Raw genomic sequence first — 72,089 nt, 5'->3', positions numbered from 1 at the left:
TGGAGCCATTATAGCATTTTTTCTAGGGTCACATAGAGAACTGGGCTCTTGTACCTCAAGCATTTCTTCTGCTTGGCCAGAAGGATTGGTGCAGTCTTATTGGTTGTTTGTGTTTGTCTTTCTTTGTTTAGGTATTCTTTCACTTTTAAAAAATGTAATATTTATATTAATTCTTTGATAATTTTATACAATGTATTTTGATCATATTTACCTTGTACTCTACTTTTTCCCTTAATTCCCTACCTCCCCTCTCTTTTGAAATCTTTTTAAAATTATTACTAAGTATATACATGTAAATACAGCTAGCTGGTCCATTCAGAATCACTCATATGTATATGTTTCTTATTTAAATTTTTAATTAAAATATAATTACATTATATGCCATCTCCATTTTCTTCCTCATACTCCCCACCCCTTCTTTATAGCCCCTTCCAAATTTACAAGGCCTCTTATGAATATGTATATGCTTTTAGTAAAGATCTTTCTCAGTCTCTCATTTTGGAATATTCTCTTTTATTTCTTTCATGACTCTACTTAACAGCTGTCATTGCTCTGAAGCCTCTAGTCTGCCATCTTACCTGAAAGTATTTTTTTTTTATTCTGAATATTCTTTTCTCCAGTTAACACTGAGAAAGCATCTAGTCTACCATTTACCTAAAAATTTGTTTTTAGTGTTTTGAGATTTGAGTATTGAATGTAACTCAGTAGCTGAGGCTAGCCTCAAATTCACTATCTAGCTCAAATTGGTTTCAAACTGATATGATAATTCTTTTCCCTGAGATTTGAAAGTTCTGGGATCACAAGCAAGCACCACAAAATCTTAGTCCATTTCTCCTATTTAATGCAATATTTGGATGAGTATTTGTGTTAGTTCTTTTTTTTTTAATAAGACTGATAGTATCCAGCAGAGTATCCATCTGGTTCTAGGCTTCTGTTTGCTCAGTGTTCCATACATATTACTTATATAGATCTGTTTAAGTTGTTTATATCCTCTTGGTATAATTTTGGAAGGCCATATGTTTCTAGAAATTTATCCATTTCTTCCAGATTTTCCAATATATTGGAATATAAGTTTTCATTGTACTCTACAGCAATCCCTCTATATCAATTTCATTGATATCTCTTATAATATTCTCATTTTCATTCCTAATTTGGGACTCTGTCTTTCTCTCTCCTCCTTCTCTCTCCCCTTCCCCCTCTTCCTTTTTTTCACTCTCCCTTCATTCCTTTGATAACATTTGTTTGTCTTTTTAAAAACTCTTTACTTCATTGACTTTATTACTTATTCATTTTATATTTCTGTAATGTTCCTTTCTTGCTTTGTACCAAGTTTGGGTTAGATTGTTCTTATTTTTCTGACCTTGAGGTATATCATAAAATTATGAATAGGCACTGATACTTACAAACTTACCTATAGGAACTGCCTTTGCAGTATCTCAAAAGTTCTGATAAATTATAGTTTTATTTTAATTTGATTCTATGAATATTAAATTTTTCTCCCTCATTATTTCTGTAATCAATAGATATGTTGGGATTATATTTTAAGTCAGAGTCTGATTTTTGTACTCTCCAAAAGACAAAAATATTCTAAAATATAAAATAGGTAAAAGAAAAAAATTGAAAAGTGATGGACATAAATTAAGAGCAAGAATAAAAAAATGACTATTAGAAGATGAAGGGAGAAAATAATAACAGCACAAAACAATAAAAGAAAATTATTACAAATACAAAATGAACATATGTATACATAGACATGTATGTGATTATTAAAAGCCATTCAGCAACACTAGAGGGAAAAAAATCACAGTAGTACACAATTGTAAAACCAGAACTGTAAAGGTAGATCTAACAGGATCAACAATTTGAGGACCAATGTGGCCTACAGTGTGATTTCTAAGCCAGCTTGAGCTAGTTAATTATGACTTTGTCTCCAAAAAATGTTTTAGAAATTAAAAATGTCATGTCTTCTGGGTAGTCATGTGAACAATAGTGGATGTTTGTTACATCTACCAATTGACGCTTCTATGTCCATATGTCTAGAACTATAAACTTATTGGAGAAAGCAGATACAGGCGATGGTTACTTTCCCTTTTCTGCATATGTTGGAATACCTTTGTTCTAAGGTAGTATGAACCAAAGTTCCAGAGTTTCTTCCAAATATATTAGTTAAAATGATTTCCATTCTCTCAGCCAGGGCCTGCCAGACCCTGAGATCCACTGTGGGCAACAGACTATACAAGGTTAGAGTTGTACAACAGATCCCATGTTTCCTTACTCCTAAGTAAAGTTTTTCTTGTCCCAGTCAACATTCAGTCATATGAGCTTTCTCAGCCACTGAGCATTTTCATCTGACTACTGCACTGCCTATCTGAATGTGAAAGGGAGCTCCATTCCACACTTCCCACCTGAATGTACTGCACATATTTTTCAATGAGCTGTCCTTAGCAGCATTTTGCTGGGGTTACACTAAATGCTGAAAGGGACAGAGTGGAAAAAGTCACTGCGAGTTCTATAGGGAAGGAAACTGTAGGGACATATTTCTCAAAGCAAGCAGCTTGAACATGACCTTTTAAAGATGTGAAATGTGGAGCATTTCCCAAGCACCAGCATGCTGTGTAGCTCCCAGCAGCTAAGTTCAGACTTTCTGCTCTGCATCTGTCTCTATACAAGTTTTGCCCACTAAATCTTTCTCCTGTTCTGATAGTACCTCTGACGTGCTGCCAAGCCACTACAGGCTCAGTGAGGATGCAACCTTCTCACCTTCTGTTCCAATAGCCAGAGGCTCTGCACTTCCACAAATCTGTGTTTGTCTAATAATGAACTTCAGTGCATTCCCTCACTCACTCTCTAAAGAAGCTCTTTTCCTGACTATTCTGACTTCTAGCAGGGAAACTTTTAAAAATTGTTTGCTTCTAATACAAAATCTTGGCATATATATTTCCATATTAGCATAAAACATCAGTGATTAGCAATAAAAACATGTATTTTAAATACATGTATTTTATAAGCAACCCAAATGTTCATTGGTGTATGATGAATAAATAAAATGTGTATATCTATAATGAACTAGTATGCAACTTTAAAAAGGCAATCCAGTCACATACTACAGAATAGATGGATACTGAAGATATTGGGATAAGTGAAATAACCCAAGCTATAATAGGATAAGATGGCAGAAAGAAAGACAATAGGACAAAAATGTTCATGGATGGTGGACTAGAAGGGAGGTTGGAGTGTTTAATAACCCTAAACAAAGGTTTTGAAACGTCTAAGCCAACATACATATGAAAATGTCATAACAAAGCCATTATTTTGTGTGAATTAGTGATAATAAAAATACTTAGCCACAGTGCAGTTGTATTAAAAAGTGTTTCTGCTCAGATGAATGGGTATCTTGAAACCCAGAAGCCCAGGAAGCATACACACCTGAGGGGAAAAGGTATCCCAGTGGGAGGGCATCCTGAGACACAGGATCCCAGGGAACCCATAGCTCTGAGGTGGGACAGTGTCCCAAGGGAAGAGTATCCTGAGACATTGGCGCTCAGGAAACACACAGCTTTGACAGGAAGTCTCCTTAGCAGAGGCATTGCAGCTCCCAGATGAGGGTACCATCGGTCCAGCTCCTTCTCTTTTCTTCATTCTTTGGGTTTCTTCCAATGAGAGACGCATTAGGGGGAAAAAAAACCCATGAAAGAGATTGGAGGGTCCAGGATGTGGAGGAACGAATCCAGGGACGAATGCCCTCTGTTCCTAAGAGAAGACAGAGGGGGAATTGGACAAAGGGCCACTGCTTATACAAGATTTCTGAGGGTGAGGAGCTTCTCAGGGCAGAGATTTCCAGATTGAGGATTGATAAAATTTCAAATTCTGAGTTTGGGAGCTCGGGGATTGGAGGATTTTCCCATTCAGCTATTGATGGCTTTTTTCACCCTCCCCACCCCCCTTCCCTGCATCAGGCCCATGAGTTAGGGTGGGAAGTCCTTCCCAGCTGCAACAGGCTTTTGCTGTGGGGCTGCTGGGGAGGCTGGAGAGGAGGTGTTGCCACTGTGGACAGCTCTTGTGGGACACTTTCTGCGGTAGTGTTTCATTCACTAAGGCTGTAGGCTGAGGCAGGAAAGAAGGTGCTGCCACTGTGGACAACTCCTCATGCTGGCAGTAGACTGAGGCAGGAAAGGTATTGTCACTGTGCTCCTGAGGGGGACATCTCCTGCTTAGGCAGGAAATGGGCCACCATTTTATCCCCCAGGTCTGTGAGAAATAATCTGTTATTCACAAATCACTCAAGGTATTGTATTAAAGCTGCATGAAAACATTGTATATCTAATAGAAGAACAAAATCCAAAAACATTGACTGCACCAAATTCTGATGACGTTATCAAATAATAGAAATTCTTGTTCATTGTTGATGCAAAATCAGTACAGCCATTTTGGGAGAGTTTCTTCATAAAGCTGAGTGTACTCACACCTAATGACCTAGTTAACATGCTATTTGTACTTATCCAAATGGGTTTTTGAAAACTTAAATCTACATAATAATTCACATCTTATTCAGTTCATTAAGATGTCCTTCAGTGGGTCAGTGTAAACAAACATGTGTTGGATATACACAATGGGATTTTCAGCCTTTAAAAGAAATGAGCTTTCAAACCAAAATGACACAAAGAAATCTTAAATACATATTGCTGGATAAAATAATTTAGCCTTAAAAGTCTTTATACTGTATAATTCCAACTAATGCAATATTCTTGAAAACTAAAACTGTGGTGACAATAAACATCGGAATTCAGGATTTGGGGGAAGGAATAAATAGTGCACAAGGTGGCCTTAAAATTGAACTTGGAGTGGTGTTTTTTTTTTTTTTAACTTTATATGAAGTTGGGAAGAGATGGGCAAATGGATCTAGAAGGCTTCAGGGGGACAAGTGGAAATGAATATGATCAAAATATATTGTATAGATATGAAATTCTCAAAGAATTACACATGTTTTAACATAAAAATCCCTGGCATAGTAGTGTATGCCTTTAATCCCGGCACTTGAGAGGCAGAACAGGCAGATCTCTATGAGTTCCAGGACAGCCAGGGAGATTATGTCTAAAATAAACCCGAATAAATACATAAGTGAAAGAAGGAATTTAAAGATCTAGAGAGATGGCTCAGAGATTAAGAATAGAAAACTTGCTGTTGTTGCAAAGAGCCGACATTGGGTTCCCAGTATTCACATCAGGCAACTCATAACTACATGTAACACCAGTTTCTTCACTATTTCTTAGTTTATTATGCTCTTTCTTTGTTGTTTCTCTTTATGTTTATTTTTTTAAATTTCTGTTTTCATGTGTGTACATTGTATGCTTGTGTATCTGTATGCAGCTTACATGGGTGAGTGTGGGTACAGGTCCACACATGTATACATGTATATGGAGGTCCAAGCTCAATGTTAGGAGCTATCTATCTTCAATGTTCTTTTACCATAACTCTTTCAAGTCAAGGTCTCTGAATCAAATCTAAAGCTCAGAGATATGGCTCCCCTCACTAGCTAGCTTGCTCTAGTGCTTATGACCACACTTGCTAAGTATTTTCATGAGTTCTAAGAATCTGAAATCTGGTCCACATACTTACACGGCAAGAAGTTTTCCGGTGTGGCCAGTTCTCCACCTCCACCCCTTGAAAGTATTATTATTTTGCAACTTTGTGTATGAACATAATGTGGTTTGGTAATTTTTATCTCATTTTTTACTGTTTTATTGCTATTTTATTTTCCTTTTTATGACCAATTTTTCTTTCCCCTTTTATCTCCCCTTTTCTTTATACTTTCCTTTCATACATCTTTCCTTCTGATTTCTCCTTTTATATAGGCCTGTGATTCTTACAAACTGACATTGGAGCTAAATATTTTAAGTTATTACAATTATGGATGTATTAATAATCACATTTTATTTTTAAGTAGCATTACCAAGCTACTTGGAGAGGAAAGCATGCTTTGGCTTGTAGCTTGTAGTCAATCATCCAAGAAAATCAGGGTAGGAACTAAAGCAGAGGCCATGGAGAGGTAACTTACTGGCTTGTTCAGCCTGGTTTTTTATACAGCCCAGAACACTTTCCCAGATACAGCACCAACAACTGTGTCCTGGGCCCCTATATGAATCATTAATCAAATAATGCCCCCACATACTTGTCTAAAGGCCAATCTGATGGAAGCATTTTCTCAATTGAGGTTCCCTCTTCGAGATAACTTGACCTTATGTTAAGTTCACAAGAATTAACCAGCATATCATATAATTAAAGTATCTGTGCTAGAAGAAGATGTATTGGAAGAAAGTCAACCAAAATACATTGTGAAAAAAACTATAGTAACTAGACCTAAATGTTCTCCTTGCTCTTTGTTACAGTTATATAAATATAAAGATGTATGCAGGGCTGGAGAGATGGCTCAGTGGTTAAGAGCACTGACTGCTTCTAGAAATCCCGAGTTCAATTCCCAGCAACCACATGGTGGCTCACAACCATCTGTAATGGATGGAGTGTGATGTCCTTTTCTAGTGTGTCTGAAGACAACTACAGTGTACTCACATACATAAAATAAATAAACAAATTTTCATAAAAAATCTTTAAAAGATTGTATAACAAGACTGCCTTAATAAACAACCTTTGCAGAAAGACCCTTTATTTTCAAATCTATGAACTCTAGGTGAAATGCAGATGTCTATAGTTGTCTGTCACATTTAAAAGTTAAATATAACTGTAGCTATTGGGTCTAAGCATTACTACGTTTAATAGGTTAGTAATAACCTTATGTTCCTTTTTTTGGCTTCTCCTTCATGACCTTCCTTTCCTTCCCCTCCCCTCCCTTTTATTTCCCTATCTTTCCTTCCAAGATACCTCACCATGCAGCCTAGGCTGGCCTTTAACTCATTGTGTAGCCCACTCTCTTCAGCTCACTTCCTCTATCCTGAGTGCTGGAATTCAAATAGCTCCCCACCATGCCACTCTGTACAAGACCCTCTTGTAGGCTGATAAGATTTGGACATCTCTGCGGAATTTTAGGTTTATTTACTTCTCTAATCTATAGGCAGCTAGAGGGGACTAGAAAACTTTCGGTGCTTAAATGTTGTTCAAGATGGTGATCTAGCCCTTTAGTTTTGAGGTTGGTGTACTGTGTGTGAGTATACATGTTTATCACACACAGTCGCCATCTTCGAAAGTGAGGGTGCACATCTTTCTCAACCATCTCTTATTAAGCCATTTAAGTAATGCCAACATGTGAAGCTAGCAAATTCTGGTTCTAGAAGGTCAAGAGTTTTTCCTTGGAGTAAACTGAGTTTAGCCTGAGCAGAGAAAGGCCTTCATTTTAAAATTATTATTATTATTATTAGTAGTAGTAGTAGTAGTAGTAGTAGCAGCAGCAGTAGCAGTAGTAGTCGTGTGTGTGTGTGTGTGTGTGTGTGTATGCATGCGTGTGCAGAGGCGCATCAAATGACCTGTCCTGTCACTCTGTCTTGTTCCGTTTTTATAAGGTCTCTCACAGAACCACAGAGCCAGCATAAGAGTCAGTGAACTACAATAATCCTCCTGTCTCTACCCTGCTGGGATTTCTGGCTTCCTCACAGCCATGCCTGACTGTTTGCTTATATACATGCTGAGGGCCCAAACTCAGGCTCTGGTGCTTGTGTGGCAAGCACTCTTTCTGAGCATCTCTCCAACCCTGACAGAGTAAGGAGTATTAATAATTATGCAATTTGTTTGACCGAGTCCAACTCTCTTCTAGTTACTTGTTCTCAAATATTACTTCCTTATATCTTATAAGTAAAAGGAATGGCATTTCTAGAGCATTTTATTTTATTACCATTTTGTCCTTATTCAAGTAGCATGGTTGGGCAGCCATTCTTTGGCCTGAAGTATCAAGATACAAATGGCTTATTTTCCTTTCTTAAACCACACCTATAGATTAGCTTTCACTTTGCCCTCATTTCCTAGAGAACACAAAACACTGCCCAAATAGGAGACTTATACCAAATATAGTTTCATTCTGCTTTTTAACAGAAATCATTTCTATAGGATTCCTGGTGGCTGGAAGGCAAATTGAACATTCTACTTTGATCTTGTATTAGTAAAGCAGATGGTTTTGTTAAACAACTCCCTATGGAAGATTTGGGTCTCTGTTCTGGCTTCCAACATAGCCAAAAAGAATCCTAGAGCCGAATGGGCCTTTGAGACATTTTCTCTCAATCCCTCATGGTACATACTAAAAATTCAAGCCTAGAATTGAATAATGAAACTTGTTCAAGGTCACAATCACATAATGAATTTCTGGCTTCAAGAGAGACTATTGTTCACTCCTATGCAAAGGAGGAATCTAACAGATACTGTCTAAACTATGAACTCTGTGCGGATGAGTATTTCATGTATGCCATTATAGTCTACTTTTTAATAATTGGGATAATTTTATATTTATAGAAAAATTGTAATATACAAAAATTCATGATCATGTTTTTTCTCTTATATTGCTGTGGTATAGTTTCAAAATAAAACCCAAGATTTTATCAGTTTTCTATATCAGCATCTAAATCATGGATCATGATAACTCAAAACATTTGATCTTCCTCATTTCTTTTGTCTTCTCCAATCTGTGACATTTTCTTAGGTTTACATGGAAAATGTTTTGAATAATGTCCCTCAATTTGTGATTCTGATTGTTTTCTTATGGTTGCTCAAGGGTTACAAGTTTTAGAAAAAAATACCACATAGGTTAAATGTCTATAAAGTGGTACACAATATTAATAAGCAGTATCAATAGTTAACTTTGATAATATGGTTTGCCATATTCACACAATAGAAAGTTGATGGAGTTTTTTTTTTTTTCTGTTCTCTATGCTTCAGACATTCACCCACATCTAAGTTCAACCTCCTTGAAATGAAGAATACTTGTATATATTTACATATGTAGAAATATAATTCTTTCTTTCTAATACAGTGTCTTACTGTATAGTTGGGACTGTTCTGGAACTCACTACTGTCTAGAACTCATTGTGTAGAACAGGCTGGCCTCAAACACAGAAATTTGCCAGCCTCTGCCTCCCAAGTGCGGGATTAAAAGTATGCACCGCTACACCCAGCTTTGCCTAATGCAATTTATAAAAATAAATATACAGTTTGGAGTTCTTTTTTAAAAAAATCATCTTTTGTTGACTGCTTATTTGGTCATTTACTTAAATGTGCATGAAATTAGAAGTGTTTTAGATGTTAAGTTGTAAGCCAGTGCTACCTATCTGTTTCATTGCTCAAAATGTTCTTACTTTGACCATAAGTAATTCTTTCAGATTAGTTTCTGTATCCTTTTGACATGCAGCTCAAATTTTATATTCTTAAATTGATAATTTTCTTGGAGAAACGAGCCATTTCTCCAAGGAATCTTAATTGCTTTTGCTGGGGATTATATCTGAAAACCAAGATCTGAGAGTAGCCATTTTTACCAAATTATCATTGTTTCTATACTTTCTCAATGGACAACTTAAGTAATATACAACCATGAGATAATCTATATACATATATGCATCTACAATTATACATCAATCCATTTATATATATTAAGCTAAATATGAGTTCATATCAATGCCATGAACGAATTCAGAACTAATCTAGTCTTCTGCTCCTGTTTACCTATAAATTTGTTCTCTAATGGTGAGAAAACTTGTATTACCATCCACTGTCCATTTCTTCAGTCCCAAAACAAGTATACCATTTCAGAATTGACCTACTTTCTCTATGAGAACCAAATTGGTTGACATGAATAATGTTTATGTTCAGTTATTATCCTTACAATTTTGTGTTAAATACATTTTCTCAAGTTAACTGTGCTTTATGTCCCTCAGTACACTTATATCATATATGTTCAATATGTTAAACTTGTTTCCACGCTCTTCATTCCATCTTCCAACATCTTGGTTGATTTTTACATTTTCATATACTAAGGCTAACTCTTCATGAATAGGAAGTGCATAACATTTGGCAGAGTTCTATCATTTTTAAACTTCTGTTATTAGCAAGCAGGATTCCTTCTCCTAACATTCAGAAACTATTGATAGGTTTCCATCTGTATATTCTAATCTCTTTTACAGAATGGCATATTAATATAACAATATAATATGTAACCGATTTGGGTATAGTTTCTGTTTCTTAGCAAAGTTTAATTTAAGGTACAGTTCATATTGTGTGAATTGGTACTACATTTAGAATGGTCCCTTTTGTCTTTGGCCTTATGACCCCAAATATGCCCAATCTCACCAAATAATTTGGTTTATTACGGAGTAGTATTCCATTGTAGGAATAATTATTCAATATTTTGTTAAAAGTCACTTTGAGTGTTTCTTACTTTGGGAAATTATGAATAATGTTACTGAAAAAATGTACTTGCAGAGAAGTTTGGGTTGAAGCTGTTTGTAGAATGTAATAGATCTCACCTTGTAAGCTGATTGGAATAATTATTATTCTCTAAGCATATTCTGTATGAATAGAAAATGTTATATTTACAAGAAGATAGCTGCATCTACCAAAATGATGAAATTTTTGTAAAATGAACCCTAGATGATCAAGTATTTGCTAATGTATACAAAGTTGAAAATCTTTACAATATTATGGAAATATTAAAATTTGGTCATTTTACATACAAAGTACCAAACAATTAACTTAGAAAACGAACAGATTTTTTTGAATTAGCTAAAGAGCTGAACAGAGAACTCAGAAAATTGTTAATAAATACTTTTCAATGAGTTCACCAGCCTTGGTCATCAAATAAATGCAAATTAAAACTACTTTGAATTGGAATGGCTACCATTAAGAAAACAAATGACAACTAATGTTGGTGAGGATATTGGAAAAAGGGACCATTAACACCACTCATGGATATGTGTGGAAATTTGTAAAATAACTGAAAATAAAATGATTGCATGGTCCAGTTATACCACTGCTGGGCCTATACCACAGAAATATGCACATATCCATGTTTACTGCTGCACCATTCACAATAGCAAGGGAATGAATCAGCGTAGATGTCCACCAACATTTAAATGGATAATGAAAATGTAGTATATATGCAGAGTGGAATTTATTTATACATAATAAAAAATTAAACTGTTGATTAAATTTTTAGGAAAATTGAAAGAACTAGAAAAATATATTAATTGAAGCAATTCATTTTCAGAAAGGCAGAAACTTGTTGTGTCCAGTATTCAGATCCTAGCTTCTAGCTTTTATATAAGTGTAATTATGTGAGAATGAATGTGTATAAACACCAGAAAACTAGAAAAGGGCCCATGAAACTAGAAGAGGGAGCTATAAGGGAGAATATCAGAATACATGTAATATGAAAGCAGAAGAAGGGATGTGGGCAGCAGGGCATGTGGAAGACAAGGAGAGTAGGGAGAGGAGTGTAGAGGGCCAACCAAAACTAAGTATGTAGCAAAGTGCCATAAGGAAACCTGCTCATTTGTGAGGTAATTAAAAGTAAAAGAACAAACAAGTGTCTGAAGATGTATTTTAGTTGGTAAGATTTTCTTTTATTATTCTCTTATTTATTACATCCCTACTACAGTTTTCCCCTCCCTCCTTCTCTCCTCTTGGTCCCAGCCTCACAACTCCTATTCCTCACTCCCTCTCCCCTCCTCCTCAGAGAAACTGTCTTAGTCGGGGTTTCTATTCCTGCACAAATATCATGACCAAGAAGCAAGTTGGGGAGGAAAGGGTTTATTCAGCTTACACTTCCACATTGCTGTTCATCACCAGAGGAAGTCAGGACTGGAACTCAAGCAGGTCAGGAAGCAGGAGCTGATGCAGAGGGATGTCACTTACTGGCTTGCTTCCCCTGGCTTGCTCAGCCTGCTTTCTTATAGAACCCAGGTCTACCAGCCCAGGGATGGCACCACCTACAATGGGCTGGGCCCTCCCCCCTTGATCACTAGTTGAGAAAATGCCTTACAGCTGGATCTCATGTTGGCATTTCCTCAACTGAGGCTCCTTTCTCTGTGATAACTCCAGCTTGTGTCAAGTTGACACAAAACCAGCCAGTACAGAAGGGGGGTTCCCTATGGGTATCAATACACCATGGCATATCAGGTCACAACAGGACTAGGCATATCCTCTCCCACTGAGGCCAGAAAAGGCAGCCAAGCTAAGGGAAAGGGGGCCAAAGGCAGGCAATAGATTTAGAAACAGTCTCTGCTTCAATTGTTAGGCCAACCTGCACTTCTTTGTTCTTTGGTGGTTCATTCTCTATGAGCCCCCATGGGCTCAGGTTAGTTTACTCTATAGGTCTTCTTGTTGTGTCCTTGACTCCTCTGGTTCCTTTAGACTCTCTGAGCTCCTAATGTTGTTCAGCTTTAGGTATCTGTTTCCATCGGCTGCTGGATGCAGTCTCTCAGATGACATTATGGCAGGCTCCTGTCTGCAAGCATAGCAGAGTATCATGAATACTGTCAGGGATTGAATACTGTGAATGGGATGAGTCTCAAGTTGGTCCTATCATTGGTTGGCCATTTTCTCAATCCCTGCACCATCTTTCTTCCTGCACATCTTGTAGGCATGACAAATTTGGGGTTGAAGGTTTAGGGATGGGTTGTTGTCCTCCACTGGAAGTCTCACCTGGCTACAGGAGGTGGCTATTTCATGTTCCACATCTCCCACTGCTTGTAGTCTCAGCTAGAGTCATCCCCATAGACTTTTGGGAGCCTCCCTGTCCCCAATCTCTGGCTCGCCCATTCTGTTCTCTTTCCTAGTCCTCTCCATGCTTTCTTTACCCTCCCCATACCTGATCCTACTCCAGATTCCCTCCCCAACCCCTCTCCCATCAATCTTTCTCCCTCCATCAACTTCCCTCCCTCTATCCATCACCAATGTCTAAGGGAAATAACCCTTCTGAATGAGATTCAAGAAACCTCCCTTGAACCCTCCTTGGTACTTGGCTTCTTTGGATCTGTAGACTGTAGCATGGTTATACTGTACTTTATGGCTCATATCCACTTAGAAGTGAGTACATACCATGTGTGTCTTTCTGGGTCTGGGTGCCTTACTAAGGATGATAATTTTTAGTCCCATCCACTTTCATGATGTCTTTGTTTTTAATGGCTGATTAGTATTCCATTATGGAAATGCACCACATTTTCTTTATCCATTCTTCAGTTGAGAGACACCTATGTTGTTTCCAGCTTCTAGGTATTACAAATAAAGCTGCTGTGAACATAGTTGAGCAAATATCCCTGTTACCAGGGATGGTGAGGCATCTTATAGGTATATATCTAGGAATGGTATAACTGGCTCTTTAGGTAGAACTATTGCCAATTTTCTGACAAACTGCCACATTGAGTCCTAAAGCAGGTATACAAGTTTATAATCCCACCAGCAATAGAGGATTTATTCCATATCTTCCCCAGCATGTGCCGTCACTTGAGGGTTTTTTTTTTTTTTTTTTTTTTTTTTTTTTTTTTTTTTTTTTTTTTTGAGTTATCCATTCTGATGGGTATAAAATGGAATCTCAGAGCCGTTTTACTTTTCATTTCCATGATGACTAAGGACATTGAACATTTCTTTTTAAGTGTCTCTCAGATTCCTCTGTTGAGAATTCTGTTTAGACCTGTACCCAATTTTTAATTGAGTTACTTGGTTTGTTGATATCTAGTTTCTTGAGTTGTTTTATGTATTTTGGATATCATCTTTCTGTCAGATGTAGGGTTAGCAAAGATCTTTCCCAAACTGTAGGCTGCTGTTTTGTCCTTTTTACAATGTTTTTTGCCTTACAGAAGCTTTTCAGTTTCATAAGATCCCATTTATCAATTGTTGATCTTAGAGACTGAGCTGTTGGTGTTCTGTTCAAAAGTTGTCTCCTGTATTAGTGAGTAATATGGTAAGTATTCTAGTGCAGTAGAAAGAACATAAGATTTATAAAGAATTTAATTCTACTTTCAACTCAAGTCATTTGATTTCCTTAAAACTGTTTCCTGTAGCATAAAATAGAAGCAATAATCCATAATAATATTATTATATAGTATATCCAATACCAGTTTTACTTTTGGCAGTTTGCTAAAAGGCCTCAGATATCATTATAACCAGGATTCTATTTGTTATAATAAAAAAAGATAGAAAGATAGACTTTCTACAATAGAAAAAAAGTATGCATTAATTAGAAAAGGTCTTAAGGATTCCAGGTATAAATTTCCAAAGTCTTCTTAGTAGTAGAGTCACATAGGATATCCTCAATCCCTAAGCAATGAACTACAGAAACATGGGTAAAATATCCTCAGGAATATTCTCTAAAATGGAAGCCTGAGATTTAGTGATTGAGTATAATTACCCAAGAAACCAGATCCCACAGAAAGAAAAGGCAATAAATTACATTTTATAAACTCAATTTAGGTAAGTTTTTATTGCATAGGCATTCACTAAGTCCTTGTCGTTTTATAGTACAGGTCTCATCTTAAGTCTTAGGTTCCCTAGAGTCAGCTGAGGTCTAATCACATAGGTGAGCATGTTGGAGAATATACAAGATTTGAGAAAATTAGGTCTGCTTGGCCAACATTTCCCTTTACAGATTGGTATGAAGATATTAAATTACTGTGTGTGCGTACATGTGTTTGTGTGTGTGTGTGTGCAATGTGTGTTAATAATGCAGTGATCCTAGCATTACATAAGCCTAGTATATATCTTTAACCCAGCACTGGAAAGGTAGAGGGAAGATAGAAGCCCACAGTCATCTTTGGCTACATTGCAGGTCTGAGGTCTACCTGCTACAAGAGACTTTGTCTCAAAACAAAACAAAATGTATAGAGGATGGTATTCTGAACAAACAAATCAGTGAGCACTCATAAGGAGGATAGGAAGACATGGTTTGTAGAGTAACAAGGCCATATCTAACCAGGATCTTTGGAGCATGTCTTGAAAAATCATGCAGAAGTCTGGTGGTAGGAAATAAGGCCTATGTTGAAGGCCTTCTGAGAGGGAGGGAGGGAGGGGACTGGAGAGATGGCTCAGCAAGTGGACTGGTTACTCTTATACTCAGTTGCTGAGTTTCCTGCCTTCTGCCTTGATCAACTCAGAATATGAAGTATGTCTTATTTAAACATAATCTAATGTGTGTAATCCCAGTACTTCAGAAACTGAGGGAAGGTGATCATAAGTATTACCCTGTCTCATAAAAAGGTTTAACTTGATGAGTTAACCTAAAATCCTTTTTTTCATTCATTTATTTACTTTATCTTATTGAGTGTACAGTGGAAGAGGGAAAATGGGTCAAGACAGAAGGAAGGAAGGAAGGATGGAAGGAAGGAAGGAAGGAAGGAAGGAAGGAAAGAAGGAAGGAAGGAAGGAAGGAAGGAAAGAAGGAAGGAAGGAAGGAAGGAAGGAAGGAAGGAAGGAAGGGCTGTCTTTCTATGCTGGGATGACCCGTGCCTTGGGAAGGAGGGCAGTCAGTCAATCCAAATGGGCTGGCATGTAGTCTTTGTGCTTTATCGAAATACTTTAGTTCTGGCCTCCTTTCTGATTTCCCCCAAGGCAGTCTTAGAACCTACACCAGTAACTATGAAGATGAGATGGTGGTGGTGGGTTACCTTAATCAAGGACATAAGAAATGTAGAAATCCCAATATGTTATTGTTTCTCATGAAGAACACTGCTAGCTAGCTTTCCTCGTACAAACCCTCTTGTCTTTAGGGATCCTTCATCCATTATCTGTCAGACTGAGTTCACAGCAGAAACAGGCTTTTGGGAGAAGATTGTTCTAGGCCCTGTATGCCCATGCTGAAGGAGGTGTGGGAAAGGGACAATGGGGAAGGGAGAGCTGGGGGGTGGGGTGTCTGTCTTACTAATCCAACTGACTACTTGCTTTGTAAATAAATGTTTTGCATTTTATGTCCCTTGTTTGCTTTCTTACTAAATTCCAGATGGTTCATCTGCCTGTCTCGAGAGCACATGAACCCAAATCAATGCTGGGTGGTCAGCAGATCCCTTTAGCCTAAATTTTTAATTGCCTTATTTTTAAACCAAACCTAAGAGAATGCTGCTTTTCAGGTTCCCTCCTCCCCCAGGCACTGTGCTGTCCTTTATCTGTGCAATTCTCTATACTGGAATCAGATTTTGTTTTAACTACTTCCTCTTCCTAGCTTTCATGTTTAGTAGGTTTCTTTTCTTTTTCTTTTCAGGTGTAATGTCAGATTTTTAAAAGATTTTTTTTCTTTTTATTCTTCTCTCATACACTATATCCTAACTGCAACCTCCTCTTCTCCAAGCCTCCCCCCAACCTCTCCTAGCTCCACCAGATCTGCTGCTCCTCCATTTCCCTCCAGAAAAGAGCAGGTCTTATCAACTGAGCACAGCATAAAAAGATGCAAAAAGACTAGGCACAAACCCTCATAAACAAGCTGGACAAGATGGCCCAGTAGGAGAAAAAGGGTTCCAATAGCAATCAAAAGAGTAAGAGACAGCCCTCATTCCCACTGCTAGGAGTTCCACAAACACTCCAAGCTAAACAATCATAGCACTAAACAGAGAACCCAGTGCTTACCCATACAGATTCCCTGATTGCCATTTCAGTCTCTGTGAGCCCTGCTTAGTTGATTCTGTAAGCTGTGTTCTCCAGACATCTTCAACACCTCCTTCACAGAATTTCCCGAACTCAGGCTACTGTTTGGGTGTGGGTCTCAGCATCTGCTCCCATCAGCTGTCAGAGGAAGCCTCTCTGATGTTTGAGCTAGGCACCAATCTATGAGTGTAGCAGAATATCAGGAGTAATTTTATTGTGTGTGTGTGTGTGGTTTTTTTTTTTTTTTTTGGTTTTTGTTTGTTTGTTCGTTTGTTTTTTGGTAAATCCTGTTTAGTTCTACCCTAGATCTCTGCATCATCTCAATGTCAGGTATGGGACCTTCTTGTGACGTGAGTCTCAAGTTAGAGCAGTCATTTGTGGGCCACTCTCACAAGCTCTGACCCAACATTGCCCAGCACATCTTGCAAGCAGGACAGGAGTGGGTAGAAGGTTTTGTGGCTAGGTTGGTGTGCCAGTCCCATCATTGGAAGCCTTGCCTTGTTAATAGATGACAAGTTCAGGCTATATATCCTCTAATACTAGGAGTGCCTCATTAGGATCACCCTCATAGGTTTCAGGAAGTTTCCACTGCACTACATTTCCACCTACTAAATAACCCCCTAGCCCAGTAATCTCTCCCTGTACTCTCTCCCTCTTTTCCTCCTTCCATTCTGGAATCAGATTTTATTTCTATGACTTTGTAGTTTTAAGGATTTGTCAGGTTTCTTAATTCATCTGACTCTTAAGATTATTTCTTCTTCCATGAAAGAGAATACTCAATTTATAATTCTATTGCACAGATTAAATAAAATAACAGATGCGACATGTTTATAGCCTATAAAATACTATAAAATATAAGGTAGTTTTATCATGTTAGTCAAGAAATGCCAAAAGGCACAAAATTTTATCACATCTGTGAACCATGATTTTTTACTAGATCATGTGATATATTTTTCCCTAGCCTATTTATAGACCCAGATTTGCTTAAGTTCAGTTCACTTGGATACCTTGAGTAAAGTTATCATTAGAGGAAAAAAAATCTAATCTTTTTCTGATTGATACAAAGGCCAGTAGGAATTATATCACATGGATATAGATTTTTTTTTCAGTTGGTATCTTGGTGAGATCCCTAATGAATACCCAAGTGTGATTAAAACAGTCTTCTTTCAGCAGAGGAAATATTGTATAGGCAATTAGTAAAATGTAAGAAAATTAGATGAAAACTAAATTTACATTCCCCTAGCTACTTCTAAGTATAAAACATAAATCTGTATTCCAAATCTCCCAATATGTAAAAATATCTTTAAGGAGGTGACAAGAAAGTATTAAACAATCCTTCATTGCACACCATTGTAAGAAGTCCTTCCCTAAGGAGATGTAAGCAAAGGATTTCCCTCCTCTTAACATTTGGAGGAAAAACAAAAATATTGTTCTGTCAAAGTCTAACTTAGACAACCACTGAGTACTTACAGAGAATAGGTGACTTTAGAAAGTCTCACCCAACAGATGGTGTTTTCAGAGATACATAGATGGATGACTCTCATACATACTTCATTTAACATTTCCCAGTCTGTATAATCCCAAATCCTAAGGACATATGCAATTAAGGTAGAATTTCATACAAATGACTGGTAAGTGAAGGAAAGAATTGTGGGGTTTTCAATGTGAATACAATGATGCTCCCTATTCCCACCTTCTCTGAGAGAACAGCAATAGTCAAAAGGCCAATCTTGATGTCTTTATGGTCTCTTGCAAGCAGGCACAGCTCATCTGATGAGGGTAACATCTGTACTATTTGGAGTACCACATTCTACAACATATATTCAGATCACTGTGTAGGGGCTTAGTGTATTAGTATATGTAATAGTGTAAGGCAATGTAGCATCATGTATTAAATGGTGTGGAACAGTAGGCATTCTGGAAAGGTGGTTACATGTGTAGTCCAGAATAGGTTTCAAAAGACTAATGGAAAAACAGCAAGGAGATTTTTGTGTATGTTCAGAATAAAAGAGTAAGAATGTCTTTCAAATAGAAGGATCATATCAGGTACTGTGCATGATTCCAGGTAAGGCTCTTGAGATATAGCAGGGACAGACTATTGACAGACAGTCCTTGAAATTCTGAAAGCAGAGACTAAGTTGAATATGGTAAGCAGTAGTTGCCCTTTGTGAATTCCTGAGTTGGAAACCTGAAGAGAAAATAATGTGTTAAGCAGTGCACAGAGCATATTATAGTCATAAGCACTTACTATCAAAACTCACTTGTTAGCTTTCATTGTGTGATGTGGTAGCAAGTATGAAGATGATGGTTTTCAATGGAAGCAAGATATGGTCAAAAAGAGAGAACAGTAAGAACACTGGGGATCAGAAAATCCTTATCAACAAGTCTGAAGTTTGGCATAATTGGGAGTTTTAGATATGCTATAGGTGGGCCTGAAATTCAATACCTTCCCAGAGCTAAATCGGTGAATGGCCTCTGGATCTGACCAACTTCCAGGAGCCAAAATGTACAGCAGTCTTTCCTCTCTGACTTTCTCAAAGCATATGAACTCATCTGTGTTAGTGTATGTGACTGGGTCAAAATCATCTCTGTTGTCTGAAAAGAATGAAGTTGCAAAGGCAAAAACTGAACTCAGCACCCAAAGACTAAACAAAAGACGTTAAATTGAAAACAAGAAAAAAGTCATTTAAGTAGCAAGCTGTTTTTAGTTACTCAGGAAAATGTTCACTTTGACACACGTACACAAGCTTTGTAAACGTACACAAGCAAATGCATTTTTCCTACCCTAAAATATTTACATGCAACCTGAACGTATTGGGCTAGAATGATAAGGCTATGTGACTTTGAGAAGGTTTCTTTAAACTCTAAGAAACATCAGGTTTCTCATTTGTGAAATAGTAATGATAATTCCTTTCTACTTCAGAGGATTTCGAAGGGTTAAACAATACAATTCAATATAAAGCTTCGAGAACCTAGCATGAATTTGGTAAACTTAGTATAATTATTAGACATTAAGAGAAAATTAGTCAGCTTATTGTTGGTTCTTAAACTTGAATTCATTTATAAACAGTAAACATTTCTCTCAGCTTGCTGTTTAAGTGGTGGCTAATGGGTAGAATGTAACCTAGTGTGATAGCAGCTGCTTAAATAGCAACTGGGTTTTAGTTTATTTGACTAGCTACAGTTGAGTAGAGGTTATGTCAGATGAGAGTGGTCAGCAGCTAATGAATCCAGTATGTAACTTGTCTTGATGAAATACTATATCTTTACCCTTACTTTTTCATATTTTCTGTGAATAAGCCTACTCCTAAAGGTAATGTGACTTTAACTGGTACAAAATATGCATTTTCTCATAGAGTTTGATTATAATGAAGCTTCACTTGAGAGAACTTAGGAAATGAAAGATACCATATGGGAATCATTGAAAATAAGAGCTATTTATTGTCATTCACCTGCATATGCTGTCTGTGGAGCTTGTTGGTGACTACCAAGCACAAAGACACTGTCATTGATACAGTACATGTGGTGGCATGCTTATATTTTTTGGTTATGCTTGGGTTCTTGGATGAATTGCTTTCTTGGTTCAGCAAGATGGGGATTTAATATAAGAAGTACAAATACTACTAGGACTTTTCCAGGTGGGGTTATGTGTACATCTTGCTCCTTTACCTTTGTTCACTTTTATGGTTATATAGACAAATAGTTCTTTTTAAACATAAATAAATTACACAATGATAACTAAGACTAGCTACCATTAGGGATTTGTGGGTCATTGGATCTAGGATGTCACAATATTATCTACAGTAGTCTGGCAAGTGATAAGATTTTTAGCCTACCTTGGCTATTCCACTATAATGGAATCAAATTACTATGCTTTCTTGCATTTCCTTGTCATCCCACAGCTTCTTGACAAGTATTTGGATGACCACAAAGATTTTAGTGTCAGCAGCTATAGCTGTAACTCAGTATGGCAGTACTGAACCCATATATTCCGGCTAATATTGTGAACAAAAATTAGCAGTCAATTTTGTCATGTTAACTCATCTGAAAATTTTTACAGATTTCAGCTCTTTATACCTATTTATGATAAAAAAAAACAGCTCCTAGGTCTCATTTCTTCATATTATAATTCCATTATTTCTCTGGCAAGTAAGTTCAATGCTTGCCAGTATTAGCAAAATTACCAACTGATTCTGTTTGCAAATAACAAGGAACTTTTTATTAAATAGTCCCTGTGGGCACTGTGGATCTTTAATTACAGGATCATATTTAGAGCACTGTTTTTTATAATACTAGCTTTTTACCTTTTCAATCCAGCATCTTGGGGAAAAAAGAGATAGGAATACCTTGTCTGAACATGGTACAATTTCTCCAGAACTGTATAAAAACACTGAAATAGTTTGTGAACAAAAGAGGTGAGTGATAGCAAAGAACTAGTTAAGAAAAGTAGAAAATTGGAGCAAAAATTAAAAGAGGCCAATAAAAGATGGAGAAGAGTGAACAAAAATAACTTAGCCAGAATAATATAGTCCCCCCAAAATATTTTAATATGTGTCAAAATAACTTGTCTATAATCCACAGGTTGTCTCATCATATAGTAGATTCATTTGCTCTAGTAAGATTTTTATCTAGGTATATAATAAGAGCTAATTAGGCTGTCTTTTACATTGAAAAAAAAAAGACCATAACCCATAATGGAAGATGTTGGGAGACATTTTGCTACAGCTCTCTCTCCTATGACTCATAACCCATATTTCTGCTATCTTACTGGTATTTTAGTTTTAAGTGAGGCTGAATTTTTGGGCTCTAATGGTCTCAGGAGTACAAAGGAAATGGGTTATATAATAAGTCAGGAATGTCACATTTATCTTCCCTTCTAATTTAAGCATAGTACCTACCTTAGTTACAGAGCATATTGTATGGTGAACTATTTTATATCTTCATTGAGAATGTTATGGGTCAATATACCTATTATCAAAAATGACAATAGGATGGATGATATAGTGAATATTTATTTAAAATGTATAACTATGTAACAAAAGTTGGATTTTTTTTCAAGAAGGCCAATCAGTGTGTGTGTGTGTGTGTGTGTGTGTCACTGTGGATTAAACTGAGCATGTCATACATGTTAGTCAAGCTGACTCTCTCAGGCCAAAGTATTTTCTGGAGGTCCTGGGAATTGAACCTAAGCATTCTTAAATCCACTGTTTCTCTCATCTGAGCTCCCAACACCTTTAAATATAAAAAGCAAGAATCACCTTCATTTTACAGGATTGTATACCAATAGTGAGATAAAGCCATGATTTAAACTTGGGCCCTGGCTGCTGGTCCAGCATTCCTCTTGTCTCTCACCATGACCTCTTGTGATTCAAATTAAGTTGGCTAACCTAATGTGCAAATTTGATCACTTCTCTTTTTTACCAAAAACTGTATTGAATAAACTACATGCTTCAAAGCCCTCAGGGCCCAAGCAGCTCTATTGCAACAACTTTATGCTATTGTTTCTCTGGCCCTTGCTTTTTCTCATCAACAAACCAAGATGACAGTGACTTTACTGACTCATGGTCTAGCTATATTCAAGTATAAAAATGTATGTGACCACTTCATTAAATTGTAAATCTATCTAAAATTGTTTATTTATTAATTCCTTAAATTTAACTGAAATTGACACTGGAAAAGCAGACTGAGACCCTCCCTCAAAACCAAACCAAACACACCAGAAATTTTGGGGGGATCCTTTATTTCTTTTGATTAAGTTTCAACTGACAAAAATATATTGATTATAATGCTAACTCTTGATTTCAGGTGATCTGCAAGCTGAGATCTGCCTTCAGTCTCCTCTACTTTTTATTAGTTTCCTGTAAGTAGATATTTTATATATGTAGAGTTCAATGGGATTGTTTTACTATAGCATCATGTTAAGGAATTCAGTATCATCATTTAATTGTTATAATCAGTTAGTCCACATATTTCTTAGTAATCTTTTGGTTATTCCACAAAGAAATGAGTTTCATTGTGACATGTCCATTATATTGTTTATTTTTCCCACCATTTTCTTTCCCTGCTCTTCTTGCTGGTCCTTTCTCCACTCAAATAGTACCACTTTCTCTTTTCATGGCACACATGTTCCACTATCTAATATTATCTAATCTTGTTCTTCCTACCCCTCTTTTTCCTCACCTCTCCTAGTACCCTTTCTACTTACAGAGAAAGGGAGAGAGAGCGAGAGAGAGAATTGTGTTATTTTCATACTAAGAATGTTTCACATTGATGTGGCAATGCATTTGTATATCATAAATGGTAGTAGAATAAATGATTCAGTGAATCTATGTTTGTGGCTCTATTGAAGAGCATTTGCCCTCAGCCCTGGTATATTAATAGGAGATAGGACCATGAGCTTTACCAGGAATAACTTGGTGCCAGATCTAAGCCCTGATTTCTCTCCTGGTAGTTAGATGGAGTACAGTGAGTTAAATTTTCTGATATTTTTTTCATATTTATTAAAGGAAATAAAAACATCTGTTTCACAAGGCTGCTGTTTGAATAAAGCAATAAACATATTTAAAGTGCTTAGTAAAGTATCACTCAATACATGTTAATCTTTTACCACATTGTGAGTGCTTAGTATAACCAAGTGAGTTTGTGGATGGATCAGTGCAGAATATATCCCACTCCTATAGAAAGACCTTCTGAGAACACATCTTAAGAATGAGGAGGGTTTCCAGCATCTTATCTGAATACTAATGACAGCATTATTCTAGACATACAAGCAAGTAAATACTCCATCTTTAACAGCTGTGTTTAGTTAAGAAACATTTAGAAAGTGCAGACTTTAATCTGTGTTTTCTCGTTGGATTTCATCACCATCTGATTTACTTTTTTCTGGATAAAAAGTATAATTGTAGCTTGATTTTTTTTTTCCTCCCCATACACATATTTCAGCCATACTTCAAAGAAAAGGCTGCCTTTTAAAAAGCCTAAATAGGGCAATGTGTAAATATTTGAAAGACGTGGCAGTAAGTGGATACCTGAAGAGGACTTTAGAGTAAAACTTTTAATGACTAATGCTTTTTTTCCTGAAAAGTACTGTTTCTTTAATGCCCATGAGAAGCAGATAACTGTAGAGACACCACATCGAAGCTGTTTGCATAGCTCGGTGAGTTAATAGCAAGAAAGAAGCTATGATTGAGTACAAAAGGATGCTAGGAGTGTCTGTGGAATTAGAGGAAGTTCTCTTCTCTCAAGAAGGAGCTGGAGGACAAGGCAAATTTCCGGGACAGAAACTATGGGTTCCTCTGACCTCTCTTTTCCACGTAAAAATTTTTCATTTTAGATTCTACCTTGGGATTTGAAATTTGATAGCATAGGGTTGTAAAGATCTGTGGAAGGGGACCAAATGGTCTTCAGGGGGAGCTTGAAGATTAGCTAGAGCTGTGTGAAACCACAAAGGCTATAGCCATGAAGAAGCTCCACTACTGAGAGGGCAAATGTTTACAGTTTATCCTAAACCATGTCCCCACAGTCCACAGCTTCACTTCCCTTACTGCTGCTCAGCAATAGGCAGGTCTGCAATCCCGTTTCTCTCACAGAGAAGGAGAAGCAAGAAAATTCCCAAAAGCTCTCAGGCCACCTAGCTTGGTGTACACAGAAGCAAATGAGACTGTCTCAAAAAAGTGGAATCTGAAGACCCTTACCCAAAGTTGTTCTCTGACCTCCAAATAGAAGCTGTATTACATGCATGCCCATACATACACACACATACACATGTATGTACATATTGTATACACACACACACACACACACACACACACTCCAAACACAAATATGTGCAGAGGTAAAAGAGAATTCATTGTATATATAACCTGTGCTACTAAGTGGCACAGCTAAGACTCAGGAGCCAACTTGTTGACTTCATTCAAGAATAATTCCTTTTTCTCCATACTCTTGCTTCTACCTAGATCCAAACTTATACTACTTAAGTACTGTCTATTACTATCAGTATTGTTATATCATATATCATCATTTTTGTATATCATCAGCTTTATGAAATAGTTGGATCAGGAAGGAAAAGAAACTAGATTTATTTACTAAGTTTTATGCTCAGCACTACAGGGATGTATGACAGTAACAAGTAACTATTGTTGGACCACAGCCCCTCAAGGTTGATTTGGATCTTTGATTCTACAGCCCAGACTTAATAGGGTTGTAAAATCAAGAATTTTAAACCAGCCAATTCTAATTAGGTACACTTTATGTTGGAGCCATCCCCTGGTTCATGAAGTGCCTCTAGTCCTGTCAACAGAAGAGCTGAAGCTTGTGGACATAATTTTATGGCTAGGTAGGGCAAAGTACATTTGTTGTCTTGGAAATCTAAAAGTCATGTGCCACCAAATAAAATTTGTGAAATTGCTGTTAAAACATCTTGTTTATAAATGTGTTGAAACATAAACAGTGTGCTAAAAGTATAGCATATGCAGATGTGGCAGATGATAGAATCTTACAAGGTTGAGGATACATTGCTAAGATTAAAAGAAAGTTCTATTTTTTCTTTCTGCCTTTATTTTTCATATCTGAAGAAGCTCTTAGTTTCTTTTCATAGAGTTGGCATTTGATTTTCATTTTAATTTTCATGGTATGTTTGCACTTAATTAGTGCCATGCCAGGTTGACTGCTTGTTGTTTGCTTTCCACAAGCCTTGATTGTAATCTAGCCTAGGTTAGCAGGGAAATTGTAGAGAGCTTGAAGCAGTAACATCCAGCCAAGAGGATGAAGTGTCATTTCATTTGGCTTTCAAACTCTTTGCAGAGACTTGGAATAATGTGGCCATGCATTTTTGAAAAAGCATGCCTTTTTAAGATGGAGAAAATATATAACGAAGACACCAAAGGCAGAGAATGATCGTCTATCTTGGCCAGTTTACACGTATTTTAATTGAAAAACCTCCATGACTTCAGCCCGGGTGGGGGGAAGCTATGGATTGGGTGTTTAAGAGGTTTTTAATCTACCACACTTTCCACTGCCCACAGCTTCTTCAGTTTGATAGAATCCCCCTGTCCTTTATAATAATGTAACCCAAATATGGCACAGTATGTGAATGGCTTCTGTTATTCCCTTTCTCAGCACGGCTGAGTAACTTGACTAGGACCTAACTTGATTGAATTTGCTGTGTTTCCTTGTATATCTGCTTAGAAGTTGATCACATTTATTCTAGATTTGTGCATCTGATTCTCTTGATGTCACAGAAAGCCCTCCAGTTTCTTTTCTCCATCCATTACTTCAATCTGTTACTTAATGTTGTCAAATTGTTACCTAGCTAGTGACGGAAAACTCACTTTTTCCTTATGCCTGTCCCTTAGAATTCATTTCATCTTTAGACTTTTCTCTTAGTCAGTATCCTGAGCTAATCTTTCTCCCTTGAGTTAGTTCCTTTTGTGGTCTAACAAAGTCAACCTTTGAGATAGATGTATTTAAAGACAAAAAAAAAAAAAAAAAAAAAACATTTCTTGAAATTTCTCCCTTAAACTACAATTTTGAGTGTTCTTGTTCCAGAATTTTTCTTCTTAATAATTTCTAGTTTGCCTGCATTGCTCATCAAAGCTGATTAGAACATGTATCCATTTCCTTTCTGCTAACTTAATGACAACCTGTGTTCCTTGTTCAATTATTTATATTTCTGTAGATTTGTTTTTGTTTGTTTGTGACAGAATCTTAATACATAATCCTGATTCGCCTAGAACTTTCTATATAGATCAGGCTGACCTTGAACTCAAAGTGACCCATCTGCCTCTTCTTGAGTGATAGAATTAAAGGCATGCTTTACTACTCCTGTCCTAGTTTCTAATGTATTTTTAAAGATTTTTTAAAACATTTTTGTTGATATTTTTTAATGTTAGATCATTAGCACTGACAAATTATTTTAGTTAAAACACGTGCGGTCAACACCTTTTTCCCACCCCACCCCAAGAGACAAACATTCTAATTTGGCATGACATTATCTGGCCTAACAGTGCCTGGCATAGGAAGTACCTAAAAGGTCGTCTTCCACTCTTTTAGCCTTCCAGAGTGGTTGAATTAAGTTCAAACTCAGGATGTTTTTGAAATCTTAAATCTCTCTGGGGATGTTTTTCATAACATCTTTGAACTGGATAATGCTACAATAAATAAAATATGCTGCACGAGATTAAAAGGTTATTTCCCTAGTGTATCAAGTTAACAGACAACATGAAACTTTCTATTAGGCTTTGGACATCTCTGGCTGACAGTGTAGTAACCCTGTCTCCATTAGGTCCCTAACCCCTGATAGTCCATAAAAACCTTAGCCAGTAAGCTACCTGTCAGAGTGAGTGCTGAATGGCAGCAAGAACAAGAAAACAAGACATAGAAAAGTCTAAAAAACAAAATTTATGAGATACTTCATAAGCTCATAATATGAGTCCCAGGAATCAGAGCTGATGACCAATAGAAACCCATTATTTGAAATTAATATTGGGGAATAAGCCCCACTTGAAACAAACAAAATTGACTATGACAACAACAGTCAATAAATAATACCAGTAAATTAAGACAATAAAGGACAGGGCAGGTGTTAGAGTGGGTTCAGTTAAAAGTGAGATCACAGAGCCAAGACTTTGAAGTCAAGGATTTCCATACAGTTCTAGGCTGTGCATCCTGAGTAGCCATCAAATGAAAGTAGAAGCACAAGTGGTGGTAAATAGATACCATAGAGTATTCTGTAGCAGATAAAAGTTTAAAACAGGAAATATTTGCATAGAAGTGTGAACAAATCTTACAAAAGTGTTCTATAATAACAATTAAAAATAATGAGACCTAGCATGGAGGCGCAGCCCTGTAATCCGGCACTTGTGGAAGAACCACTTCAACTTTGAGGTCAGCCTGGCCTACTTAATGAGTTCCAGGCTGGCCAGCACTAAGTAGTGAGACCTTATATTGAGGTGGAAAAAAAAAACTTTAAATAGTGAGAACTATTGCATGATGCCACTCACATTTGAATTCGGAGTATTTATAACAGTACTCCTTTAAAAGGGAGTATATTTAGTACATTAGAAGGGTTGCCTGTGAAAGAGTCTAGGAATAAGCAAGAGCAGCTGAGTGCATACAAGAGGAAAGGTTTGCTTGGTTCATTGAGACCAATAAAATAATAAAAATCATGCAAGAATATGCAAACAGAAAATGAATAGGTGATTAACAAGTAAGACCAACAGTGCTGACTTGTTTACATTTCTATGGTAATGAAAATGTTCTGTATTGGCTACACAAGACACATGTCATTACTGAATATCTGATGTGACTAGAATGGTTGATGAGCTGGTTTTAATCTAATTATATTTAAACTAAAATTTTTATAGCTGACTACTAGCCACAATATTAAAAAGGTAAAATTTAGATGCTCAAAAAAGAAGGCAGATGTTCCAGTATTTTTTAAGTCAGGTTAATATAATATGTAAAGCTTTTATGATTTTAGGTATACATCATATGTTTCCATTTCTGAATAATTTAAAAATAAAGGCTAAAATACCTTTGTGTTTTCTTCAGTTACAAAAAAAAATAATACTTGGCTCTATTGATAGATGAGAGGATAGAAAAAGAATGTAAGAAAACCAGGAAGAATGTTATTGTTCTTGGCTTCCTTAGAAACCATTTTTCTCATTAATAAGTGACCTTCTACAAGCCTGGTCGATCAATATTTTTCCCTACTATAGACTTGGATGATAGAACTGGGTGGAGTCCTGCACAACTAACTGTGCAAGCTGTGCACACACCACAAACAATTCCCTGTGTTTAAAGAACTGAGGTCACAAGATTCTTGTTGTAATTTCTTGGAGTTTTCTAACAAGCACTCAGAAATCTCACAGGACTTCATTCTTGGACTGTGTTCCATCGCTGAAAACCCTTAACATTTTTTACTTATAATGTTTTCTCTAGTCCTTCATCTCACTCCAAAATTTTTCCAATAATGTTTTCACTTGAACTTACCAACTAATTGAATTCATTTTGCCATTTCAATATTAGATGAGTTCCTAACTCCAGTCATCTTCCGACTTTTGGTTCTCTGTATAGCAACCTGATTTCTTCACACTGGGAAATCAAACATACTGTGCTTTTTCTTCAGTATACACAACTGTGTGTGTGTGTGTGTGTGTGGTGTGGTGTGTAAAATAAGAACTAGTCTGCTTTATGGTACAACACAGAACTCTAAAATCTGAAAGCTGGATTTAGTAGAACCTTCCCCCCCCCCCCCCCGTGGATGTGAACATTTTTCTCCCACTCCTCTCTATTCTATCTTGAGATAAACAAGGACAGCCTTTTCGATTTGTAACAACACTTCTGCTGATAAAGAAAAACAAGAAATTATAAATATGATTAGTGGTTAAGCAATGATAAGACCCTTATTCATGAAAGTTCAGGTCAAGTGGTGCCTAACTGTCGGGCAGTAGCATGGGAGAAATCACCAAGAGTGACAACTGCTGTGAGATAAATACTTTAAAAGTGTTTGTTTGTTTTTTTAAAGGATAAGACTGGGAGACTTCAAGTTTCAAGACATGGGAGGGTACAGGTAACCTGTTTAAAGAAAAAATATCACCTGCAAGGGCCAATTCAGTTTCCCATTCAAGGGTCTTCACTATGAAATTTGATATATGAGATTTCTTAGACCCACAGCATGAATATGATTCTATTGTAATACAACATCCCCATAAATCTGGACAGTATACTCCAAAACAGAGTAAGTAAAAGATTAAAGGAGGGGAAGAAGAGGATGAAAAAGAGGAGGAGGAAAGTTAAATATAAAGATAAAAGGCTCTGAGCTTGAGAAAGCCTGTCCATTCTTGAATTACTTTGTGATGCCTCAAACAAAGAAAAAGTATCTTTCTTTCCTAATATAATCATAAAATGGCACCTACCCTTTCAGATGAGCCAAGTACCCATACTACAGCAGGGGATTTTACAAACAAATGGAGAAAAAAAGCAGTAGGGATGTTGTGGTGGCATCTGCTCTGAGTTGGGAGCCCAGGATCCAGCAGCACAATGTAGCCAGAGTATGGGCCCAAAGGGATGCACAGCCTTGGTGCAGAGCCTGTAAGTGATGGTGTTAACCTACAGGCACGCCACACTGGACAAGGAGGACCTGATGGACTTGCTTTCTAAGGGTGGCATACCTTGCAAGTTTATTTCCACTGCTCCCAATGCAGCCAGAATTGCTAGCTAGCGCAGATCCCAGTGGAGAAGCAGCTGGCAATTCTGGTGTCCTCTCTAGCAGCAGAGCTAGTGGCCGGACTGTCAGCCCTGGGCATTCAGTGCCAGACAAAAATGATGCCAGTATGTCCAAGCAAGGCTTACATCTCAGTGATCAATGTCATCTTAAACTCTATGGATCCCTTTGTAAACCCCTGCCAGGACTTCTTCAGCTATGTCTGTGGGTCCTGGATCAAAGACAACCCTGTACCTGATGGCTATTTATGTTGGGGGACCTTTAGTAGCCTCTGCAGATACAACCAAATAAAGCACCTGCTCATATGTTCTACTGCCAGCATGAGGGAGGCAGAGAGAAGGGCCCAAGTGTACTACCATTGGTGTAAGAATAAAATGAGGATTGAGATAGGCCTAATGGAGCTTATTGAAAAGCTTGGGACTGGAATATCATAATTTCAAGGACAGGCTGCAGGTGATCATACACCAACCACCAAACTTCATTCTTTTCTGTCTATGTCAGTGTGAACTCCAAGAAATCCAACAGTAATCTAATCCAAGTAAACCAGTTCAGCCCAGCCTTGTCCTCTTAAAGACCTGAACAAGATGGAAAATAAGAAGATGCTGACAAGATATCTGAACTATATGGTCCATTAAGAAAGCTGCTGAGCAGCGGAAATAAGGACTGTATGTAAACCCAGATGCAGCAGATCCTGGACTTTGAAACAAATGCTAGCCAATATTACTATCTCCAAGAGAAATGTCAGATAAGTCAAAGCATCTGAGCTATAGATATTGGCACCTCCTATCAACTGGTTACCTTTTCTTAACACCATTTTTTAACCTGTTAGAAATCAATAAATCTGGGCCCATTGTCATCAACAGGAAAGAATACCTGGGATAAGTCTCTACCCTTATCAACAACACCAACAAATGCCTGCTGGACAACTATATGATGTGGAATCTGGTATAGGAAACAAGCTCCTTGGATTGGTGGTCTCAGGATGGTGATGATGATGATGATGATGATGATGATGATGATGATGATGATGATGATGATGATGATGATGATGATGATGATGATGATGGAGGAGGAGGAGATCATATATTGGTCAGAGAAGACCTACCTCCGTAGATGGAAGCTTTTTGGTAACACAGAAAATAACTTGGGCTTTGCTCTGGGCCCCATGCTTGTGAAAGTGAACTTCACTGAAGACAGCAAGGACATAGCCAGATGTCAGATCTTGGAGATCAAGAAAGCATTTGAAGAGAGCCTGAGCACCCTGAAATAGATGGATAAAGACATACAAAATTTGGCCAAAAGAGAGGCAAATGCCATATACTACATGATAGACTACTCCAACTTCATTATGGGTCCTAAGGAACTGATAAACTGTTCACTGATTATGCCATAATCCCATGGCTATACTTTGAGAACCCTAAGATTTTTCAACTTGTTAAGAAGAGTCAGAGCCAACTACCTCAGTTAAGTTCCCAACGATGGAGTATGACTCCACTCATAAAAACAAGATTGTGTTTTTAGTCAGAATTCTGTAGGCACTATTCTGTACCCATTATTCCTCTAATACTTTGAAATTTGGTGACATTTGTATCATCCTGAGCCATAAGCTGGCTAATGCTTTTGACAATCAAGGCCAAGAATATCCCATTCACAAGGATAAGAATTTCCAGTGGTGGAAGATTTCTTCCCGGAATAAGAACACATTCATGGAAGCCTCTGAGCATTAAACCAAGTGTATGCTGCAGCAATACAGTAACTACATTATGAAATGTTTATCCAGGAATGGACAGCACACTGTAGAGGACGTTGCCTACAATGGGGCCTCGAGGCAGCCTATACGGCTTACCAGAGCTGTGTGAAAAAGAATGGAGCTGGGCAGATACCACCTACACTGGATCTCACCAACAACCAGCTCTCCTTCCTGGAATTTGAACAGATCTGGTACTCTGCACACCTGAGAGATGAAGGTCTAAGCAAGGGCCCCCATACTCCTTCCTGCTTTTGCGTTAATATCAAATATCCGTCCCTTAAAATATATATAAATAACATTATACAGACTGAGCAAGTTATAATAAGAATATATACGTATACACATAACAAATAATGAAAAAGGAGACCATGAATTTGAAAAAGAAAAAGGAGGGGAATATGAGAGTGTTTTGAAGGAAGAAAGGGAAGGAGGAAATTGTATAATTACATTAGAATCTCAAAACTAAAAGAAAAAAGTAAAAATAAACCGATTTTTAAAAAGGAGATTTGCTGTTTATTAACCTTCATAATGCAACCCTTTAATATAATTCTTCATACTGTGGTAATCCCCAAACCATAAAATAATTTTTGTTGCTACTTCATATCTATACTTTTCTACTGTTATGAATTACAAATATCTGCATTTTCTGATGGTCTTAGATGACCCCTGTGCAATGGACATTGGACCTCCTAAAAGGGCAGCAACCCATAATTTGGGAGCCACTGCTTTAGAGTTTTTTTGTGATCAATTTTATGTTCTCATTCTTAATATTTTTAAGATTGTATGATTGATCATTTAAGTATATTTATTGTGCTTAAACTATTATGTTCAGGCTCGATAGTCAAGAGCTCTAGCCGCTCTTACCAAGTACTAGAATTCCATTCCCAGCAGTCATGTTGGGCAGCTCACAAAGGAGCAGGGACCACCTAGCAAGACAAGGAAAGAATGTTCCAGAAGAAGTTAGTTGAGGCTATAGGATTAAAAAAAGCAGAGTCAACTGGTGATGCAGGAAAGGGAGCTCCCTGAAGAGCCATGTATCCTATGGAGTGGGGGGAGGGGGATAGGCCTACCTAGCTACAAGGGTAAAAGAAGTCCTGGAGAAACAGGACAGGTCTAGAGGATGGGAATGGTCTACCTGATGGGCATCAGAGAAGGAAGTCCCAGAGTCATCCAGGCAGGCCTGTGAGGTTGGAAGTAGTGGGCATACCTAATTTCTCAGGAAAGGGGAGTCCCAGAGAAGTGGTGCAGGCCAGTTTATTTTGCTTTGCTTTTGAGTCAGGGTCTCACTGTATAGGCCAGACTGACCTTTCACTTAACCTCTGCCTCCTGGCTGCTGAGGTTACAGCTGTGTGATGGCACATGGCCTTGGTGTGTGCTTTTAATTAAAGGGATAAAAATTTGACTGGGAATAGTGGTTAGGCATAGCGGTTAGCTAAAATTAATAGGGATATCTGGATGTAATAGGTCACCTTTATCTCAAATGGACTCATCCATTTATCATTTTAATATACCTCATATCTAAGTAAGTGAGCAAAAGTTAAGAGCTTCTTTTCATAAAATCTAGATCTTATAGTCAATTTTTAAAAATTTTGATGTGTTTTGAGAGAAATGGTTGTCAAAATTCTGTTGAAGTCATATAAGTCAAAAATTAAGGTGTCCTCTACCTCTTTCAACTTTATAAATTAAAATTTAAGGCAAAGAGAAAATAAGTGTTATATATAATCATAGTTATGGATATAGGTACAGATACAAATATAAACATACATATATTAAAAATGAGGCAGGGAATTAGAAAGGGAGTGAAGTGGAGATGGGACATGGTAGGAGTTGGAGGAAGGAAGGGGGATGGATGTAGGGAAATGATGTAATTATATTTTAATAAAAAGGTATTAAGTATGAGATATATATTTTTATTAAAATATAATATATATATGTCACCTTGAAAGAACACCTGGACATGTAAGTAGAAACAGAGTAAACAAAACTAATTTCCACATATACACACACTATTTAAAATTATCCTAGACTTTACTTTGCATTTTTCCTAATTGGGCAACTATAATTAGGCTAATTTTGTGCATGCTTCTGCTTCATCCTGTTTTGGTTTTGAATAATATGGTTGTTAATAGGAAATAAGTACCTTATATAGTAAGTGTAAACTATTAAACAAAAACAGAATAAAGCCATTCTAGAAAATAGATCCCAGTGTGCATTTTTAAAACTCTATAGCTGAAATAACATGTGAAATACAAAAGAAGACAAACTGAATGACTGACACTGTGTATTTTAAATGTGCAGGTTGGACAGCATTTGAAATTGGAATGAAACAGTAAGAGGCTACATTCATGGATAACCAACAAGAGAAAGTTATTGTTGCCTCAGCCAATGAAGAAAACAATCTGATTAATGGGGTCAAAGAAAATGGTAAGAGGGTTTAATTAAGATAATCATTATCTTTTATGGTAGTCTTTTTCCCATTAATGTGAATTTTGAGTAGACAGAAATCTGAGACAGGTTGAATCCAAAATATATCTGAAACTGATATAAATCTAAACTTTATTCTACCAGATGTTTAACTGAACTAGAAGAATCTCTGAAAGATCTCAGATAAATTTCCTTGCTTTGTCAGATTCATTTGTTAAATGAAATTTGTCAAAATTATTAGTAAATTGTAAGTGTATTCTGATATGAGACATTTATAGTTTCATAGGAACTTCTCTAACATAAGTTTTCAAGTATGGGCATGTGTCTCATAGCTCAGATCATGAATGGGCCCCTGTGCATTTTCCCCTCTGAAGGCTTTGTTTAATCTTCCAAATTGACTGATCAGTCCAGGTCTTTCCTCATTTCTGATGGGGGCTCTCTACCTTTTTCTGGGCTGAGAAAATTATTATATTTCATGTGTTTAATTTAGAATTGTTTTTCTAATGTTTAGGTGGTAATTCATAAAGCTAGAAAAACAGAGGCTTAGTTTATTATATGATATCCATGTATTAGAAACTAATCAAGGGAAAGACTTGAGTCTCATCTAAGAGCCTTAACTTTATCCCTGCTTTTTTTTTTACCCCCTTTTCTCTAGACTCAGAGGACCAGGATGTGGCAATGAAGTCATTTGCAGCTCTAGAAGCTACTACTCCAATCCAGCCTATACCAGTGGTACAAAAAGACCCTCCAATGTTTCCCAGGGGTCTTCTTCCCCTGTCATCTAAGAAGCCGTGTATGCAGAGCCCTCCATCTCCTTTGAGTCTGATTGAAGCACCTGATCATTCTGCTAACAGTGCTTCTGTGAATGCCATTTCCCTCACATCTGGAGTTGCAAAGGGCCTGAATACATGGTCATTGCCCAATGAGTGTGAGAAAGCTCCATTTGCCATAATGGAACCTGCAGGCATGTCTGCTCTGAACGGAGACTGCCTCATGCAGCCAAGCCGGACTTGCTTAGGTTGCTTCATGGAATCAAAAGAAGCAGTAGATCCTGAACCAGGGATCAGTCTGAAAGTCGGTGATATAAATAGAGATTATGAAACATGTGCAGTCTCTGACATAGGGATTCAATGCATTAATGCTGGCGAAAACATCAAATATGGAGAACAGCTGCTTTCAGATCAGCTATTGGGCTTCCCCCTGCATAAATCAAGGGCAGGAGAAAGACGAGAGTCTGAGAAACCTGACATCGACTTGGAAGATCCAACTCAGAAAAGTTATTATGAGGCATTACTATTAGATAAGTGCAATACAGAAGAAGCTTTGCTGGCAAATTCCAATCAGGATTGGGGTTACTTTGAGACTTTTATTAGTGAGAGTAAAATTGAGCTACTTGACCTCTGTTCCAAAAATGAACTGTCTGTTAACCTTTTCTCTGAAGAAGATGTGGAGAACTATATGTTCGATGATGATGAGTCAACTTTGGGCAGTGATGTCTGCTCCCTCAAAATTCGGTATGAGTCCTTTCAGGACAATGTTCGAGACAAAACCACACTTCTAATGCAGGAAGATGCCCAATTCAATTTTTTCCCCAGTGTCTTTACTACGTGTCCCAAGCGGGAATCTAAGAGTGGAGTCCTTAAGCAGACCAGTGATCTTTCTCAATTCAAGGTTCCTGATGTGAGCATCATCTGGGGAGAAGAAGATAAAAACTTGGACAAGAAGAAAGGCAAAGAGGAAGTACAGGAAGACAAAAGTATAGAGAAAAAAGATGAAAAAGATAATGGAGAAAAGCCTGCATTAAACAATAAACCATGTAGTGGGCTTGAGGTAGAGCAATATAAGAACCTAAAGCCCAACCATCTTACGAATTCTCTGGAGACATCAGGGAATTTCAGTGATGACAGTTCCTTCATTGAAGTCTCATATGATGCCATGGGAGAGATTAAAGACTGTAGCCGCTATATGGCTCGGGACACTAATTCTGGAAGCTCATCCTCCCAGCAGAACTATGGGCTTCGAGCCAAGAGAAAAGTCAGATACAGTGAAGATTATCTATATGATGTTGACTCACTAGAGGGGGAAAAGGTAAATGAGAGAAAGGAGTGGCCTCCAGGTGGTTCCAAAGAAGAAGATGATGATGAATGGTGTCCCAAAAAGAGAAGGAAAGTAACACGTAAGGAGCCCCCTGTTATTATTAAATATATCATCATCAATCGCTTTAAAGGTGAGAAGAACATGTTGGTGAAGCTAAGTAAGGTAGATGCCAGTGAGACAACAGTAAATCTGAGTGAGAATCAGCTCAGTAAGTATGCCAAGTTATCACCTTTGAAGGGATTCTGGCAAAAGAAGAAAAAGCAGAAAAACAGCAACACAGACTCCGCCAAAACACCCTTATGCCAAAAGCAAAGCTTTGAACCAGGTAGCTTTGAGGTGTCATTCCTGCCTCCTGCTCGTAAACGAAAATCTAAGCTTGGCAATAGACACAGGATTCAAAGGATCCAATCCATGGAAACTTCAGCAAGTAGTAAGCAGGTTTCTTTCTGCAGTGATCAGAAACAAGCTTGTAATCGCAAAGAAGAAGGAGGTTTAAAAGGTACACCCAAATCAGCACTTCTTGCTGCCCCAAGCAGTGCCAATGGATCACATTCACGTGGCCTCATAGTCCCCGACTCAGTGAAAGTCAAAGCTCAAGATACAGAGTTCAAGGGGCCAGAGAGAAAAGTTCTTAACAAAATTAAATTTAAAAGTGAAGCTAGGTTGAAATCCAAAAAAATCAAAACTGGACAAGAAAACAAACCAGTTGTTCAAATGAGCTCTGTCTCAGAAGACCCATCCTCCAAGGCTAATTTAAAAAATGAAGTCACTTCTGGAACTTCAAACAGTTCCCATATGTCTGAATTTCTCGAGACAAAAGTTGCTAAGAATTCCACGTTCTTGCCAACCACCTGCTCTTCTGAAATGCCTCTGTCATCTGCTAATGTTGCCACTAATATACCTGTTATTCCTGGAGGGTATCTGCAAACACTGTTAGATGCCTCCGACTTGTCAAATAATACTACTATCTCATACTTCACCAACCATTCTGCAGAGCAAAATGAAGGCGGCCTCACTCAAACAGAAAAGGCATTTGTACCTCTCCAGTCTGCTCAGGACTGTGTGCTGTCCTCGTCTTCTCATTCTCAGCTACAACAATCATCTCAAAACTTCAAAATGGAAGCAAGCAACTATGGAAGTTTGTGGCCTGACAAGGATACATCTGGCCCCCAAGAGTTCATGACTGAAGTCTCAAGGGAGATAGCCACCAGCCATTCTAGTGAATTTGAAGCTTCCCAAGTTGTCTCCATGGAAAATAACCTCACAACTATAACTTACAGTCCTGTGTGCCTCAATAGTGCTGGCAGTGGTTGCAACAAGGTTCTGTATGCCTCTGTGCAGGACTCACATCTCCCACCTGATGATTCCTATCAATTGTGCCACTTTAATAATGGAGAGCTCTGCTTTCCTTTTCAGCAAGGTCCAGTCAGCACAGATGATGATGGCCGACTCTTTAGCTTTGATTCCATGACTCCCCTTTCTGTTAGTTCAAGCAATTATTGTCCCTTAAGCTTGAAATCCTGTGAAAAGGATGGTGATGATGATATCAGTGATGACTTCCTGGCCCACTGCAGCCCCAAACTGGTGATCCAGCAGAGCATTGATGAGATAGCGCCACTAAAGGAGTCCACTGACCTCCTCGACATCTCCAACTTCACTCCGGACAAGTTCCGCCACTCTTCCCTCTCAGAAATGTCTCCACCGGACACCCCCAGCCTTTCTCCTCAGAGTACCAGATGTGAGAGTATGAAAACACTAGGAACAATGAAAGGATTCCAAGAAGGTGTCCTGGGACCATTGAGCAGCATGGAAAAAATCAAATGGGACTGTAGTACCCTTTCACAACAGGTCCAAGCAGATGATGGCTTTACATTAAATAACCATCAGTTTCAGTTCCATATGTTCAATGATGAGGACTCTGTTGGCCTGCTCCAAAAAAATCCTTGCCTGTCAACATTTGATGAGTCAGCTGGGCAAATTAGTACCAGCAACAAGGTGTCAAAATCAAGAAAGAAAACTTCACCTGGCAAGAGTGGGGCTGTAAGCCAAAGTTCTTCTCAGAAAAATACCAGGAAAAAATCCCCCAAATCCAGCAACAAAGGGGTTGAAAAGCCACCTAGCAAAACCTCCCGCCAGGTTCCTAAATCAACAAAGAAAGGAAAATATGTGGCTGCTGTTAATGGAGAGAAAATGCAAATTGGGATTGGCCATAGTGGGAACCAACCCAATGGTACATCCTCCAATGGAAAGACACTGACTGAATGTATTCAACATGGTGGTCCCATTGCCCCTATGAAGATACCAAGTCAGAAGGGACTTTCTGGAGATTGGGCTCTGGGAAAGGAAAGCAGGCCAGGCTGGAATGACATGAGTGTAGTCAGTAATACCAACAACCTTCTGGATGATGACCAACGAGAATTTCAAGAGCCTTCCTATATCTTATCCAATATTGCCTCTGGTATGGCAGATGTGCAGAGATTCATGATGGCCTCCATGGAACCCCTTTGGGAACCCATGGAGCACCAAGGGGAATCCAACACATTCTACTCCCCTGATTCCAACAGCTTAAAATTAAAAACCCTCAAAATACTGGCAGGGACACCACAAGAATCTAAGAAAAAGATTAATAATGGGTCTTCAGGAGCTACTAAGAATCACAGGTCAATCAAAGCTGTGAGCAAAAGCAATGGGAAAGCGGCAGTTGGTGATCCGGGTCATGCAGACGTGCCTGGTTCCAGTGAGGACTCTCGATCTGCCTTCTTTGACAAGAAGTACAGTAACATGAACACTTTAGGCAATAATGGACCAACACACAAAAAATTATATCGTCACAAATCCAGCTCCAAGGCTCTGCGAGATGAGAAATATAAGGGCAAGCGTGTGGAACGGGAGCAGGTCCACAAGGATGAGGCTGGGACAACTTCTTTTGAAAAACTGAGGTAATACTGCACCAAAATGGCCGAGATGAGATGCGCCCTTGGCTTTCCTACTACCTGCTGAGCCCAGAGTTCCTCGTGTTTTCCGTCTTGAAAGCAGAAGTTTTGCATGAGAGACTCTTTCCCACTCTCCTCTTTTTTTCAAATTAAAAAGAAAAGAAAAATGCATGGAAATCCCTGTACCTTTAAGCCACCCAAAATATCGGGCAATTTTATTGTGGCTTAGCTAGGGATAAGTTCTAACAAAGGCTACGTTTGCCTTCTTCTATTCAGTGTTAATTTTTGCTCATTAAGAAAATAGAACTAAAACATGCTCTTGAATGATTTTTGGAATGGAAGGGCTTTGCAATAAAGACAGATTCTGAACAACATATTCAAAAAAAGTCATGTAGACAAAAAGCCAAGATCATTTAAACAAAAGAGCATTGGTTGTCAGCACATGAAAATTAGGAGTGCTTTCTCTACCTTTCTGCATCATACAACATCTAGTATGGTGTTAATATATTTACAAGGTATGATCCCTTTGTGGGACATACACCAAAACTTACTAAGATGGTATAAATTCTTTGATTTTTCTGCAGGGATTCCAACTACAATCTCCTAAAAGCAGAAACAGCATTTGGGGTTATACCTGTGTTTGAAGAAGAGACTCACATTTTCCAGAAAGACATTTGATATGTGTGTTTTCTTTCTTTCAAAATAAGCTTTGTGGTATGTATGTTGACCTGTAAGTGCTTAAAGGAAAAAATTTTAAATTGTGGGAATAAGTCTTTGAAATCAAACTTTAATCTGATGTTCTGTGTAGAAGACTTTAAAAGTCATACAGTTGCACGAGTAGTTTATGCACTGTTTGTCCTCAAAAAAAATGGAAAACATTGTGCCAAACTACAGATAAGTAACTGTACTGTATATAGTTTTGCTTCTATATCAACATTTGGTGGTGAGTATTTGGAGGACTTGTCCCTGTTAATTTACTAGAAGCGTTCCAGTGATTCTTGCTATTAACCACCCCCACTTTTGTGGATAGCGCCTGTAGATCACAGTGGAAAAATATGTTGTGTTATACAGTTTACCAAAACAAAGGATAATGTTTGAATTGTGCCAAATTTTCTTACTTCATCTCACAGATTCACCCCACAGTTTAAAGCTCATTCACAATTATTAAATATATATACACACATACATAATGTAATATGTGTGTATACATATATATATACACATTCATACATACATTCTTTTAATGTCTTGAACTCTACTATCCATGTGGAAATAAGAACAGTTAAACAAGGCACAATACAGATGTGTTTGTTCCATCAGATAAGGATTAAAATGTCGGGAAAGCTTGAAGATCACAACAGCTACAAGTCCATCAGGGACAGAGTATACACATTTACAAGACCTTGTACAAGGAAAGAAAATAGCTGCTTTGAAAGTTTGTTTTCCAAAGCAAAATCTGTAGCAGAAAATAATTTAAAGTGCAAAGTTATATTACTTATACTTTATATCTCAGTTTTATATATTTTATAATAACCTGGGATAAATTATAAAATAGCTATAAAATTGACACTAAGAATAATTACATAGATTGCTTTTATTTAAGTAGTTTCCTAAATGTTTTATTCCAGTTTTGTCAAAAGTGCACTCACAACATGATTTTAGTGTTCTTTAAATGTTGATCTTGCAATGTCATTTTTAACAATGGCATCTCAGATTGACGAAATTTTTCTTTCTCTGATTAAATACTTATACCAGGTAAAGCTGAACAACTTGTGGAAACAACTAATTTAGGCCATCTATATATAGTCTGAGGATGACTACTCTTTGATATCACACACTAAGCATAAATCTCAATTTTTAATTACTTTTTAAATTCATATTTTTGGTTCAACCCTCCACTACTTTAAAAAACAAACTTCACTGTTCCAACATTCCTCACTTCTAGCCTTTTCTTCCCCTCTCTTCACCACTTGACTTATACCATTTGATCTCTTTTCCTTGCATAGTTAAGGCCTATGTGCCTGACGACTGACGCATTGTGGCACAGATGAGATAATGGATGTGGAAGCGCTTTGTAGATCATAAAGTGCTATACCAATATAGGGGACTAAGATTATTAATGTTGTTGGTTGTTGTTGTTGTTACTATTCTTACTAATATTGTTACTAACCTATTAACTTGTGAATATAGAGGCTGGGGTGGGAGGGAGGAAGCTAAGGGGTGGGAAAAAGGGGGACTTAACAAAACAGGGAAGATATTTCAAAAGACATTTTTGAATAAAATATGAGCAACCTACCTAGTCATTGACACCTAAATATATTCACAAAGAGAGAAGCAATGTTTTCAAGTAGTCAGAGAGAAATGGAAGGGAGCTTCTCATGTACATAAATATACACATTTCCCAGTCTGAGATTCCTTTCACCAGCTTACTCTCCTACTTACAGCTAGGTAGTAAAACGAACAAGCCCATGATCTAGATTGTGTTCTCAGCATCAGTCTCTTTTGTCTGTGGGGATGAGTAGGTGAGGAGAAGTCTGTTGGGAGAGTTCAGGCACATTCTTGGGCTTCGACACTGTGTTCAGTGAGCCCTGAAAAGTTATTTAGTGGAAAGGCACCAGCTGAAACAAGTCTCTTGCCCTACAGTGGCCATCCAAAAGAGAAAATAATCAAACTAGAACACTTTCTTTTGTTTCTTGATATTCTGATAGATAGATGTTTGTATTAAATGTGATGGCTACTTCCTAGGACCTGGTCTTTATTCAATTTTGGATTTTGTTTGTCTTGTTATGCAGCTGAATTTTTGCTCAGAATCACCAACTCATCCTGTATTGTGATCCCCAAGACTCCAGACCTCAAAGTCATCTTGCTTGGTTTTAGGAATGGAGTGCTTTCTATGTAACCAAAAAGTGGAAATTAAAGAATAAATAAAGAAAATGTTCTATGAGTATAATGTGTTTTTATAAAAGTAAATATGGGAGCAGTTGCCCCAGATTTTTTAAAGCCTCATGATGTTCAGTTTTGGAGAATGGGGTAAGAATGGGATAGGATAGCTTGACTGTTTTCAACAGTTTCATTGTCAGAACTTTATCATCAGTACTTTGGAGTAGATACTCTTTCAGTTGCTCCTATGGAGCCCACTAAGGGCCAAGTTAGGGCATGGTTCATATCTTTCTCCAAAGAGAACTGCCATTTTAAAGCACCTTCTTATCGGCCTGCCATGCATTGTATGTTTTCAACATATAAACTAGTGACTTGTAACCGGTCATTTTGTACAAAAACATAACAAGAAAGTGAACTTGAGGAGCGAGCAATAGACCAATGCTTTTAGTCTTAATATACTACGCTCCGCACTGTTGAGCACTTTGCGTTCTTTTGGTCCTGCCTCTGCTCTCAGAATTATTTTCCTTTCTGTCACAACATAGTAGGCCAAACTTACTGGAGATCTCTTATTCAACCAGCTGCCTTAGTGGAGTGAGGACCAATGTATGAAATAGTGATTTGCCCTATCACTGATGTCTTCAACTCAAAAACCCTTGATTTTCCTTGGTCTGAAATTTCTGACTACTCCCTTCTAACCTCTCCTTTCTGAGAAGCTGCACACTATTAATGCCTCCCCATTGGAGTCTCATTTAATCTTTACTTTCCTGGAAATTATACCCCCTTGTTCTTCTTTCTTTTATCAGTCTTAGAATTTTTCTTCTTGTATAGTGTTATATAAAATATCCCAAACTGTCAAAAATCTAAGAACTTCAGCTTAGAGTCTTTCTTTTGGATGTTTAGAGGAGTACCTTCCCAGTCTTATACACTCAAAAATACAAATGCACGAGCACACACACATACACCACTGAGAAAAGATGGAAACTGCTTCCTCTTGAAGATGTATAGTAACAGGTCCAATCTCTTATTGTGGTCAGGTGCTGTACTACATGGAACGGGGTGCAGATACAGTGGCCCCAGCCAAGGGCCTTCAAGGCGTTGAGGGTTTTGTTGGTACTAGAGTAACTAGCTTGAGCCTGTGGCCATCCTCTCTGCCTCTCCAGTATCAGATATCAGCTGCTTCACACATGCTGCTCCCTCACGGCTTTCCCTGCTGACTTTTTGCTGCTCTGTGCAATTATGTGTTAAGGCCTTATCTTTTCCTAAATCTTTTCAAACTTCCTGCACTACTTCGTTCATCACTTCTTTGGCCATGTCTCTGAAGTCCTTGGTGCTAGGTGGGCTTTTGTGACAAAAATTTTCACCTTCTCTGACTCTTTTCTTGGCTGGGAAGGATCGTTGGGGGGTGGGGAAGACAAAGGAGGGTATGTGTGTGTGTTTTAGAGAGAAGCATAATGGATGCTTCCAATGCTGTAATCAACTCTCATCCTGTGTTATTTCACGTGAGGTCTTGCAGTTCTAGTGAATTTCCATTTTAGTGGGTTTGAATTAGTGTTTACTGCATAAAGGAGAAAAGCATATCCAAGGACCTCTTTGCCTTGCTCTTAGCAAACTGAACTAGTGTTTCAGAGATCTACAATTTACAGATACACTCAGAACAGGTCTGAGAAGTGAGGGAAGTTAGAGCTGGATTTCTATGATGAAGAGGTAAATGGAACACTAGCTAGTTCAAGCTGCTACTAGAACTAGAAATGTTTGTTTTCTCCTGTATAAAAAGGTCATCAAATTTAAAGAGTTTTCATCTTCATTTAGGATTTTTAATGTTGCCAATCATAACAGAAATAGCTTCTTTTATAAAAGAAAACTAATACAAGTTTTGTTTTCTAATCATATAATTCACTAAGCCAATATGATGTTTAGAAGGCTTAGTACCAAAATCAAACATTTTTATGACAAATAGAGAGCTTGTAAACATAATGTAGGCCAGGGATTTTATAGAGTTTTCTCAAAGACCCAAGTAAAGGGGGAAAAATTTAGTTGGGATCTTTAGTTTGAGAAACATGATCATCAGCTTGAGAGTCCACAGCCAGAATGAGGTTATTTTGATGACTACACAGGCTACCCTTTAAGATACAGTTTTCACTCAACACTAAACAGTAGCTACAGTCATGAAGCAGAGATCCCATTGCAGCTATGTGATACTTGAAATGTACTCTTGGTTTGAGAATCATAGCTAAATGGTAAAACACTGGGGAAGGACACTAAGAGAGTGGCTTAGTACCATGTTTTAAGGAATGAATGAGGCTGTTCCTTGCATGCACTTTGTGTTATTAGACAGGAATGATCAGGTAATAATATGGAAAAGTATAAAAGATACAATAAAAGAAAAGAAAAATAACCTACAAAAATCAATATTTGGGTAAATCAATACTAAAGACACTAAAACACTCACCCATGCGATAAGAAAAGGATATCTGTGTGTCCAACAAGCTCAGGGCTGTCTGAGTCTCAAGGACAGTCCACTGAGAATGAAGAAAGGTAGCCAGGTGTGGTGGCTCATGCCTGTAGTCCTAGGCAGCATTGTGGAGAGTTCCAGACTAGTCAGATCTATAGCATGAGACTCAGTCTGAAAAATAAAAATGTGAAAGAAAGAAAGAGGGTGAGAAAGGAAGGAAGGAATGAACAAAAGAAAGAACCAAGGAAGGAGGGAGGGAAGGAAGGAAGGTAAAAGAGAGATAATAAAATAATTTGGCCTCTTTGAGAGATGCCTAGTTTTACAGCACAAAGGAAAAAGGCTTGAATGAAAACTAAAAGGGGCCTTTTGTTTTTTTACTCCCGGGGTGGGGGGGGGTGGGGGTAGAGAGTTTCAGAGTCTCCACTGGGATAGCTGTAGCACTGACTGGAGTTTTGAATGTACTTACTAGTCTTTAGTTTCCATGGGACTGAGTGCACCTCTTCAGTAAGTGAAATGCTTTATGGTGCTAAAGAAAATGATTATCCCCATTTTTCTTCTTCGCCGAGCCCCTTAAGCATTTAAGAAAATTTAAAGTAAAAGCATTTAGAGACCCTTTTTATGAATGTAACCTGTTTCTGTTTGACACATGACACTGCAACTTTAAAGTTAGGAAATTATTTGCCTTTTTCTTTTAGAATTAAGCTTTATAAATAATCTGCAGAGTCAATTGAAGTATAAAGCTTAAGGATCACTCTTAAGACGCCTACAAAATCTTGTATATTTTTAAGTGTGCCAATTTGTAACATATTTTGTAAGTGTATATTTTTCTTAGAAAAGTGCTGTGAAGTGTCTGTATGTGAGAGTTTTCCTTTTTCTGCACCACTATGTGCTAATAAAAGGATATTTACTTCAAAGTTCTGGTTTTAGAAACCACAATACAAAGAAAAAACACTTTTGTTGGGAATTTTGTAACAGAAAATATGTTGTGAAAGAGTGTAGTGATCTTGTGAAAAGAAAATGAACATTTGTGAGCTTCTTGCTGTTTTATAGAATTTCTTGTAAATTATTCTTGTAACACCTCTGGTTTTGTTGTTCTTGTTGAAAAAAGTTTTAAATATTTGTGACTGAATGTATGGTGAAACTGTCATAATGTTACCTAGCTGAGTTTTGTTATTGTTTATGGAATAAATAAAAGAAAAGTTTAAAATACTGCTTTAGAATCGTATGTAACAGAATTAAAAACATTTCTAATTGACTTTATATCTTAAATAAACAGTTCTTAAATGTCTAGAGCAGTGTTTCTCAAACTGTCTCTAGTGAGAGAACAGTTTTTATTACAATCCATCTCAAAATGTTATAAAAAATAAATGAATTTCTGAAAAAGTAAAATGAAAAAAAAAATAGAAAAAACAAAAGCCCAGGTATATTTGTATTTAGATCAAGGTATAAAGCTATTATTGAAAACACTATAGAGAAAAGAGGAAGAATTACCAGGTGTGGGCATCCTGTGGGAGAACAAATGCACAAGTCAACATCAAGTTGCCATAGAACGGAAACACACTAACACTTTGAGTAAAAACAACATCGTTATCGTTGTTTGAAAACTTGTTAGGAATGCTGAATGCCATGCTCTGTGCCTATTCTGAATCCAAATATGGATTTCAACAAGATCCCTAAGAGATTTGTATGCATGGAAACGTTTGAGAAGCACTGGGCTAGAATTTTGTGTGCCCCTCAAATTTGGGAATTATTTTCTAGGTTGTCCCTTCAAATGACGTTAAAACAAATGGTATTCTTCATTTGTGGTCCAGATGGCATCTGCAGAGAAACATTCCTCTCAAAGTGTAAAAGCTGTTTTTTGAAAATAATAAATGCTGATTTGCGTGGTACCGAAGAATGTCAGATTTTCCATAATTCCCTACAGTTTCCACATTATCCTATTAACTGTTCAGCCATGGTCCCTACTTGTTTTAATCAGGACTTCTAAGCTTATGTCCCACTACAGTATTCCCAGTATATTGTTGCTTGCTGTGTCTAGAAAAGAAAATAGTCTTTATTTACTTTTATGTCCCCAGACATTTGAACTGCTTGCTGAGCCTAGAGCTCTGGCTAAGCACAAGTCATATAACAAAAGCCAATAACCACTTACTTGGTTTTGAATATCATTACTCAAAGAAACTGAAAAATGGTTATGAATGAGTGTCCCCCTTCTCACTGGAACTGACACACCTTCATCACTCCAACTACCCTTTGATTTTCCACAAATGTGTCCCATGTTCATACATATGCATTTCCAGTTACAGGCCGGCCATCTACTTGAACATTCTGCAACATCCCCAGACTGAATTATTTGGGATTATTTTATAATCATTTTACCATCTGAGTGTGCCTTTTTACAATGAATTGATCTTGCCATTCACCTAAGTAGCTCATGTCAGCAACTCTTCGCCTCTGACCTTATGCCTATCTGGTTACTTTAAATAATTGTACCTTTCTAAGTCCACTGTCACCACTTAGATTAAGCTTTTAATGGTATTTTACCTGTGCTATTTCATCATTGTCTTAATTTAGTGAGTTTCAGTTGGATTTTATACTTAGAAAGTCTGTATCACAGAGATTTTAACTTTCTAAGTAAAAATATTGAAGAATTAAACTCTTTGCTATTGGTTCAGAGATTATTTTAGCATCAAAAGATGATGAGGCAGTCTCAAATTCAAATACATTATGTTTTTTTTTGTTTTGTTTTGTTTTGTTTCTCTTCAACATGTATCATAGGAGACTGAACCAGGGCTCCAAAAGTTCCAGTCCATGGTCTCTTGCTCCTATTGTTGGTGGGTGGGGTTTGTTCTGGTTTCTTTTGTTGTTTTGTCCCTTTTCCCCCAGCACATCTTTATGGGGAGGGTAAGGAAGAACAATGTTACTTACCTCATGACAATCAAGAAACACAGAATCACTTGAAGATAAAACTTATCCTCCTTGGGTACACACTCCTGATAACCTACTTCCTCCAAATAAGCTCTACCTCCTAGTTTCTACAACCTCCCAATACTATCATAGGAAGAATTCACCAATGGACGCATCCACTGATAAAATATCATAACCCAGTGACTTCTCAAAAGCCGGTTAACTAACAAACAAGTCTTTAATCCATGAGCCTTCGGATAATTCAGATTAGACCATAGCATGTTATTATGATACTGTTTTTAATAGTTTTGCATTTGAAAATGATTGAGAGTATAGTCATTAAACCTTCCAGGCTCCACTCACCTTGATATCGAATTATGTCAGTGAGTCTTATCCACAAACTTTATTGTATTCGGAATTTGAGAGAATTTCAGAGTTTTGCAAATTTGTAATTATACTGAGGGGTAGCATGGATCCTATAAAATATTTTCTTCATTTATAATAAGTTCTCTTAATCTGCTCTTTCTACAATAATACAATAACTATCATTATTATTACTGCCTACTATGTGGCAGCTAGTGTACACGAACAACAATTTTTAAAACCGTGCAAAGAATGTATTTTCTTTGTCATGCATATAAGAAAATTGGAACCGAGAATTAAAGTTCACTTCCTCAAGATGACATGATCTTCAAAGAACCCCACTAAATTTGGTAAAGTTCTTTGTGTCTGTCCCTTTATGAGCCCAGGTTTCTAAATCACTTATTTCTAGCAAAAACCATATTGACTATGTACAACACATCACAAATATAATAAATATTAATTCTGGCATTCATTATATAAAATAAACAACTGGCTTTGTGGTGGTTTGTTAAATTTTGTAAAAACGAGGAATTTAAGTGTAAAGTGCCTATTTTCCTCTGGGAGGCCACAAATGAAGTAGACAGGTACAATCTAATAGTTTAAATGGAAAAATACCCAATGGTCAGTTTGTTTATTGGTGTTATTTTAATTGTTTGGCAGTTCTGTTTTATTATTTTATGTGTTTGGGTGTTCTGCTTAAATGTATGGGTGTGCACCACATGTGTACCTGGTTCCCATAAAGATGGTTTTGGGTCCTCTGGAGCTGGAGATATGAAAGTTTGTGTTATTTGTTAAAAATTAGGAGCTAACATCAAGATGTTGCAAAGTAAAAATTTTATTTCTTATGGCCAGGCCAAACTTATAAAAAGCTGCCCAGACTAAGAGCTAGGAGGGTCTTTTTATAATAAGCAAGCAAGTTATTACAAAAGTGAAGTTTGCATTATTTGTATGATCATGGGAAAAATACATGTAGGTTTATTGTCAGATGGTTCCGGTAACATACAATGCAACAATGGAATCAATTTATGACATGTGAATCATAAGATTATTGAGAAAGAATAAGTCAAAAATACAGTTGATTTTTTTAACTGAGGACATAATCTGAGAAGAGAAAAATACCATTAAGAACAATATAGGAATAAATCAGAGTCTAATAATGACTAAAAATGAAAAAAATGGAGTCAACTGTTCTTTAATACTTCTGAATCTCATGTAAGTGCTGGGACCCAAACCTGGGTCCCTTGCAAGAGCAGTAAATTCTCTTAAATGCTGAGTCATAGCTTCAACCCTTTCAATTATTTTAGCTTTTAAAATATTTAATTTTTTATTTAGATTTGTTTTATGCATATGAGTGTTTTTGCCTGTATGTATGAGCACCATTTGGGGGCCTGATACAGACAGAGGTTAGAAAAAGGCGTTGGAAACTCTGGAATTGGAGTTACAGGTGATAATAAGCCACCACATGAATATAGGAACAAAACCAAGGTCCTTTGGAAGAGCAGTCAGTGCTCTTAAATGTGAAACTATCCAGCCCCATTTGTACAGTTTTTCTTTTGAGAACTACATACATGAGCCACTATATCTACATCACTCCTGCCCTTCCTTTTCCCACCGAACTCTTCTCTTCCCATAATCACCATCCCAAATTTATGATCTCTTCTTTAATTATTGTTTTACACACACACACACACACACACACACACACACACACACACACACGTATATATAACCTACTGACTCCAGTGGGAGTTTGTCCCTGAATTATTCCCCTCTCAGCAGCCATTGAACACCTGTGGCTCTTCATTTAGGAATTGGACCGTGTCGGGTTTCCCTAATCCCTTTGACATGTCAACTGGTATTGTCATTATGCTAGACTTGTTCAGGAAACCATGTTGCTGAGAGTTCATGGGTATACTTTCCCCTGTCTTATCTATGAAACATGACCTATTAATGTGAGTCTGGGCCTCTGCCTCTTACAGTCTTTCTGTCCTCTCTCCTCTGATTTGCACTGAGCCTTAATGGTAGGGATTGCATTGCAGATGTATCAATTGTGACTGGGCATTCTACGGTCACTGATTCTCTTTATTTTGACCAGTTGTGGATCTCTGTAATAATCTCCATCTGATGCAAAAGAAGCTTTTTAGTAATGTAGTAGAGCTATTCTTATCTGCAGATATAAAGATGATTATTTAGAAATTAGAATTCATTGGTTTAGGGAACTGACAGTAGTAAGGTCTATGACCAGAACCTAGCTGGCTAGGTATATAGCACCAGACAATTCTCTCCTGTTGTAGATGTTTGTTTCCCCCCAAATAAAAATGATACTGTTGCATTATTCAGGATATCTTACCAATTTATCAATTGTGGCTCATGGGCTTTTCAGCTAGGTTGAACTGCTAATTGATTCCCTCCTTTTGGCAGCCTGCATTGTACCCTCCTGTGAGAGCCATTCTTTAGGTAAAAGACCTCCAAGATGCACTCAGCTCTGTCCCTCCAACCCCTGTGTCCAAAGGGTATCTTCAGTAATATACTCTTACAATTAGCCTCTGGGAAGAAACAAAAGGCAACAGCAATAGCCTATATTGTTATTAGGGTCTTGGACTCCCTTGACCAACAATTTGAGAGGAAGTTTTACATGCCTATTACTGGGATTTTTATAAAATAATTTATGGCTTTAAAGGGAACATTATTGCCCCCAAGTAATATGGTTATTTAAACTTCCTTAGTGTTATCTGTCCTCCCCCTGTCTTTCCTTCCCTTCCTTCTCACCAGTTAAAGACCCCTCCTTTCCTCTTCATCTCACTTTATTCTTCTATCTTCCTGTCTAGTTCTCCTCTCCCACCCTTTGGTCACTCTTTACTTTCTTGGTTTCTGTGGTTACTACAGATTATATACTCACATCTAAGGATTTGGAACCAGGACCACAAAAAAAGAACATGTGATGTTTGACTTTGAGTCTGTGTTACTTCACTGAGTATAATATGTTCTATTTCCATCCCTTTACCTAAAAGTTGATGAATGGATATCTTTCTTTACAATTGAATAAAATTCCACTGTGTGTAGACACCGAATTTTCACTATCCATTCATTGGTTGAAGGACGTTTAGGTTGTTTTTATGTCCTAGCTTTTGTTAATAGGGCAGTAACGAACATGGAGTAGAATGTTGAATCCTTTCAGCTTACACCAAGGAGTGGTGTAGCTGGGTCATGGTGGAGAAAAGCATTTTTGCATTCTTTGCTCATTTTCGTTCTTCCCCAATATCAACCAAAATTATTTTTAGCTTTTTGAGAAGTCTCCACGTTCATTTCCAGAATATCCATCTGTACAAGTTCACAGTCATAGCAAAAATGAGAGTTCCTCTTCCCCACATCTTCACCGACATCTGTTCTTACTTTCATAGGTATAAGCATGTGCATGCGTTTCTAGATGTGCACTATGTATGCGTGGGTACCTGAGGAGACAATAAGAAGGTGCTGGATTCCCTGAAACTAGCGTTATAGGCAGCTGTGTGTTGCTCAGTGTGGGTGCTTACGGGTAACCAGGTCCCTCACTGAATGACATCTCCGTCTCTGGGTTTTGCTTTGTTTTGTGATAAGCCTCCTTGTGTAGCCTGAGGCACTAAACTGAAACTCCTCCTGCCTCGGTCTCTAAAGTACCGAGAATACAGATGCACCATAGCACCCTGCTGCCAATCACATAGAAAGTGAAATTCATTCCGTCCATCAGAACCTGGAATGGAAAAGAAAACTGTCCAGCTACTGCAATAGCAGAATCAATGCCATCAAATGTCACTCCCAAATATCTTGCCTTCTACTCTTTCTTTAGGAATTAGGTGTCAGAACATGCTAATGGTATTTAGGATTAATTACTTTAATCTCCGTGTTCCAACGTCTCTGCCCACAAACCAAAGTATAGTGCTAGCAGTGTGACTCAGTGACTGAGCGTAGGGCCCTGGGTTTGAGCCCAGACATGCACGCGCGCGCGCGCGCACACACACACACACACACACACAGAGAGAGAGAGAGAGAGAGAGAGAGAGAGAGAGAGACAGAGACAGAGACAGAGACAGAGACAGAGACAGAGAGGTGGGGCAGGGACGGGGAGTCTACATAACCTCGTTCTAGTTTAACAGTGCTGTCCCTCTCAGGTTTGTCATGAAGCTTGAAGGACACACTTGTCACATTTGTGAAATCTTAGTAACAATCAACAGTCAAGTCTTGCTTAACAACCGCACAGATCTACACGGTTCTTTTCTTGGTTTTGGTTTTTCGAGACAGGGTTTCATTGTGTAACAGCTCTGGCTGTCCTAGACTGGCTATGTAGACCACACTGGCCTCGAACTCACAGAAATCTGCCTACATCTGCCTCCCAAGCAATAAAGTTAAAGGCCACCATTCTTGACTTTATCATTATAGTTCTTATTTTGATTGTTAGAGATCACTTCAGATGCTGCAAATATCTCTTTTTTTATTTGGCTTCTAACTAAGAAAATTAGTAAACTACCTCAGAAAGACTTAGATCTTTGTTTGGAGAAAGATGCCATTTTGAAGATAAAATTAGAAAAACTACTATATGAAACATTATTGTTAAAACTAATTTAATGTTGGTGACAGGGTGAGACGAAGCTGCAAATTATTAATCATGAAACCTGGACTCTATTCCTGGCTTTGCTACTAAGTTAAATTTAAACACATAAAAAACATTTTTCCTCTATGTTTCAATTTTCCCATCTGGAAATGAGATTGAACCACATGGCTTAACATTAAAGGCAAGACGAGTTTAAAAAAAAAAAAAGCCCTGACCCTGGAGGCATTGCAGATGTGACTACTGTGTCATATGTGTGTCAGTAGGTAGCAGAGAAGAGAGATGCTATGTCTATGCTCAGTGTTCTGACCTTTGGACATCTAAATGGTTAGTAGCCTAACATTTCTGGGGGGAAAAACCGAGCCTGAGATGACCACCATTCCCATGCCAGGTAGACCTGGACGGGCTCCCAGGATGGTAAGCAAGCCTGAGACTAGAAGAACCCGTGTTGGGACCACAGGATCTAGGCAGGAGTAAGCCCGAGACAGATGGTCACTCCGGTGGGCTGGTAGAGGAGCAAACCTGAAATGACCACCAGACTGGTATCACGGGGCCCAGACCGAGAGCTAGCCTGAGAAGAACACCACTCTGGCACCCCTTAGGCTTAGGGGTGGGGCAGACCATGCTCCAGATGAGCCCTGATTGGTGGGGCATTTGCACTCCTGAAATTATCCCTAGACAGTCAGAGACCCTGGGTGCCACTAAGAGGAGCAAGCAAGTGGTGGAGAGATTGGAAGAGAAAGAGAAACAGAAGGATGTGAGCACAATGAAGAGATGCAGATATGGAGACTGGAAGGTTATAAGGGATAGCCAGGTCTGAGTAGCAGGTGATGCCCCCTGGAACCATGGTGGGATTCTGGCCTGTGCTGGCCCTGGGAGCCACATCTGGGTCCGTGACTCTGCAGAAACCGGGGTCTGTTACCACCAAAGGACGGGCAGATATCCCTGGTCTGGGATGCAACTGGGGACATGTTGATATCTGTGTAGGACAGGCCCCATTATGGGAGAGTTGACCCTGCCCATAGCTGGCCACGGTACTTGGAAGAGTAGGCCCTGCACATCGTGGAAGTTTCCGGTTAGCCAGCTTCAAGGGTGTGAGTGTGGGAGAGCTGGCTCTGCCCCAGACCTGGTACAGCGCTCGGGAGAGCTGGCCCTGCACCTTGCCTGGGCAGCACGGTAAAGCTGGTCCTGAATGTGGAGGTTGCAGGTGAGCCTGGCCCAAGGGTATAAGCACAGGAGAAGCCATCTCGGCCTCTTGTCTGCTGGGAGGTGGCACAGATGACGGAGAGACACTCTCCTTCCCTCCCTCGTCCCTCACCATCTGTGGCAGATGAAAACTGTCCCGAGGATTATGAGAATGGAAGAACTAGTCATGTCCCTCACTGACTGCAGCACTCAGGAGAGCAGGCCTTGCACCTCACCTGGGTACCGCAGCAGGGTAGAGTTGGCCCTGGCTGCACGGGTTACAGATAAGCTGGCCACAAGAGCATGAGAGCCAGTGCGATTACCATCTCTGATACCTCTCAGGCCCAGACTCAAGGCTTTCAACTGATCCACCCCAATATCTACTCCATCAGTGATGGAGTGCACTAAGGGACCCGTTCCACAGATCCAAAACTGCAGGATCTCCATGACACCGGGCAACAGCTGGATATTCGAGGAGTCCCAGTGAGGTTCCAGTATTGATAGTGTAGCTGAAACCAGAGGCATCAGACCAGACCAATGAGTCACTGCAACGGACATGTTGCAAGTAAAGAAGTGTGGACAAAAAGGAGCACTGTGGGACACAGTGACACACCACAGTGTCCATGAGATGTTTTTCTTTGTTTTGGGGTTGTTAGGGTGAAGGGCAGGTTCAAAGGGAAGGAGAGATGAGTGTGATTGGGGTGCATAATGTGAAGTTCACATACACACAAAACCAAAAAGTTTGAAAATTATTTTTAAAAAAACCATGAAATGTAAAATGACAGATGGATTTTAATACAAGCTTCTCTTGCTAACAAGATTTACCTCCATTTTCCAACATGTAACATATATATGTGTGTTGGTGTCATACATGTATATATAATGCCTCTTTCATAGGGCTTAAATAATAACTGAGATAATACATATAAACATTTAGAATGCTAACTGCTGCTACATGCATAAATGCCCAATAAGTGCTGTTATATTAAAGAGTACCTCCTACAATTTAAAACCTGTGATCTATTAACTAAGTTGCTGTGACTGAATTGGAATTTACTGATGCTTCAATAGGTATTTTGCTTTATTTGATTAACTCAACAAATTGTCGTTGAGTACCTCCTATATTTCAGCAACACTAGGTACCAAAGATGAAATGGCTGACAAAGTAGAATTTTGTCTCTCCTCATACAATAATCATACAAGCACTTTGGCTATGAATGAATAATCTAAAACTAAAATAGAACCCTAAAGAAAAAGGACATACTTCTATGAAAAGCACAAAGAAAATTGGCCTGGGGCTGAAGAAATGGCCCAGTAGTTAGGAGCACGTATTGCTCTTCTAGAGGGCCTCTTCTTCTTCTTTTCCTATTAGTCTTAGGGTTAGTTTTTTTCCATAGTGTCTAATATTTCTGGGGTGTTTTGTGTCAGGAATTTTTAGATTTAACATATTTTTTTACCAATGTATCTATTTCTTTCTTTTCATCTTCAATGCTTGAGATTCTCTCTTCCATCTCTTGTAATTCTACTGATTATGCATCTGTGCTTCCTATTCATGTTCCTGGACTTTCCGTTTCCAGAATTTCATTGATTTGTGTTTCTTTATTCCTTGTATCTCCATTTTCAGGTCTTGAACAGTTTTATTCATTTCCTTCGCCTGTTGTTTTTTTCTTCTCTGTCATTAAAGTATGTATTCATTTCCTCCAATTGTTTGTGTTTTCCTCAATGTCCTTAAAGAATGTGTACATTTCCTCTTAAGGACTCCAATCATCTTCATAAAAGTTTAAGTTATTTTTCCTTTGCTTCTGTTGTGCTGGAATATTTGGGGATTGATGTAGTCAGATAGCTGGATTCTGGTGGTGATACTATGCCTCGCCTGTTGTTTCTTCTGTTTCTCATAGGGCCTTTGACTTATCTATCCATGGCCTTTTGGATTTTTAATGGTACCAGACATAAATTCCATATTGTGCAGTAAGCCTTTAATCTAATTATAAAGTGATTTGTTACTCTGCGAATATTTGTGCCACTACTGCACCAGTGGGAATATCTTGTCAACCCACTTTCTTTTTTTATACATTTTTATTGGATATTCTCTGCATTTACATTTCAGATGTTATCTCTTTCCCCCATCACATCCCCCTTCCCCCCTCCATGAAGGTGCTCCCTCTCCCTACCACCCCCTCCCACCTCAGCACTTTAGTGTTCTGCTATCTGCTACACTGGGAAAACGAGCCTTCACTGAACCTAGGGCCTCTCCTCCCACTGATGTCAGACAATGCCATCCTCTGCTGCATATGCACCTGGAGCCATGGGTCTCTCCATGTGTACTCTTTGATTGGTGTTTTAGTCCCAGGGAGCTGAGGTGGGTTTGGTTGGTTGATAATTTTGTTCTTCCAATGGGGTTGCAGACCCTTTCAGCTCCTTCAGTCCTTTCTCAAGCTCCTTCACTGGGGTCCCCGTGTTCAGTCTGACAGTTAGCTGCAAGCATCTTCATCAGTATCAGTATGGCTCTGACAGAGCCTCTGAGGAGGCATCCATATCTGGTTCTTGCCAGTAAGCACTACTTGGCATCAGCAATAGTGCTTGGGTTTAGTGTCAGCCCACTATCTATTGTAGCTGGCTGGAATCACAGCTGGGAAAGACTGTTATTTTATCTCCCTGATAACAGGCTTAGGACCTTCCAGCACTATAAAAGTCATTTAGTAGGAATTCAAGATTAAAGCCACTTTGATCTATATGTCTGGAAGATTCAGTGTCACCCTATACAATAAGGTGACTCCATTTAAATTGTGTGTGTGTGTGCCTGTGTGTGTATTAGAGGAAGCTTCTACAACAGTAAGTTTCCATATGGATTTTTAAAATACGTTTAGTATTTGTTATCACTCCCCATACTTCCTCCTTGTGCTAACTAGATTTTTGTCAACTAGCCATGAACTACATGAAAAGGAGAACCTCTTCTGAGAAAATCCTTCGGTTAGATTGTCCTGATTAATGGTTAATGTGGAATAACCCAGCTCACTGTGGAAGTAGGTAGTCTTCATCAGACTGAGTAGACCTTGCTCATCAAACCAAGTAAGCATTATTACTGTATGGTCTCAAAGTTTCCTGCCTCTAGCTTTTTGCCTTGAGTTCCATCCTTGGCTGTAAGACAAATAAATCTTCTTCTCCCCGAATTAATTTTGGCAATGTTCTTTATTACAATAAAACCCTAACTAGGACATTGGTCTACCCTCCCATCCCCTTACCTTAATCCTTCCTGACCCACATTTCCCTTTCTCCCTTCCATCATTCTAGCCCCTCTTCCACAATGTTTCCTGAGACTTAGTTTTAGGAGTTGTGTTGCATCTAATTTTATTGTTCTCTAAATTTATAGAAGTTGCAGATTTCAGTTATAGTCTCCATCTACTATGATGAGGCAAAAGAGATAGACTTACCTGTAGCTATAAGGAAAACTGTTTAGGATGCAGTCAGATATTATACTGGTTTAGAAATGTGACATTAGTAGCTTCTCCTCTAGAGTTCATGACCTCTCCAGCCATAGATAGTCAAGTATTTTTTACAATACCCGGCATAACTTTCCTACTACTGAGTGTACTTTAAGTCCAGTTAGACAGCTGTTGCTTCCTTAGAGGTTATACTGCTGCTATTGCATGTTGGTAATTGTTATTCATAGGCTTTACAACTGAGCAGGACTACCGATTGCGTTGGTTATTCGGCAGCATTTACAGATACTATAAGAGTTAGTCCTCACTAGAAAATATCATCCCAAGTGAGGTAGCCTAATCACAAAAAAAAAAAAAAAAAAAAAAAAAAAAAAAAAAAAACCTCACACATGGTATTCACTCACTGATAAGTGGGTATTAGCCCAAAATCTTGGATTACCCAAGATACAATCCACAGACCACATGAAGCTCAAGAAGAAGAAAGACCAAAGTGCAGATGCTTCAGTCCTTCTTAAAAGGGAGAACAAAAATATACACAGAAGGAAATTCAGAGAAAAGTTTGGAGCAGAGACTGAAGGAAAGGCCATTCAGAGACTGCCCCACCTGGGGATCTAGACCATATACAGCCACCAAAACCAGACAATATTGCTGATGCCAAGAAGTCATGCTGACAGGAGCCTGATATGGCTGTCTCCTGAAAGGCCCTGCCAGAACATGACAAATACAGAGGCGGATGCTCACAGCCAACCATGGAACTGAGAATGGGGTCCCCAGTGGAGGAGTTAGAAAAAGGATTGAGGAAGCTGAAGGGGTTTGAAACCCCACAGGAAGAACAGCAGTATCAACCAACCAGACCGCATAGATCTCCCAGAGACTAAGGCACCAACCCAAGACTACACATGAAGGGACCCATGGCTCCAGCCTCATATGTAGCAGAGGATGGCCTTATTGGGCATCAAGAAGAAGACAGGCCCTTGGTCCTGTGAATGATCAATGCCCCAGTGTAGGGGAATGCCAGGGTTGAGAGTGGGAGGGAGTGGGTGGGTGGGGGAGCATCCTCCTAGAGGCAGGGGGAGGGGGATGGGATAGAGGCATTCCAGAGGAGAAACTGAGAAAGGTAATTTGAAATGTAAATAACTAATATCCAATTTTAAAAACCGAAAGAAAGAAAAAAGAGTTAGTCCTCAGAGAAGAGGTTTTCCAGGTCAGTTTCAACTCAATTCCTTTAAGTCCTGTGTCCAAAGTGTGTGGTATCTGCAGCAATAGTTATACATTCACATTATGGAAGGCAACCAAGGACAATGCCAATAGCCTACATCATTTTGGGAGTCTCTTGTACTCCCCGACCAATAACTTGAAAGATTTTCCATCCCCAGCACTAAAGTCTTTGTTAGCTACTCTATGGCTCCTCGGGGACAAGAAGCATTATCACTCCAAGAGGAAGGAACAACTTAATCCAACACACACACACACACTCGCGTACACTCTCGCGCACGCACACGCGCGCGCGCACACACACACACACACACACACTTATATATACTATATATGCATTTTAAGTAGATGCGAAACAGTTTCCTGTAGTTTTTTCAAACATCCTTAGTGATTTTTAGCCTTTCACCCTCCCTCACCCTCCCTATATTGCTCCCCTTCCCTTTCCAGGTAAATCCTCCCTGCCTTTCCCATTTCCCCTTTTATAGGACCTATATCCTGACATTTCTTACTTCATTATAGCTTTATTTTTCTGGTTTCCATAGTAACTCCACGTTTTATATTCACATCTAAAGACTTGAAACAAGAATCATAAGCAACAAGAAATACCATGTGTTGTTGCTCTTTCTGGGTCACTTCCATCACTATGATACATATGTTCTAGTTATGTCCATTGACCTGGAATTTTCATGATTTTATTTTGTCTTTACAGCTGAATAATATTCTATTTTGTATGTGTATTATAGTTCCATTATTTGTTCATTAGTTGAAGGATATTTAGGTTGTTTTTATTTCCATCGTGAACAAAGCAGGAATGATCATGACTGAGCAAATATCTATGGAACAAAATTTCAAGTCTGTTGGGCAGATGCCAAAGAGGGGTATAGCTGGGTCATGTGGTCATCTATTTTTAGCTTTTAGAGAATTCTCCATTGAAGATTTTTGATTAGTTTCTAGCTTAAGAACCAGTATCGTGGCCTCATGTGGTTATTTATTTATTTACTCATTTATTTTGGAGGCAATGTCTTGCTATGTAGCCCAAACTAGCCTCAAGCTTTTTATGTAAATGCTGAACAGGTTGGCAGGATGCTAGAATGGCAAATGAGAAGGAAGAACCCACCTCTGAGTAGACAAATGAAAAAATTGGAGTAGTAGCAGAATGTAAATAGGGTAAACGATTTTCTTTCCTTAAGATTATGCTATATGATCTATGGGTTTAGAAATGACCATACTCCTTACACTGAGTTAGTGGATGGTCTTAAAAAGCTTGTCATAGAGTTCATCACGGAAATTATACAACACAATGTCAATTAGAAGACAAGGTCAAGTGCAAATTGAAGATATTGCCTTCTCAATTCTAAGTGGTTACCATTCTAATTGGTTGTGTATGAACCTGGGAAAATGGGGGCTATAAATTTGATGGACTACTGTTGTCTTGGCAAATAGCCAACTTTATTCAGAGCTTCATAGTATTTATACTCTGAGAGTTAAGATAACTCACAAGACTAAAATGTATAAGCCACATATGGCAAATCCGAGTTTCTCCGTAGAGGCATATAAACAAAGAGCAATATTTGGTTGTAATGAATAATCTGAAGTGAGCTCATTCCTATCCTCTACAGCTAGGAGGGGCATGAAAACACAGACCAAGAACAGGTCCATGGTTTTGAAGAAACTGAGGTCACAGACTTTTGGTTTCTTGGAATTTTCTCAGAAGTGCTCCGAATCCTCCCTCACATAAATCTATTCTTGTACTGTGTTCCCACAAATACCCCTTTCTATTTTATAATAGCAGGAAAGCCAGGGTCAGTTTGATTCCAGATGTACAGAAATCTAATTGTCATTTGATGTATGACTGTCCTATCAGCAAGTTAATTATAAACATAATGAATAGTACTGGAACAGTGACAGCATTGTCTAATATTCTGCCACCAAGGACATATATCCAAACTATGACTAATACTATAGATGTCATTATTATGTTGATCAGAAAAATCTATAGAATATTATGAAAGGAGACCCACATGATTAGTAGTTTCTAGTATCTTGTAGAACAAGATGATACTTACCTTTAATAGGACTATAAGTGTCATGATGTTCTATGAAAATAGTGATTTGAAATTTTTAATTTTCAAATTCCACAGAAAATTAAACACAGTCCCTTTTCTAGATGAATGAATGAGTCTATTATAGACACAAGGCTCAGTTGTAAATACACTGAGTCATTAGTAAAGATAACTTCTCCCTTGGTATACAGGGACATAACTTGGCCCAGGGTGGGGCAGCCTCGACTTCTAATGGTATGGTAAATATCTCCTTTGCCCTTAGCCAGAGATTCAATATCCTTCTGGTGAATTACACTGTCTTCTTGTCCTCTGCCATAATCCTTGATGACCTGGGGCTGGAAGAGACAAAGAGGAATCCACAATGTTTCAGTGGCTCCAACTACAATGATAGACGTAAACCCCATTCCCAATTTTCTTCTGGAGAAATAAAAATAGGGCAGGGTAATGTATGGGCTTGCTTATTTCCTTCTGCAATAAAACCAGAGAGGTTAGAGCTTGAGTCTATTGCTGAAAACAATCCTACAACATACGCAGAATCTGAAACAATACTTAGGGGTTTATGAATCAATTAACCATAATAAAAATCAAAGCAGCCAGTTCTACCTGTTGGGATGAAGAAAAACAAGTATTAATAGATTAATCAATATCTGGACCTATACCATTTGATGAACCCTCAATAAAATAAGTATTTGTCTCTGGAAGGTTGGACAATTTTTGTAATCACAAATACAGTTCATGTGAGAAAATCTTGTAGCTTACTAGCTGGATGAAGCAGAAATTTCTGGTTTCTTTGGACACTCAGTTGCATCATGTGATGTTTTATCTGGAAACTTTTATGAGAGGATGTTTTGCTGAAGCAGATACATGGAAGAATGTTTTACTAAAAACAAACATGTGGTGTTTCTCTGGAGGTAGCCTGGGGAAAAAGGCATGTGATATTTTGCTAGAGCAGACGCTTGAGAAAACATGTGATGTTGGGAAAGAATATAAATACAACCCAACCAACATTGGACAAGGCTGGATGGTACAGGTATGCCTTACCATTCTTTACTGGTCATCCTTGGGCTTTGCTACATTGTCTTCACTGACAAAGCTGGATGATATTGGGAGAAACGAACCAAAAATCTTCTGGTGGTGTTCCATTTGGCTAATTGGCAGAGCCTTGCAGTTTCAGGATTGACCTGCCATTGCTGGTTCATGGATGGTGTTTGTGAGTGGATCATGCTGCACCTGCTGATTCTGAAAGGATAAAAAATATAACCTAACCCCTCCAAGGACCCCAAGCTACCTCACTCTAAAAGAGCCTTAACCCCCGTGCCTAAGAACCCCTAAATAACTCAAATTCCAGACCCTGCTCTCTGCCAGTAAATAGATATAAGGTCACACTCCTTTCTGTTCTGGAGCCTGCTGTCTGTATAAAACTGGGTGAAAGGGCGTAGGACAGGCCCTTGGATCCACGAGCCGGGCCTAGTAAACTAACAGGAGATAAGCTGACTTAACCGCTTATCTGGCTTCTGCAAACTCCTTGCACCATAGAAACCCCCTACCCTAGTGACTTATCCTGAGTGCCATTGTCACCCATACCCAGAAATACAGACCTCCGAGACTATAGGGAACTGATTGGTCCCCAGGCTTAGATAGTTTAACATGATTGGTCCCCGGAGCGTGGGCGTAGATGGTTTACAGTGATTGGCCAAGAAAGCACAGGCTTAGATAATTTAAAATGATTGGTTTGTGATTCGCAGGCGTTGTGAACCCTATAAAAGCTGTCCCGATCCTGCACTCTGGGTCCGCAGTCCTCTACTCCTGCGTGGTGTACGACTATGGGCCCCAACGCGCTTGGAGTAAAAATCCTCTTGCAGTTTGCATCAAGACTGCTTCTCGTGAGTGATTTGGGGTGTCGCCTTTCCTAGGACAGAACGTGGGGGTCCTCGCTTTGAGGATCTAACAATTCATGGAAATTAAACTGCTGATATTCTGATAACACAGACTGGATTCACTCCAAAGAACTATTTCTAAACAGGTCCATATCCTCCTTTGCTCTATCAATCTTCCTTTCCACTACCTCTGGAGGGTGGTGGGATAGAAGGAACATTGAAGTATTCAAGAACCCTTACTAAAAGTAGGTTTAGAGCAATCTAAGCCTACATCTGGATGATGATTTTCTATCCTTCTATAGTTATATGGTAACAACCTTTAAAAACTGCCATGAGCCGACAGAATTAAGAAATTCCTTTAGCCTGAGTAATGCCATTTTACATAGGTGTAGGCCTAGGTTTCTGTTTCCCATGATAGAGGACTTTTCCCAGAAACCAGGCGATCTCACTATGGTCAGGTAGTTAGCCGAGTACATCAGTCAGCCAGGCAAGAGACCATGTTTGGCAGAACAGTCTGTTGCACCTGGGAAGTTCCCCACCCCGTGTAATTCTCCCTATTTTTCTTTAAAATAAATGGTTTTGGTGCATAAGAAACGAGAGTTTGATCAGCACTTTTGTGTTGCTCTTCTTCATTGTGTCCCTTGTTCCCCATTGTCAGTTCCCTCCTCAAGTTTACTTTGAAGACCTCGCGGGTCATCCAACATGAGGGCTGAGGAACGGGGATCCCAAGGAATGTCCCTCACCAGGAACAACCACGAATTCTAGGATCGCTATGAAGCTTGGAGACTCGAGTGGAGATCCGCACTGTGATCACCACAGATCTACCCACCTGTGAGCCTGATCCGTCGTAAGGTAAGTAAGTACGTGAGAGCAGCACAATCATGGGACAAGCATTGAGTAAACCTGACTTATTCTTAAAGAGACTCAAGGAGTCCCTCAAGACAGGAGGAGCAGTTAAAGAAAAAGGATCTTAAAATTTTCTTGATTTTTATCGGAGATGTCTGCCCATGGTTCCCCTGGGAGGGAACTATTAATGAAAAGAGAGGAAGCAGAGTGGGGAATTGTCCCCATACAGAGCAGGCATTTCTGAAAAGAACCTAATTAAGGAACCTGCTTCCAAGAAACTCTGTGGAGGCATTTACCCCTCCCTTGAAATGCTAAAGTTACCCCTAAAGGATGGGCCCAGTGGGGGGTCCTCTGCCCAAGGCAGCTGCCTCCTTGGAGGAGAAGGCTGACAGATATTTGGGATACAGAGTTTGTTGAAAACTTCAAGAAACAACACAAAGTAATATCAAAAGCGCTTCATCTAAAAAGTGGACAAAAGATAAACTCTTGGGCCACAGTCCCTATGACTCCAATGACAAACAAACCCATTTCCCCCCAGGCCTCTAGGCTCAAATTCAAAATGCAGGCATCAAGGCTTGGAAGTGACTCCCTCCCAAGGGCCCAGCCACCATATCTTTGATCAAGCTGCAACAAGGACTTAATGAGCCTAATAGCAATTCATCAGCCACTTTATTGATATGGCAGAGAGGTTTGTAGGTGGCTGAGAAAACGAAAGCGCTTTTCATAAAACATGTTGCTTTCAAGAACGCTAATCTGTAGGTCACTGGGTGCTCGAAAGAGCTGCAGGAAGACTCTCCATCCTAAGTGGAGGGATGAGTCAACTTCTTCTGCCCACTCTCCACCCTGGGAGATGCTGGCAAGGATTCTCACAGCACAGGTGGTGGTGCTGCAGGTGGTGGTGCTGCAGGTGGTGGTGCTGCAGGTGGTGGTGCTGCAGGTGGTGGTGCTGCAGGTGGTGGTGCTGCAGGTGGTGGTGGTGCTGTGTGGGAGCTCACACTTCCGGCCCAAGGCCAGACCCGGCACAGCTGCATCAGGGTCTTTGTGTCATTTAGGAATGAGTGTAATTGTGGTTTTGAAAAATGAGTTGGGTAGTGTTCCCTGTTTCTATTTTGTGGAAGAGTTTGGAGAGTATTGTTATTAGGTCTTCTATGAAGGTCTGATAGAATTCTGCACTAAACCCATCAGGTCCTGGGTTGGTTTATGGGTTTTTTTTTGGGGGGGGGTGGGAGGTTTTTGATGACTGCTTCTATTTCTTTAGGGGTTGTGGGGCTATTAAGATGATTTATCTGGTGCTGACTTAACTTTGATACCTGGTATCTGTCAGGAAAATTGTCCATTTGCTCTAGATTTTCTAGTTTTGTTGAGTATAGGCTTTTGTAGTAGTATCTGATGATTTCTTGAATTTCCTCAATTTCTGTTGTTATGTTTCCCCTTTCATTTCTGATTTTGTCAATTTGGATACTCTCTCTGTGCCCTCTGGTTAGTCTGGCTAAGGATTTATCAATCTTGTTGAATTTCTCAAAGAACCAGCACTTGGTTTTGTTGATTCTTTGTATAGTTCTTTTTGTTTCTATTTGGTTGATTTCAACTCTGAGTTTTTTTCCTGCTGTCTAATCCTCTTGGGTGTATCTGCTTCTGTTTGTTCTAGAGCTTTCAGGTGAGCTGTCAAGCTGCTAGTGTATGCTCTCTCCAGTTTCTTTTTGGAAGCACTCAGAGCTATGCATTTTCCTCTTAGCACTGCCTTCATTGTATTCCATAAGTTTGTGTATGTTGTACCATCATTTTCATTAATTTCTAAAGTCTTTGATTTCTTTATTTCTTCCTTGATAAAGCTATCACTGAATAGAGCATTGTTTAGCTTTCATGTGTAAGTGGGCTAGTTGTTGTTGTTATTGAAGAACAGCCTTAGTTCATGGTGATCTGACAGGATGCATGGGATTATTTTGATCTTCTTGTATTTGTTGAGGCTTGCTTTGTGACCAACTATATGGTCAATTTTGGGCAAGGTTTCATGAGGTGCTGAGAAGAAGGTATATTTTTTTTTATTTTAGGATGAAATATTCTATAGATTTCTGTTAAATCCATTTGGTTCATAACTTCTGTTAGTTTCACTGTGCCTCTGATCAGTTTCTGCTTCCATGATCTGTCCATTGATGAGAGTGGGCTGTTGAAGTCTCCCACTATTATTTTGTGTGGTGCAATATATGCTTTGAGCTTAATAGGGTTTCTTTTACAAATGTGGGTGCCCTTGTATTTGGAGCATAAATGTTCAGGATTGAGAGTTTATCTTGATGGATTTTTCCTTTAATGACTAAAAAGTGTTCTTGTCTTTTCTGATGACTTTTGGTTGAAAATCTGTTTTATTAGATATTAGGATGGCTACTCCTGCTTCTTTCTTGAGACTATTTGCTTGGAAAGTTTTTTTTCCAACCTTTTATTCTGAGGTAGTACCTGTCTTTGTTGCTGAGATGAGTTTCCTGTATGCAGCAAAATGCTGGGTCCTGTTTACTTATCTAGTCTGATAATCTATGTCTTTTTATTGGGGAATTGAATCCATTGATGTTAAGGGATATTAAGGAATAATGATTGTTGTTTCCTGATATTTTTGTTGTTAGAGGTAGAGTTATAATTGTGTGTTTTTCTTCTTTGATGTTTGTTGCAAGATGATTAGTTTCTTGATTTTCCTAGGGTGAAGGTTCCCTCTTTGTGGCAGAGTTTTCCAATCTATTATCCTTTGTAGGGCTGGATTTGTGGACAGATATCGTGTAAATTTGGTTTTGTCCTGGAATACCTTGGTTTCTCCATATATGGTAATTGAGAGTTTTGCTGGATATAGTAACCTGGGCTGGAACTTGTATTCCCTTAGGGTCTATATGATGTCAGTCTAGGATCTTCTAGCTTTCATAGTCTCTGTTGAAAAGTCTGCTATAATTCTGATCAGTCTGCCTTCATATGTTACCTGTCCTTTTTCTCTTATTGCTTTTAGAATTCTTTGTTTTGAGCATTTGTTTTGACAATTATGTGTCAGGAAAATTTTCTTTTCTTGTCCAGTCTAGTTGGGTTTCTGTAGGCTTCTTGTATGTTCATGGTTATCTCTCTTTTTAGGTTGGGGAAGTTTTCTTCTATAATTTTGTTGAAGATATTTACTGGGCCTTTCAGTTGGGAGTCTTTGCTCTCTTTGATACCTATTATTCTTATGTTTGGTCTTCTCATTGTGTCCTAGATTTTCTGGATGTTTTGGGCTATAATCTTTTTTATTTTTGCATTTTCTCTGACTGTTGTGTCAATAATTTCTATGGTATCTTCTACCCCTGAGATCCTCTCTTCCATCTCGTGTATTCTGTTGGTGATGCTAGCATCTATGACTCCCAATGTCTTTCCTAGGTTTTCCAACTTCAGGGTTGTCTCCTTTAGTTTTTTCTCCATTGTTTCTATTTCTGTTTTCAGTTCCTTCACCTGGTTGTTACTGCTCTCTCCTTCAACTCTTTAAGTGATTTTTGTGTTTCCTCTTTAAGGTCTTCAACTTGTTTGTGTGTATTCTCCTTATTTTCCTGTACTTCTTTAAGTGTGTTATTTGTGTGCTTCTCAAAGATCTCCATTATTATCGTGACATGTGATTTTAAGTCTAAATTTGTTTTTCTGGTGAATTGGCATATCCACTATTTGCAGTGGTAGGAGAACTGGGTTCTGATGTTGCCAGGTTGTCTTGGTTTCCATTTCTTAGAGTCTTGTGCTTGCCTCTTTTCATCTTGTTATAGGTGATATTAGGTGATCTTGTTGTCTCTTACTGGAGCTTGTCTCTCTTGTGGTTCTGTGGACCTGTGGTCTCTCTCCAAAGGGAGATTGTTCCTGGGTTTCATCTCTCTGGGTAGGCTGTGAGTTCTAATGGCACTTCAGATGGCAGAGCCCAGTCCTGATGCACCTGGCCCTGTTCTGGCCTTGGGCCAGAAGTGTGCACTTCCAGGCAGTGCCACTTCTTGTGCCTTGAGAGTTCTGGGCGGCCTCTGCCAGGGTAGAATGTGGGCAGAAGAAGTTGACTCACCCTTCCACTTAGGATGGAGAGTGCTCCTACAGCTCTTCTGAGCTCCCAGCAACCTGTTGGTGGTCTGCCAGTCCTGATGAAACTGGGCCCCTTTATTTTTCCAAAAATTACCTCCCGCTGTGCGTTGCCTTAAGCCTGCTTGGTATTTACAGATGGCTCCTCTAATGAGATTGCAGCCTATGTTATAGAGGTCAAGTTATATCTGATCAGTCCCCCTACATGTCTACCCAGATTTTTTAACTTTTTGCAGTTATAAAGGTTTTTCAGTTGTTACCAAATCGTTCCTTTAATTTGTATATGGATAGTGCCTGCGTGGCCCACTCTTTTCTATTTTGGAGACGGTCAGTTACATTAAACCTTCTACAAATGCTTCCCCACTTTTGCTTCATTTCCAAAGATCAATTTCCTCTAGAGAGTGGCCATCTTTGAGCCACTGTTTTCACTGGCCATCTTTGAGCTCATTCTGACACCCTCGCCCCAACATGAGGCGCCAAGATGCCCCGGCCCACAGGGTCTTCAACATAGATCTAAGGAGGGAACTGACAAATGTGAGACAAGAGACACAAACAAGAAGAGCAAGTCAAAAGTGCTGATCAAACTTTCGTTTCTTATGCACCAAAACTATTTCTTTTAAAGATAAACAGGAAGAATTACATGGGGTGGGGGACTACCCAGGTGCAACAGAATGTTCTGTCAAGCAACATCTGTTGCCTAAATAATCTTTCTACTCAGCTAACTACCTGACCACAGTGAGATCGCCTGATTTCTGGAAAAAGGCCTCTATCATAGGAAACAGAAACCTAGGCCTAGATCTATGTAAAATGGCGTTACTTGGGCTAAGGGAATTTTTCTTTTTTTTTTTTCTTGTTTTAAACCACTTTAATTACATGCAGAATGATTACATCAGTTCTGAGACAGGGAGCAAGCAAGTTAACAATCAAAGATCCTGTAACATCTTTCTGGAGGCCAGGTGTGAAGATCAGGGACAAAAAGGGGGTCTCAAAAGACAAAGAGACTGCTGAGCCTACATCCGCTGAATCGGCCCTGTCCGGAGGGAATTTCTTAATTCAGTTGTCTCCGAGCATCTAAGAATATATGCTTTCCATAGCCATAAGGGCAGTGCTTACAAAGCATATGGCAAAACAAGCGTTTGGGATAGTGTTTATTTTTTTATCATTGTATATTTTATGTATTTACATTTCAAATATTATCCCCTTTTCCCCCTCTCCCGTACCCCTCCCCCTGCTTCTATGAAAATGCTCTCACTCCAACCCACTCCTACCTCATAGCCCTGGCATTCTCCTATACTGGGAAACAGGCCTTCACAGGACCAAGGGCTTTCTCTCCTATTGTTGCCAAACAATATATATATATCTGCTACACATGCAGCTGGAGCCATGGGTCTCTCCATGTGTACTCATTGATTGGTGGTTTAGTCCCTAGGAGCTCTGGGGTTTTGGTCGGTTGATATTGTTCTTCCCATGGGGTTGCAAATCCCTTCAGCTCTTTCAGTTCTTTCTCTTAACTCCTCCATTGGGTTTTCTGTGCTCAGTCCAATGGTTAGCTGCAAGCATCCTCATCTGTATCAGTATGACTCTGACAGAGCCTCTCAGAAGACATCCATATCAGGCTCCTGCCAGGAAGCACTTTTTGGCATCAATAATAGTGACTGGGTTTGGTGGCTGCATATGGGATGGATTCGCAGGTGAGGCAGTGTCTGGATGACCTTTTCTTCTGTCCCTGATCCACTCTTTGTCCCTGTATTTCCTCCCATGAATATTTTGTTCCCCTTTCTAAGAAGGACTGCAGTATCCACATTTTGGTCTTCCTTCTTGAGTTTCTTTTTTAAAAAATTTTAAATTAATTTATTTATTATATATAAGTACACTGTAGCTGTCTTCAGAAACACCAGAAGAGGGCATCAGATCACATTACAGATGGTTGTGCGCCACCATGTGGTTGCTGGGAATTGAACTAAGGACCGCTGGAAGAGAAGTCAGTGATTCATCTCTCTAGCCCTCTTTTTGAGTTTCATATGGCCTGCGAATTGTTTCTTGGGTATTCTGAGCTTTTGGGCTATTATCCACTTATCAGTGAGTGCATACCATGCTGTGTTCTTTTGTGACTGGGTAGTGTTTATTGACATACCTGTAAGTACACTCATTGTGGAAATACATATTTCATTAATACCATATATGGATATTCAAACCACTTTTTTAGTTCATATATGCAGACTTTTGTGTTCATTTAGCCTATTGCATTAAATTATTATTGTCCTTCCCTTATAATTAAAAACTGCATGTAAAGGAATCACTGCATATTACTTTTTATGAAACTTATTGGTATTTCTTAACACTTAAATCAGCACTTGGAGAGTACTATTTATTTTACTTATTGACACAAGGAATAAAGAATGAAAGAATGAATCAGCTTCAAACTCATGACCTTCCTGCTTCACTATTTCAAATACTCAAAATTACACCCAGCCCTCTGAAGTTATAGTACTTGTCTTTGATTTTTTTTTTTTTTTTTTTTTTTTTTTTTTTGACACAGATCACCACTGTTTACAACAAAGACCTGGGACAGTTGGATTTGAACAAAATTTTAAATCAACTTAGCCACCTCTACTCAGCATCAAAGACAATGATTATTATAGACCATGCCCCAGTTAAGTCGGTAGGAAGAAAAAGGTAGCACTTCAAGTGGAACGATCCCAATGTTCTTAACTAAGGCTGAATAGTTTCTCCCAAGCAAATACTTTTCACTGAATTTCATACTTCTGGTTAATGTTTAGAGTTCTGAAGTAGCTCTTTAAACAATTTTATCAGTTTGATTTTCAGAGGATAAGATTTACTAAGTCCTCATTCTGCCTGAATTGGGTCTTTTGTTTCATCTTGTTCTTATTTATTAAAGTATGCCCTTTCTGGGCTCAATGATCTTATTTATGGGGCTGGAGATATGGCTCAGTGGTTAAGAGCACAGACTGTTCTTCCAGATGACCCAGGTTTTATTCTTAGTGCCCACATGGAGGCTCATAACTATAACTTCAGTCTCAAGAGATCAACCCTTTTCTGACCTCTTTTGGCAACAAGCATGCAATTGATGCACAAACATACATGCAAGCAAAATGCCCATATGCATAAAAATAAATTTTAATCATACTTATTTTAAAACTATTTTATTGTACTTTTTCCTGTGTACATGTATATGTGCTATATGTGTAAATGTGCATGTCAGATCAGCTGGTTGTAAGCCACTATGTGAGTACTGAGAATTGAACCCAGATCCCCAGAGCCTTTTAAAAAAAAATTCCCTTAACTGCCATCTCTTCAGCCCCCATTTTCTTTTAATTGAAGATAACATTGGATATATTTAATCAAGTGTGGTGGCACATTCCTATAATGTCAGCATTTGAGGATCTGGGACCGGAAGATTGAGAGTTTAAGACCAGCCTGGGCTCCATAACTCTCTCAAAACCAAACCTGTGTATTTGTTGTATACAACCCAATATTTTGTGGAATTTGTACATTCAGAATGGCTACCTACATCATTTATTAATGTATGTATTATGTTATAAGTCTATCCTTTTTGTGGTAAAAATAGTCAACATCAACTCTCTTAGTATTTCTCAAGAATAAAAGATCAGAAGGGCCAGAGTTTCAGGAATCCTATTGTTAGATAGTGCATGACAGGGAAGCTGCACCCAGGAAATTTCAACAATATGGTTGCCTGAACAAGACCAGCATAATGAAAACATCGGTTGTTCCCCTGCATGGACATGAGAAACTCCCCATGGTCTCGTCCCTCAGTGAAGAGTTACAGGAAGTCTGCAAATGCTAAGAGAGAGCAAGAATCTGTTTCCTTTAGGGATGAGTTCCCACATAAGAATATCTGATCTCAAGAGGTTAGTTAACACTGGACACATGTATATACAAGCAACACTGAATGAATACTATAAGTTCTGTATACGTGTAACAATAACAGTTTTAAAGGGTCTTGGTTAGGGTTCATGGGAGACGTTTGAGGTGGGAAGGATGGGGTGGGAGTGATATAGATACAATGCTCATTATGACGTTCTCAAAAACTAAAATAACATTTAAAGTTAAAATAGAATAAATGTTAACCATGTGTAATGGCACATGTCTGTAATCCCAACACTTAGGGAGGTAAACATTGGTGAATCATAAGCTAAACATCAAATAGGGTTACATGAGACACTGCTTCAAATAAACAGAACAAGAATTGTGTCATCAGCTGTGCCTTAGACTGTTATTTCTCACACAGACTGGCCTAGTATTAAAGAGATCAGACATGCCTAAAAGGCTTTTCATCGCATGAAAACAACTGAAATTAATATGCTTTGCTGCACAAATAAGTGTTTGGGCGTGCACAACGTTTCTGACTAAATATTTTGTCATCATATTCTTCTCAGTGCCTTACAATCTGCCTCTAATTGTGACCTGTAGGCCATTCTGTTGTACAGATTCATCTGTGATCACAAGTTTGCACACTATGCTGTTATTGTGTCTTAGAGTTTTCCTGGCGTTTTGTTACCTATGTTCTCACTGGTCCTTAAGCCAACTCGATGAGGAAAGCAGAGGAGGTACAGGCCTGACCTCTACACTTGAGGGAATAGTGAAGCTAAGATACACAAAGCTAGTGTTGGACCGGGACTTAAAATCAGACTTTCTGTCTCCTTGATATTTTGATCAGTTTTTTCTGTGTATCACAATTTCACAAGTCCCAGTGTAAAGATGATAGCAGTAACAAGAAGAAATTGTAAGATTAACTAAACTGAACAGAAAATATTCATCTTGAATGTCACAAAGAGGGCCTAAAGACAAGAAAAAATAGAAGTTAACTACATTTTTGGCAGCATGAACCAGGAAACATCCCCAAATCTGAACAGTTTGAAACATGAAACTGTTTTCTCATTCAGACAGCATTACTAGTGATTATCAGCAAGGACTTCTGATTATCCTGTTCATTTAGCATCTCAGGCTTAATGATGACAAATCATACTACTTCATGGACTCTGGAAGCGATGGGTTCAAGTTTCTGATTAGACTTAATTGGATAACACAAGGCATATGGCTTTTTTGGACCTCAATGTAGAAACAGATGTGCAACACATTTCTGTGCCAAAGAAGGGGGAAATATAAATATTATGGAGAATATAATGTTGAGTACCACTACAACAACATATTTTCTAAAATGAATTACAAAATCACAAACACACACTAAGAGG

At 38.6% G+C, this 72,089-nt stretch overlaps 1 protein-coding gene across 1 annotated transcript; it reads left to right on the top strand.

The window, feature by feature from the left end:
* Positions 1-33,880: 33,880 nt before the first annotated feature.
* On the top strand, positions 33,881-39,667 carry NEXMIF (neurite extension and migration factor; the record flags this gene model as incomplete). Its single annotated transcript, XM_080910299.1, has 3 exons — positions 33,881-33,959; positions 34,615-38,995; positions 39,574-39,667. 3 exons carry the CDS (start codon positions 33,881-33,883, stop codon positions 39,665-39,667), a joined length of 4,554 nt encoding a protein of 1,517 aa, XP_080766425.1.
* Positions 39,668-72,089: the final 32,422 nt, after the last annotated feature.

This window comes from Micromys minutus, assembly GCF_963924665.1.
Source record: "Micromys minutus genome assembly, chromosome: X".
NCBI lineage: Eukaryota > Metazoa > Chordata > Mammalia > Rodentia > Muridae > Micromys > Micromys minutus.
Note: the sequence above shows the minus strand (reverse complement) of the source record. Positions and strands in the feature narration are given on the sequence as shown.